The sequence below is a fragment of the Hirundo rustica genome, chromosome 3 (genome assembly GCF_015227805.2).
Source record: "Hirundo rustica isolate bHirRus1 chromosome 3, bHirRus1.pri.v3, whole genome shotgun sequence".
In the NCBI taxonomy this organism is placed as follows: Eukaryota; Metazoa; Chordata; class Aves; order Passeriformes; family Hirundinidae; genus Hirundo; species Hirundo rustica.
Window position 1 is genome coordinate 6,906,618 of NC_053452.1, and position 69,320 is coordinate 6,975,937.

General features: G+C 44.7%; 4 protein-coding genes and 1 long non-coding RNA gene across 8 annotated transcripts in view; 1 reads left to right on the top strand and 4 right to left on the bottom strand.

The window, feature by feature from the left end:
* Positions 1–1,980, bottom strand: part of LOC120751208 (tubulin monoglycylase TTLL3-like) — a 5,572-nt gene extending 3,592 nt beyond the window's left edge. The window contains exons 1-7 of the mRNA XM_040060694.1: positions 1,826–1,980; positions 1,337–1,709; positions 1,077–1,205; positions 883–997; positions 690–797; positions 288–456; positions 64–212 (exon numbers count right to left, since the gene is read on the bottom strand). Of these exons, the coding sequence (XP_039916628.1) occupies positions 64–212; positions 288–456; positions 690–797; positions 883–997; positions 1,077–1,205; positions 1,337–1,709; positions 1,826–1,980 (1,198 nt within the window). The remainder of the gene's footprint in view (positions 1–63; positions 213–287; positions 457–689; positions 798–882; positions 998–1,076; positions 1,206–1,336; positions 1,710–1,825) is intronic.
* Positions 1,981–4,209: 2,229 nt separating this feature from the next.
* Positions 4,210–19,529, bottom strand: ANKEF1 (ankyrin repeat and EF-hand domain containing 1). The gene is made up of 10 exons (XM_040057852.2): positions 19,460–19,529; positions 14,486–14,872; positions 13,846–14,045; positions 12,674–12,823; positions 12,068–12,191; positions 10,407–11,202; positions 7,635–7,861; positions 6,634–6,800; positions 5,322–5,459; positions 4,210–4,341 (listed from the first exon to the last, which is right to left on the bottom strand). Exons 1-10 carry the CDS (start codon positions 19,527–19,529, stop codon positions 4,216–4,218), a joined length of 2,385 nt encoding a protein of 794 aa, XP_039913786.1. The 3' UTR covers positions 4,210–4,215.
* Positions 19,530–19,670: 141 nt separating this feature from the next.
* LOC120749903 (uncharacterized) lies at positions 19,671–23,697 on the top strand. The gene is made up of 3 exons (XR_005699874.2): positions 19,671–19,897; positions 20,553–20,625; positions 21,451–23,697. It is a non-coding gene; the product is annotated as an uncharacterized LOC120749903 (long non-coding RNA).
* Positions 23,698–25,559: 1,862 nt separating this feature from the next.
* Positions 25,560–39,356, bottom strand: LOC120749882 (D-beta-hydroxybutyrate dehydrogenase, mitochondrial-like). Its single transcript, XM_040057830.2, has 4 exons — positions 39,017–39,356; positions 32,151–32,303; positions 29,276–29,406; positions 25,560–26,712 (listed from the first exon to the last, which is right to left on the bottom strand). Exons 1-4 carry the CDS (start codon positions 39,354–39,356, stop codon positions 26,365–26,367), a joined length of 972 nt encoding a protein of 323 aa, XP_039913764.1. The 3' UTR covers positions 25,560–26,364.
* A 15,303-nt stretch (positions 39,357–54,659) lies between these two features.
* LOC120749884 (uncharacterized) lies at positions 54,660–68,521 on the bottom strand. Of its 4 annotated transcripts, none has more exons than XM_040057838.2 (4): positions 67,914–68,521; positions 58,437–58,580; positions 57,035–57,138; positions 54,660–56,094 (listed from the first exon to the last, which is right to left on the bottom strand). In XM_040057838.2, the coding sequence occupies exons 1-3, from the start codon at positions 68,305–68,307 to the stop codon at positions 57,038–57,040; spliced, it is 639 nt and encodes a 212-aa protein (XP_039913772.1). In that variant the 5' UTR covers positions 68,308–68,521; the 3' UTR covers positions 54,660–56,094; positions 57,035–57,037. The 4 variants fall into 4 exon arrangements, with proteins under 4 accessions (XP_039913772.1, XP_039913771.1, XP_039913773.1 ...); XM_040057837.2 differs by having other exon boundaries at positions 54,660–56,098; XM_040057839.2 differs by having other exon boundaries at positions 54,660–56,098; positions 56,997–57,138.
* Positions 68,522–69,320: the final 799 nt, after the last annotated feature.

Consider the following 69,320-nt stretch of genomic DNA (forward strand, 5'->3'; position numbering starts at 1 on the left):
GCAGAGATGGTGAGATCCCTTCTCCGTGGGGATGCGTGTGCCCCATGCTTCCCCTAGCCTTACCCCTGCCACGGGATTTGGCGCTGGGCTTGAGGATCCAGATATTGCGGTTGCCCTCTATGCCAAGCTGCGGCAGCTGCTCCTCCAGGCGCTGCAGCACGTCCTGGCACTGCTCCCGCTGCTCCCTGCTCAGCACCAGCCTGCTTCCCTCACTGTGGGGGGACATGGGGGGCTCAGCACTGGCCCCGCCACCGTTCCCCCATGTCCCTGTCTCGCTCAGCACTCACTGTGTCACGTGGTAGAATTCCTGTAGGAAGCGGTCCCAGGCAATGCATGTCCGGCTGGGTGATGGGGTGTTCCTATCAATGTCCTGGTGCTCCAGGATGCCCAGGTGCTGCTCACAGACCTCCAGGGCCTCCTCTACCAGCTGGAGATACAGGGGGGAGCACGGCCGTGCTGTGGATGGCATGGGGTGAGAGACGTGAGTCCTACGGCACCCTTGGGGCCGGAGCACTGAGCCCCGCTGTGGGACAGGTGCCTTTGGAGCTAGGGGAGGGAGAAAGGGATCCCAAACCACAGACATGAGCTGACGCTCAGCCTCCAAGCTCAGCCCTCAGACATGCCCCTAACCCTGAACTCTCCGTTTCATCCCCCACCTCCACCCCTCTCAGCCATCTCCATGCACTCACCAGGCACCTTGTCGGATTTTGGGGGCTGCTCTGTCCCCACTGGTCTGTCTCTGACCTTCTGCAGTGCCAGTTTGAGCAGGCTGCGAGCTGCCGTCAGGCGAAAATCCTCTGCAAGAGGGAAGCGTCATCCCTAGCCAGTCCTGCACAGGACATGGCAGACTGGAGGGCAGGAGGGCAACAGCCCCGGGCTCACCGATGAAGGCTTCCTGCTCGCCCGTGAACCCCAGCCGGTAGCACCGTGGGAAAAAGGTGTTGATGTCGACTTGCTCAAACCAGGTCAAGTTTTGCAGGCTTTGGCATAGCCCCTCCTGTTTAGAGAAGCTTGTCATTCGCTTCTGAACACCCCCACCCTTTGTGCCCCTGTCCCCGAGGCCTCCCTGCTCCCACCTTGGTGCAAAGTGCATACAGCCGAGGAAAGCGGTTCACCACCTCGATCCTCGGCAGCAGCTCCTGGTCAACGTTGCTAAGGCGAATGGTCCAGAGGAAGTTTGGCACCTGGTCCTGCACCAGGTAGGACTGCGGGAGGGAGTGGCTGGGGTGAGGCAGGGAGCCCCCATCCTGCCCCAGGCTGTGCCCTGCCCCTGAGGGTCGCAGGGGAGGGATGTGGGGAGCTGTAGCAGGGCTCAGTCCTAACCCTCTTGGCTAACCATGAGGTCATGGATGTCATCAGAGTTCTCACTGCACTGCTCTTGGTCTTCCTTCTTGTCTTCATCTTCCCTTTCCCCCTTGTTCTTCTTATCGCGTGGCCGTGGGTGCTGCAGGGGCTCCCTGGTGCCCAGGGAAGGCTGTGCCCCACCACGCGGGTTTGGCACTGCCTCCCCCTGCTTATCACCACCACCACCCACCCTCTTCTCCAGCTGCTGTTTCTTTTGGTCACCAGGCTGCTGTTTCAGCTGTCTGTTCTTGTGGGGCAGCTTCCTCTCCACCCAGCCCCGGGCCCGCAGCAGGTGGCGGATGATGGGATAAGGGCCCTGCACTGCAAAGATCTTCTTCTCCTGCGGGGAGAGCAGCGAGCTCAGCCTGCCCCAGCCCAGTCCTCGGGCTCAGCTCTCCCGAGCCACGGGTGCACAAATGCATGTAGCACCTCGAGGCGGTTTGAAATCAAACCCCTCACCTTAATGGCCTTCTCCACATACAGCTTGGCCTTCTTGAGCCGCTCGGACTCAGCCGCATGCTGGCGGCCATCGTGGTGGCCGATGTTGACAGCTGCCACCTGTCCTGTGAGGACAGCCCCACCTGAGCCCACTGTCCCTGTGTCCCCAGGCCCACGGGGCAGGGACAAGGAGAACATGCTGACCTGTGTGCATCTGCCTCACCAAGGCTGGGGCTCCTGACATGGCATTCCCTGACCTGCTAAGCCTTCTGCCAGCATCCCAGCTGCATCCACAGCCTCAGGATGCCCTGCTGTTCCCTTGTCCTTGGCCTGCTGGGCCAGGGGCAGCTGCTCAGGTATTGACCCTGGTTGAGGGGCTGTGTGCCCACAGTGCTGCTGTCTGTGTCACAGTGTCCTAGGGTAGTCTGATGGTGAGGAAAGTTGTGGGTGGCTCTGCCTCCTCCAGGCCAAGCACGTTTTCCTATTCCCCCATCCCTCAAGGATCATAGTGAGTGTCCTGCACAGGATGCAGCCTCCTAATTTCATCACCACTGTGATGTCATAATGCAGGATGCTCAAAGCAGCCTCAACATCACAGGTCCTGGTTTTCCCCTCTTGTGAGGGGTTTTTACTACCCTGAGAGCTGCTGGAGAAGCAACACAGTAAAGTACAGGCAGTCCAGGAGGTTCCTGGAAAGCTTTGATGATCCCTTCCTGACACGAGTAGTGGAGGATCCCACAAGGAATGGTGTGCTGCTCAACCTTATACTAAGAGCCAGGAAAAGCCTTGTTGGATGTCCGAGGTAATCTTCCTGACAGAGCTCTGCCAGAAACAGTTTTACCTTACAGTATAATTTCTGACTGCTGCTTGATTTTATTTTGATGGCTACTGTTCAGCAAATTGCCCCTTTGCTGCTTCTTTCAGAGATGCAGTTTCATTTACAATCGTTCATGGGCTCCTTGCCCACACTGCCTTCTATGACTTAACTGAAGCACTACTATTTTTGTTATTTGCAGTCATCTGCAGCCAGCAGAAGTTTTAGGCTGACAGATAAAAATCAGACACTGGTCATTCAGTGTCGTTTCACTCTGATTCCCCCCGAGGGATCTATTAACAAGAACCTCAGTTATCCAGCCTCAGGGGTTGGTCATAATGTTAAACTGGCATCACAGACAGGGTCCCTTGGCTGTGGGGGAGGGATCGGTGGGGTTCAGACCTGTTGGAATGTTTTACTCCAGGAGAAAAGTCAGGAGAACCCTCAGAGGGTCATTATTGATGAAAGCTTTGCAGCTCTCAGGAATGCTCATGAGGAGCTGCTGAACCAGAAGTGGTTCAGAGGGAATGCAAAATGAATCAGTTACTTCAGTTGGTCCTTCAGGAGGTGATGGAGCAAGATAAATCTCTTAGAAAGAAGCTAGAAGCAAAAAAATTTGGAACAATGAGCATGACACCAATTTTGGATGCCCCAAAACAGTGTTTGTAATAACCCCCTCTTGGCAAATTGGAAGAGCTTAGGAAAAATCACCTGGAGGGTGAAGAAATACATATTCAGATTGGACTTTAGGAGGTATTTCTTCATGGGAAGGGTTAACACTGGAATGGGCTGCCCAGGGAGGTGGTGGAGTCACCGTCCCTGGAGGTGTTTAAGGAAAGGCTGGATGTGGCACTTGGTGCCATGGTCTGGGTGACCCAGTGGTCAAAGGTTGAACTCAATGATCTCAGTGGCTTGGAACTCTGCAGTGCACGTTTCCATCAGCACCCTCTACGAGACCCCTCCTTCATCTGGGAGATAACAAGGGTCTGTGGGAGACATGGCAAATGGATTACAGATTATTATATAGAGATTATTACCCTTTCAAGAAATCAGAAGGAAAACAATACGTGCCCAGTGAGGTGAAAGCAGTTTCAAGTCTCACTTGCACTTTGGCAAATGAATGGGAGAACATGAAAGAAGTACACTAGGCAGCGATAGTCCTGGTTGTAAATTCTGATCTCTCTGTTGCCTCTGCAGACAACTCAGAACATTGCCGTTTTAGCTACTTACTGAATGCTATCTTCGTATCTGTGTATTTAGAGTAAAAGGGTAATGAGTCTTCCAGAAAGAAGTTTTGTTCTGAGGTAAAGAAAGCCTTATAAAGCCACACCTTTAGAAAGGATATGTGTGTGTCACAACAGTGGCTATTCCATGAAGTATACTGAGCCAGCTCCAAGACTTAGAATCACACATGGACAAATCTTTTTCCAGACTAAGCCCTCAACAAAAAATTGTGTGTAAGCAACATAATCTCTAGAGGAAAAACTTGATATGGTTTTCTTTTATGATAACTGAGATATATTTACTGAGCACTGCACAATTCCTTCCTTGCAAAGTAGCCTCTAACATCTTTGTCTCCTCAAAATCTGTGCTGAAGTATCTTCTTCCAGATGCTGTGCTTAACTGTTGAATTTTCTATTGAAGAGGGTTGTAAAATCTTCCATGTGACCATGAAGAGTAGCGCGTTCCCGGAGTAATTCTCGCTTTTCTGCAAGCTGTATTGCTGTGGTGTCAGGGCTCCATATCTACAGAACAAAGGTGTTTGGAGTTAATTTGGATGGGACTTGGGCAACAGAAGCACTAAGAAGATACAGTTAGCCAAAGAGAGCCATGTTCTAGCCCTCCTTTCCACTGAGATATAGAAAAGAAGCAATGTGGCCTCCCAGCAGAAGACAGGTCAACAATTTGTGTGTATATAAACACAGCATTCTCTTGTTGTCAATTCCAATCTAGAGCATGCCATGGACTCCAAATATAGATAATGTTGGAAAGGAGAACTTAAGGTAATTATTTAAAATTACTGACTCAGGCTCACAATCCTCAGAGTGGAAAATAGTAATTAGCTATAGAGTCATCAGCTATGTAGCCTCAGTCCTCTGAGACCATTGTAGAAATCAGGGTTAGGGAAATGATAAACAAGCTCCAAACACAACTGCTCAGCCAGCAGTTGTGTTCTTTTCCTTTTAAGGAGAAAAAAAAATTGCCTCACTGTCATTATCTTGTTCTGTTCTTCAGTTATTTCTAAGCATGTATAAACGAGACCCAGACAGAAAAGTTTTACTTCCAACCCTAGGAAGCAAATATTTAGTGTGCTGTGATCCACCTAGTTCAGTGACTGTCACTGACAAAAGTCATCATGTGACAACTAATCAAGAAGGCAAGTTAGAAGCTGGTGCTCATGCTATGCAAATGGACTCCTATCTTTTAAAAGGAGTATTAAAATATATAAATGTAATTGCATTTTTATTTTACTGCGGCTCCACTTTAATCCTATTTTAAAACCTGATAAGAGCTTGATTCCCACAAATATTTGTTTTATATAAATATACATCTACAAACTCTTCAATTTACTGTTGTTTGGTGGCAACCTCTCCAAGCTGTGTCACATCATCTCTAAGCTAGTTGAATGGTGGAAATTTCATTGGATTGTTCTGGGTTTTGATCTCAGCAAGGTCTACCTTTAAGTTACCACAAAACTGCACTCATGTTTTGCTGCTGTACATACTTTTCTGGGTCTGAAGGAAATGTCATTTTTGTTTTCTCTCCTTGCCAAAGATTTCCAATAAGCAGCACTGTCTCTACGGGAACGTTTTGTCTTTTCAGGAACAGGTGTTTCCTCAGGTGGCTGAGATACATCTAGAGACTGAAGGGGAAGAAGGTACCAATTATACCAAAAGGTCATGTTCAGAAGCAAGGCATGCATCCTGCATCTTCTGATACTCTGCTACACTGTTTACTGGGGGAGTGTTTTTCTTAATCTTTTCAGAATCTGTTTTTCTCAAAGGTGATTTTTTTTAAATCAAAAATTGCAAGGGCCAACCTTTTCAAAGGTAAAAGGCACCTCTCCTCCTTGGGCACTAAAACATTAACTGGTATTTATGAGTCCCAAGACAGTCACCTTGTACCTCTGGTGATCCCATCCTCTTCCAAGTGAGGAATAAACAAGCACCTAAGGTTGTCATCCTCCCACCTCTGAAAGTCCTGTGCTGTCCCTGACATCCAAAACCTTTGTGAAAAGGAGATGCCAGCATTTAGCTACTGGCACATATTTATTGCACTGTCCAGGACAGCTGAAGGACACTTCCATCCATGCAGGTACAATTGCATCTTCTCCCTAAATAGCACCCTGGATGTGACTAACAAGTACCACTGGTGAATCAGGAAGGTCTCATCCACAAAAAGAGAACCCGGGTGTGGTCACCTTGGGAACAGGGCAATGCTGAGGTGCTCAAGACTCCCAGAGGGTGCAGGAAAAAACAGAGAGAAATAAAACAGGCAAGCATCAGTGTGGGATTTGAGAAACAGGACTCAGGTAAAGAGTGGAAGAGGAAGGATATGGGACAAAATGGAGAATAGGAAGTTAGCAAGCCTGGTATTGTCTCAGTGAGTTCAACTAGGGGAATCAAAAACCTTTTTACCAGTTTGAAGGATATTGTTCTTATCTTGTGAAAAAAGAGCTTCTGCCTTTAAGAAATTTGTGGTTACCAGTTGTTCAGTGTTTACCACAACAGAGCTGGACAAGCATACACTTCAGGAGGAGGCAACAAGAAAAGGAAATCTTTTTCTGTGTCCTGTCAGTGGTACAGGACATCATTCTTATGTGTGTCTGGAGAAGACATGAAGTTTTGTATAATTAACAAGACAAATTTCAACCAATGAACAAGTTCTAATATTCACAAGAACAAGCATTGGCATCTGAAAATACTCACTTTAACAAAGCTGCCCGAGTTACAGCGATAGAGAGAAATGGGTGGCAAAGAAAGGAAAGAAAGCTCCCTGCTATTAGCAAATCAGTCCTTTGTTACCATCTCTCATACCTCTTTTTTCACAGGTTTCGGTGGCTCTACTGGTTTTGGCTTCCCACCTTTTGCTGGCTTTGCTTCTTCTTTTTCTTGTTCTTCTGCCAAAATTTGCAGTTGATTTTCAAGCAGTTCAATTATTTTAGCATCTTCAAATAATTGAGCAAGCTCAAGAACGGTCTTTCCTGTATTTAAAAAAATAAATATCTGGGAAAACCATGAAAATTAACTTTGGCACTGGTTTATTGCAACTGGACAATCGACTGAATTTAGTATGGCCAGTATTTTATTACCCATCCCGTGTGCCAGGAGTGTGCCTGACACTGGTGTGAGGACCAGCTGTCATCAGCACTGCTTGCAGAAACACGACCTGGCAGAAATGAACCTTGAAACTCATTTTGTAGGAATATCACAGCAATTCTTACATTGCTTTGTTCTTAATGTTCTGACATTTGCAGCTTAATACACTGGTCCTGCAGATAGTCATTTTGATCTCTGAGAGCTGAGAGCATTTAGCACTAGGAGATGGTCTGCATTCCTAACCTTGTACTGTGTTAGCCATCTCCTGCCTGTACTTGCCCTGTGGCTGGCAAGGGAAAGCCCCATGGTGTAAATGAACAGCTTCAGGAAATTTTTTAACCAGGGCTGTGTGTGCCTGAAAATAAATCACTTAAATGACTGGCAGACTATACTCTGCACCACAACTGAAACTTAATTTTCCCTCAAATAATAACTAGAGAGGATGTTTTCATTAAAGTCACTTATAACTCTGTATATGTATCTTGTGAGGAGTAACAGTCTCCTGAATTGAGCAATTAATCATGTTACTTCATTTTCTAGATATGTAAAGCCCATGAAAGCTGACTTTTTTTCAATAATGATTCCAGACTGGAAAAAACTAACTGAACCTGTTACCTTCATCCCAATCCTGACAGCAACCCTAAATGCAGAACAGTTCTCAAAGTGTTCCAGGCATTTTTAATAAGGAAACAGCCTATTTTGGAGAGATTGCTATTTACCATTGCTGTTTGTAGCTTGGACATCAGCGCCTGCAGTGATTAAAAAATAGACCATATCCAGCCTGCAGGCCTCAATGGCTCTCATCAGCGGGGTGGCACCGCCTATTGCAGTGGCATTCACGGCTGCTCCAGCCTTCACGAGCACCTCAATGATATCCAGGTGTCCATGATAGCAAGCATGATGCAGAGGAGTCCACAGGAAATTGTCTGTTGCATTTACATCAGCCCTGCACGGGAGTGAGAGCAGTTGTGGCAGCTGAAGCAGTGAGTATCTACAGTAACAACCCCAGCTCCAAATGCAACCAACTGGAACTGCCCACTTCAATGGCATATTCAATGTAAATAGCTATTTTCATATTGTTACTGCTACTCTGAAACCATTTGATCCCTGAAGTTGTCATGGAATAGTAACTGTAAGTGTGCCTGGGTGCTGCTCATGTCCCCCCCTAAGCCATCAGTGTCCTTCACATGGAGATTTTCATGGGTACAGGAAAAACCCCGGGCATTCCAACACCTTAGTCCTGTGAAAGGCTGTAGTGTTTGTGCTCCAGCTTCACTGAGAATGGCAGAAAGCAGATTAAGGAATTCAAAAATACACTTCTGGGCCAAGAACAGGTGCTACAGGACATGTGGCAACATTGTAGATCTTGCCTACACAAGAGGGAATTGTTCACCTTTCCTTCCAGTGTTGCTGCCCTCTGCCTGCTTCATTTCTCTGCATTGGCTTCTCCCTTTGACAAACGAGTTACAGAAGGTCTGCCTTGGGAATCTGAGCGTGGAAAAACTATTCAGCTACTGTGCTGCTGGACTAGGATCTGTTTCTGCTCCCAAATTCAAGCTGGGATGTTCTGGAGAAAGCAAGGGCTAGTTCAGGGGAGATCCTTGCAATATGCTGCCTTTGAATGAAGCTGAGGGGAAAACATTATCAGCCCTAGAGGTCCTGAAGGGAATTAGGGTCACTGTCCCACTTACTGGGTGGATGAAAAGATCCTGTCTTCCCAAAAGACAAGGAGGAAGGGAGAAAGAAGAAAAATGATGAAGGAAGCTGCTTCTAAGGGTAGTTGTTTGCTCTTCAGGTCAGGTGATTGTCTAGATAAAAGCACAGAATCAGCTGTTCTTTCCTTGTTTAAATTTTTAATCTTTTTCAGAATTCTACCTTTGATGGGATCTCAGCACAGTAAATTCCCCTGACCTACCACGTTTATCTCTTATCTTTCAATCACTAAGCTGTTTATTTGTATGCAGTTTTCATTTGTTTTAATTCTCATTAAAATAAGCTCCTTCAGTTATTTCATTTTCTCTCTCAACCCAACCTCTTTGCCTGCACTCAGATTCTGTCTGCCTCTGAACCCTTTTTGCTGACTTAATTCTATCAAGAAAAAAACAATCAATGGGAACAGGGACAATGCAGCACTGATTTAAAAATTCCTCAGCATTTTCTGCCCATCAAGCACAGAATTTCCCGTCAGACCAAATTTCATTTACTTCTAATTCTTTCTGGAGGAAGATAGAAAGTAGATACCACCAATTTAATTTTAAACATAATAAATGTTAAACATTTATTTGGATAAATGTTTTGTTTTGTATTCAATATGGATTTGTGGTTCTGTACTGAAAAGATTATATTGTAAAAGTATTTGAGTGCCTGTGCCAAACTGCGAGCCCATGATACTGGGAGATGCAAACCTAAATGCTACTGATACCTTTCCTCTCCATTTTCACTTCCTAGTTGAAAAAATCTCTAAACTGGTACTAATTTTTTTAAGCTAAGTTACTGTATTTCTAGGTCTCATTGTTAAATATGGTGTGGCTCCAGTGCTGTCTACTGAGGCTTGGTAAAAGGAGCAGAGATTCATCTGGTGGATTAATTTGGTAGTTCCTACATCTTTATCTTTGAAAAACCTGAATATACACATTGGACAATTTTCCAAATGCTCTAGGAATGTCAGTGTAATTACCAGGTGTGTAAAGATCCATGTGCTGTTAGTCTTTGCAGGAACCAGAGCAATGACTACAGCCACTTTCCCTGAGATGTATTAATATTAATTCTATCCGTGGGTAGAGAGAGCAAAGTTAATGTAAATATCTTTGAAAAATGTTCATTTAAGCATCTATGTGAAGGATTGTAGGACCACAGCAGTCTGACTATAAGAGATTATGCTATTACACAAGTATGACTGAATCTTTCTGAAATTGCTTTCGTTTTTAAGTTGTCACTGAGATTTTTCACAAGTGTGTCTGCAGGCTACAGAATTGCTGAAGTACTTCTAAAATGAGGAGCAGGCTAATTAATAGCAAGGGCTTCTGATGTCAATCCTGCTATTTCAGCTTGCCTCAGCTGCAGAGGAAAGTGAAGGTTTAAACCAGGTATATGTAACAGGAAAGTCCAGGATCACCTCGATGATTTCAGACAAGTATTTCAAGTCAGATTTCCCCCAAAATCATTCACCAGTCTTGAGAGTTCTCTTGTGAGCATGCACTGCTTGAGACATAGGTATGAACTCTGCAGCTGACCAAATGTCAACAGTCCAGGCAAGAAAAATTTCAGTCCTGGGGAATTTATTATCTCTTGGTTGTTTTCATTTCCATGCTACTAAAATGTGAAAAATAATAAACTTACCCTCTGTGACTTGAGATCTTAGGGAACTAACTTTAATATTAAATGTTATGTAAGCAAAAAACAAACCATAGCCTTTTGCATCCAGATATTTACTGGATATTTATGCTTTTGAAAGCCTTCCCAAAATAGCAATTAAATTGAAATTGTCTTACCCCTTTTCCAGAAGAAACTCCACAAGAACAATGTTGCCACTTGCACATGCAACCATCAAAGGTGTTTTGTAATATTTATCTTTTATGTCTACTGGCACACCCTCGTCGAATGCTTTCTGCAGAGACACGAAGTCTCCTTCTCTGACAAGGTAGTTGATATCCATGAGGGTTTTCTTTGGCTCATCCACGTACCAGGCACGGTCATCGAGCACGGGATGGGCGGATTGCTGGTCCCGTTTGAAACGTTGCTCTTCAGGAATGTTTGGGACAGCCTCGACCATGTAGGTAGGGAAGCCATCTTCCCTAAGCGGACGTTCACTCTTTGGAATTACACAAATTGGCACAGGGAGGCCTTTCTTGCCTTTTTTTTTTTGTGGTTTCTTCTTCTTCTTTGCTTTGGGCCCAAAAGATGATAACAGAAAGGTTTTCTGCAAGTATTTTGAGCCTTTAAAAAAATCGTCAAGGCTGACCTTGTCACCAGATGCTTCATGCTTTTTAGCAAGAATTTCTATTTGTTCCCGTTCCACAGTGCCCCAGTGCTTCCGAATGACTGATATAAAGTCCCTTCTGGACACCATCCCATCTCCTTCTTGGTCAGTCTCAAACTCCTTGCGGATGGCATCCTCATGCTGCAAGGACCAGTCGTACACCCTCAGGTACCAGGCCAGGGTCTCGTCTGGTTTTTTAAAGGCTTTTTCAACTTTGCGCAATACTGCCGCTGCTGCTTTAAACCCACGGTTCTTGGCAACCTCCCTTGGGGTCAGATGTGCCAAGTTTGACCATGTAGGATCACAGCCTAGAAATATGGACACAATTTGGCTAATAGTGCAGTGGAATTGCTAATTATGTAATATGAGAAACTTGTAATGCACAGGCAACTCATTGCCACAGGCCTACAATCATATACTGTTTAAGCTGTATACAGCAATGGTAGGTGGAACCACATCATTGATCCCAGGCTGGAAAATCAGCCACATGTCTATATTTTTTTCCCGAAGGGAGAAGCATTGGGCAACTCATGCTCTATTTTTTCATCCACTCATGAATATGTATAAAAGGAGAGAAGTTCAGTGGAAACTTTACATTTTTACTTGAAGTGGTGAGCAAGGTTAAGAAGGAAAGTAAGATTGAAGTGTCACTTATTTCTATACCCCAACATTACAATTTGACAATGGATCACTTGTTTTATCAGAAGAACAGAATGTGGGATTTTGCATGGTCCTCTTGGATCAAAGCCTGAAGTGCCATGGTCACCTGATCAAGTCAGGAAAGGATCACAGCTGCTTCAGGGCAGTTTCAATACCCATGAACATGAACTTTTCTTCATGACTGCATAGAGATTTTTTTTAAATGATCATCAAATCAAAAATTTATTTTCCATTGAAAGTTTCAATACAATACATCTAAACCAAACTAAACCAAGAACCACCTAATGCTGTCCAACACTAAGTTATACAAAGCCCTGGTGCTTTCACTGCTTTCTTTGAGAAATATTTTCTCATCCACATGAAGTAAGAGCCTCTGTTAGGTCCTTCTGAAGGAGAATTTTGCCACAGGGTCCCCAAGAGTCAAATCTTTTAGAGATACCCAAATAAAATCTTTCCTTTCGCACAGAAATAGAATATAGATAATAGTTGCAAAGTAACTTAGTTTTAATGTACCTCTTTGTCCTATATACCTGCAGCAATCTGTAAATCCTCCCTCCGCAGCGTAATGAAGTGGTGTGTTACCATTCATAGCAATCAGTTTCAAGTCTGCATTATAACCTGAAATAATTGTCAGAATCTAGAAAAACAAACAGAGTCCCACCAAAAATCTTGTCTGTTTCTTGACATGTGAAAATGTGAGATTGATTTACAAATAAATGCAATATTTTACATTCCCATTCTAATAGTGAAGTTCTCTCCCATGTTCAGCTGGTCAATGCACATATAACATTAATGTTTTCTACAGCATTATGCTTATTTAACTGATGACAAAGAAACCTTGTGTAGTTGTAGGCACCAAGGTCAATCTTCTTGCCAACTCATTCTAAGCCCCTGTCTGGCCTATCTATCATTGCTGGAATCCCTTTGATACTTAAAAAGAATCTGCTTTTGATTACTGATCATGAGGCTTTGATCAGCTGAGATAATGAACTGAAAAAAAACCCAACAAAAACACACTCCAAAAACCCAACCCAAAACCCCGTAACAAAAAAAACCCCACAAACAACCCCACCCAGGTTCAGCTTTGCAGCAATGCTTTAACACCACAAATGTTAATACCTCAAAAAAGCCTCCTTTGGCTGCGAAATGTGCAGCACTGTGTCTTTCAAAGTCAAACAGGTTCACATCGGCTCCCCTCTGAAGCAGAGCCAGCACCACCTCAACAGCACCTTCCCTTGTAGCTTCCATCAAGGCTGTGCGCCCCGTGGCCTGCAGGGGAACGAGCGAGAGAACAACTCACTGTTTGTTCCGTGTGCTAAGGCTCCAGGAGAGGGATCTGACTGTTCCAAGCTGGCATAAACTGGAAGTCTCTTTTTAGCTATTACTGGGAAAAGGAGACGAGTCTAACAGTTTATACTGTCAGGTGAACTTTCAGAATCTAGTCAGTGCTGCTAAGATAGAGTAGTCGGATCCCAGCAACTCCAGTACATTGAAGGCTTGAGTCCCTTGAATAATGCCCATGAAAATCAATTCCTTAGTTAAGGAATCCTTTATTCTGTGGGTATCTTCTCATGCATATTTACAACATGTAACACAAAATACCACCTCAGCTTATGAAAGCAGGAGCGTAAGGAACTATGGCTGGAGGAGTGCTACGGGGAAGGCAAAGAAACCGGGGAATTTCACTATGGTTCTGTGAGGAAAAGTTTACACTAATACATTCGTGTTGTCTTTTCCTAGATAGTAATGGATGTTTGCTTTGGATAACTTTAAGGGAAAGCTTGAGCTTCTTGATTTATCAACAACTCAGAGCTTCAGTCTTTCAGGTCTTTGTTAAATTAAGGAAGCAAAGAAATTATTAAAATGTACAAAAGAGGAAAAAGTTTCTTATGCCTCATTCCTGCCGTGATTGCTCATCAGATTTTCCCTAATGGACTTACCTTCTAGTGAGTATTATTTCAGCTCTCAAAAATCTAAGGACACATCAAGGCGAACACAAATCAGCACTGCTCCACTGAAGTACAGTGAACTGCAGCTCCTTAGAGCTGGCCCAGTTGCATTTAAATTTTGAGAAATATTTGCACTCCAAACCTACAAAAATCTAAAAGAAGATTTAAATTTCTCTCCTCCAAAAAAGGGTGGTACAGAAGAGGAGAAGAGGTATGGCCACAGAGTTAAGCAGTTTTCATTACTTTATTATTTTAATGGGAGGGTTTAAGGTCATGTACTCAGCTCATCTGGTATTTATTCTATATTCCTGTATCTGTTCTTAGTTACAGAAATGCTCATACCGGGTCTGTTACATGGGGATCTGCTCCTTTCTCCAAGAAAATCAGGCACATTTCTTTAACCTCATGAGCTTGCTCACAGGCTTGTAGAAGCACAGACCTCCCAGTAGTAGTACAGTTGTTGACATCTGCACCGTATTCCAAGGCAATGTGCAGGCAGTGGGAGTGGCGTCTTGTAGGTGAAAGGCAGTAAAACAGAATACCTGCAAAGGAAACCAGTGGGGATTAGGGTGCAAAAGGAAATTACCAGAAGGGTTATGAGGCTGTGAGCTTCACAGCTGACCAGTCTGCAACAGAGACCCCTTCACTGAGGGTGTAGCCATGCAAAAAAAAAGACTTCTAATTTAGAGTCTTTACTTGAGGAGAAAACTGGAGTTCAGTATGTCACAGCCATGGGAGGAATGTGATTCTCAATCGTAAGTTACGTCTCAGCTCTGCCCTGGGGAGATTTGTGATTTAAAAGGCTCAAACTCTTCAGGGAGAATTATTTTAATTTTCATCAAAGCTGTTATGGCCAACAGCTTCTGTTGGGCTGTAAGGATAACCCTCAACCACAGTTCCTCTCCACAGGTGGGACACATCGTGTGCAGTAAGTGTGTCACACAGTTAAGGGATTGCTTTATGGTATTCCCTTCTCACTCACCTTTCCCTTCATTATCCACAGCAGTCATGTCTGCATTAGCTTTTGCTAATAATTCCAGAATCACCTCATGGCCTAGCTCAGCTGCCTTCATGGCTGGAGTGCATCCCATTTTGTCATGGACATTTGGATGAGCTCCATGTTCCAGCAGGAAGCGGCACATCTCAATGTCATTTTTCATGGAGGCCACGTGAAAGGCACTGTATCCTTCCTTAGGCTCCGTGTAATTAATGAGATCTGGGAATCCTTTCTGGATCAGATTTTCTATTTGCTTCTTGTCTTTCTCGTGAACACACTGAAGAAGTTTGTAGATCTGTAAGTTTAAAAGCCTTTTATCGACAGGTAACATCCCAGGATAGGGAAGATTGTCTTCCTTCAAGGAAGTTCTTTCTGCATGGACAAAAAAGAAAACATGTAATCTCACAGATGAGATTATAATGACAAGCCAGTAAAATCAGGAATCAGACCAAATTCACAGCATGAAAATATCCATTTTACCTTGACAGAACACTAAGCTTTGAAAAAATTTATCTTTTATTATAGGCAGCCCATATAGAGACTATATAAACCCAAGTAGCACCTTGCAAAATTTTTCTTTCTAGTCATTCAGCTGTTCTGAAGAGGTCTCATTCAAGGAGAAAATTACGTTAAGGAGCTGTAGGGTAACTGCTCTTCATTCAAGGAACTGTTATAATCTACAATTACTTGGAAGCCTAAGGGGAGGCTGTGCATGTCATTTTCAACGGGAAAAAAAATTGCAAGACACCATGTCCTCTGCACTTGCTGAAACATAAAATTGATACTAAAATTGATACTAGCATCACCTCATCAGTGCCTGAGCACCATCTTTTTTTTTTTTTTTTTTTTTTTTTTTTTTTTTTTTTTTTTTTTTCCCCTTAGATAGCTGATGTATGAACTTCCTGCTAGGCTATGTACATAAAAAAGTAAGTCGAATTTCTCTGCAACAAAAACCTTGGGGAAAAAATGCAGATAGTAGGGTATTGGTCTCAGAAAAGGTACCTCCAGGTCATGCATCACATGGTTCTTGAAGAAAATCCAGTGAAGGACTTTGCACTAGCCTCCATTCTGGATGCTTTTTTTCTTTTAGGTTTTTTTTTGCCTCCTTTAGCTAGTCTCAGCACTCGTGGCTGGAGGGTCAGGAAGAGTCACACATTGTAGGGACCATTTCTGAAGCTTTCCTAAGTGGATGGGAAGCTTTCTATCAGCTTCTGCAAGTCTTGGGTCAGCTTGTCCTCCAGAACTCTTACAGGACATGCACCACAAAATGGTGAGGGAACATCTGTTAGAGAATACTTGGGGTTTGGTTTGTTTGGGTTTTTTATTTATTGCAATATAGTCTGTAAATGGGACCACTCCGCATCTGCCTGGCTACTGCTGGGAACTTTGTGGAAGTCTGTGAGAAGGTGAGATTGCAGAGAGAGATGCAGAAGGATGCACAATCCTAAGAGACTCTGTGAGGCAAGACCTCCCATTCTGGAAAGGAACCCTGAGAGAAAACTGAAGGAAAGGTAGAAGATGACTGAAGGTGAATCAGGTTGGGAATGGATAGAGAGTTAATTTTTGTACCACAGTTGTAGTTTCTGTAGCTGTTGCCTTTCATTTCTTTGGAAGTTCTGTGTCCAGCCTAGTTTTGGAACAGAGATTGGGTTGACTGTGCAGATTTCTGAGAGCTGTCCCTCTCGTTTTCCTTGCCAGACAAGGCCCTCAGCTCCCTCCCTGTGCATCCAGCCATGCTGGGTGAAGCTGCTGTTATCAGAAGAGGCTCCCTTGTTTAAGTGGGTACTAAAATGCAAAGACTTTCTCTTTGCAATGAAATCTGAACAGGTCAGCTGCTCTCAGATGTTCTCCATTTAAACAAGGCATTACTTTTCTGTTTAAGTCTTACATAACCCTCATTCTGATCATAAACAAAGTATATCCTTACATCAAACCATTAAATCTTTAAGTAGCAATAACTTAGACCTGTCACCTCGTGCTTGTTCATTCTCAGCCCTGCCATGTTGTGCTTCCTGTGGCATTTTGTCCAGTGAAAGGGAATAAATGCAGAGATTTTTATCCCACTGAGGGGAGTTACACATATAGCAACCCTGTAGTCCTAAAGCTTAGAGCTGAGAAATAAGGGTACTTCAGAGTAGAAGTGAACACTGGAGTCCCCACAGAGCCTGGCTTTTAGAGCCTGATGCCTTAGGAAGCAATTTCTGAGCAAATCCTTAATACAGGAATTTTTTTTCCTGGCTACTGAGTACAGGAAAAGTTGTGATGCAGACTCTGCAGGGGCTGTGAGGAGGAACAGCAGGAAGATTCTGCAGGGAAGGCTCTTAGAGTACTTACACCACTGAAATTCAACAGAAGAAAGGCTTTTAAAGATACTTAGATGGAACTGACAAGTTTAAATATTCTCTTACTCTTTTGTTCCACTTCCCACCATCCTGAAGCAGTAAGGAACTTGGGTTTACTTCCAAAAAACTTTCTTCCCACTGTTATTCATGATTTGCACCTGGATTTTGCACAGTATTTTTTCAGAAACTCATTTCTTTCTCCCCCTGAAGCAGCAAAGTGACAGTCTTCCTGGACATAGGTTAGCAATGCCACAGAACATGAGCAGAACTGCAGCTGGTAAAAACCTGTAAGTAACTCACCTTCAATGAAGGCACAAATGGATATAATATTCAATACATATGGATTTGGATGTCTTTCATGGATTAGCTTGGAGATTCCTTGAGATACTTGCTCCTATAACCTCTGCCCTACGCAGGACACGAGACTATGGCACACCTTACACTTACTGCACATTTTCATTTCTGCTCACAGTGTAATGCACAATTCAGTGCAATTTTAGTCCTGGTCAGATTTTTTCTGGTGCTTTTGGGATGCTTATCACAGTACTCTTTAAATATTTCACGCGCAGCAATTTCCATGAGCACAAGTGAAATTATTTTTATCACAATAGTGAAGTCTGTTATCACAATTCAGCCACCACTGAGTCCTTACCCTGTTTAAAGTCTTTGCTTCAAAGCATTAAGAACCAACAATTTACATGAAAACAACCATAATATTTTAACTGTTACAGTTAATATTTCTTTGCAGCATTTGTTTGAAAGTGACTAGATCAAGTTTCATTAGAATTTTCTAAAGTACCAGCATCAAAGAAAGACAGGTGGGGTAAAAAACTCTACCCAGAGTCATGTAAAGTTATAAGCAAGGGAAAAAGGATTCTAAAATGAAAATATAACTGCAGCATCTTGTCAATTTTTATTAAGTAAATACTACCAGCCCTATGTACTTCATAGATTTTTTTAATCACATCACCTATAACAGATGGTTTAATGGAAAATGAGGGATTGTTAGTGTGGCTTTGAGACAGTCATGCTCTGGGGAGGGCTTCATGAAGCTGTAACCACAAATCCCAAGCTTGTAATATTTGCTTAGCAACAATTTTATCTGTTGACAAACATCAACAGACTCACTACCTTCATTCTGCCAGCTTGTGTCATTTGATGGAGAGCATGAACTCATTTCAAATCCAGATTAATCCTTTTCCCAGTACACCTGGTATTAAGAAAATCATTTTAGTTGGATTCCTGTTTTCCCACAAAGCTTTCCAAGCTGTGATGGAGGTAGATTGATAGAGAGGGAAGTTCTGGTGGCCAGTGATCTCATTCCCTGTCAAAGCCTGGTGCCTAACTGCTGCTGGAAGCACTTGTGACGCCTCCTTAAAAGTTTGCAATGTTTTTCAGTTTCAACACTTCCAGTTGAAAACGTCCCTTTAATTATCACTATTCACAAAGCAGTAAACAAAATTTTCATGTGTTTTATCTTTAGTGGGAGAAAATAGCTGAGCACTTTCTAAATTTAATCCCTTTGCACACTGGGCAGAGAGATAAGCATGAGCCCTATATGTCAATATAAAAGGAACCAATGTGGTAACAGTGTCATGCTATGTTTACAGCTTTATGTCAATAATGGCACTGAATTTTTGGCTGTGACTAATGTTTAATAGGAGTGATGAAGCAAAATCTTCCTAAAACTGAATTCCAGTATCATGAATAGTCTATAATGCTGTGGGTTTTTTTGGTGTTAATTCTCCAGTAATGCCTTGCCTTGGGCTGAGGCACAGCTGAGCACAGTACTGGGCACTTAGGTCTGAACTGAGCAGGTTCCAATGTCGTGTGGAGATCTCAGCCCGGATTCAGATCTTTGGGAAACGGGGCCCAATCCTGAGTGCTCTAAAGGCAGTCCCGAGGTTATGGCTGGGTTGGATCTAATGATTTGCACCCTTTTGTCTTCAATTTGCCTTGTAACTTCCAGTCACCTCAGTATCCATCCAAACTGGGATGTAATGGAGCCCAAATTGCCAGCGGCAGGCAGCCCCGGGGGCCAGCCAGCACCTGGCAATCGTGTTTGTGAGCAACACCTGCGGGGACAGGGGCTCAGGGGAGGTGTCTCCTCAGACAGGAGCTCAGCTGGGCTCCGGGAGAGCCTCTGGAGTGCTGTGGAGTCGGGGATGAAGTGCTGCTGCGCCCAGGAACAAGGAACAGGGTGAGCAGCCGCTCCTGCCCAGGGCCCTGGGGAAGCCAGGTAAGGGATACATCCGGGGCTGGTTTATTTTCCCTGGACTGCGACTCAGAGGAACGGGCGGCCTGTAGAGGAGACTGGCTTTAACGGGAGAGAAACTGCTGGAAGGGGAGAATGCTGGAGCGCTGGTGATGACCCAGTGCTTCCCGCTAAGGACGCGCTGCTGTGGCCGCGCGGACACCCACACTGAGGTAACTGCCCGCGGCGGGAGGTGCGGGCCGTGAGGGGGGGGATGTCCGGCGAGGCTGCGCTCAGCCCTCACAGCCCGCCGCCTCTGCCCCGACCTCTCCGCAGCGCCGGGGAGGCGGCGCCCGAGCCCCGCCGCCCTCTCGCCACCACTCCCGGCAGCGGCTGCGACCCTCGGCAGCGCCGGGAACTCACCTGAGGGGCAGAGGGACGCCGAGGACTCGGGGGCCGCAGCCGGACCCCCGTCCGCCTCAGCGGCCGCCATTGCCGCCACGGCCGTCTCCTTAGCAACGGCGTCGGGCGGGCGGGGGCCGTGAGGCGGCACCGCTTCCCCTCAGCCGGCGGGGCCGTTTAACGCCCCCGTGTCCTCTCGGTTCCCTCAGCGCCACCGGCTTCCCTCAGGGCCACCGGATCCCCTTAGCGCCGCCGCGTCCTCTCGGTCTCCTCAGCGCCGCCGATCCCCTCAAGCGCCCCCGTGTCCTCTCGGTCTCCTCAGCGCCGCCGATCCCCTCAAGCGCCCCCGTGTCCTCTCGGTTCCCTCAGCGCCACCGGATCCCCTCAAGCGCCCCCGTGTCCTCTCGGTTCCCTCAGCGCCACCGGATTCCCTCAGTGCCACCGGATCCCCTCAGCTCGGTACAGACCAGCACCCCGCCGCCCTCCGAGCCCCTGGGGGTGAGGCGAGCACACGGGAAGGGCTTGGGTGTCGTGGATTCTCTTTTCTTGTAGCTGACTGACTCGCCAAGCCTCCTTTTCCTCCCCCATGGGAAGCAATGCTGTATGGTTGTTTCAGCTCCAGACTTTACTGGAGTTGCTGTAAAAATGGAGTGGCGAGGTCTGCCTAGCGCCCAAGTGCACGGCCATCCCCACAGGGTTTGTGTAGCACATTAATGTAAATGAGCTTGGATGCAGATGGGATCGTTCACAGCCCAGAGTGGACAGAGAAACCTGTATTAACAGGAGAAAAATGCCAGTGAATGGGGAAAAATGCTCAGATCTTGTCAAGTGAAGCCCAAGCCATTCTAAAAGGCAATGGTACTAACCCTGGGAATGTCCAGCTTCTGTATCTCCTCTCTGTCTATTTCCTTTAGTGCCGAATTTCCAAATGCCACAACTCAACTCTCATTGCTCCTGCCAGGCTCAGTAGTCATGTGTGGGATAACTGTAGTAACACTGGCTGTCTTGCTCCTGGCCAAGCCTGGCTGCTGAATTATTTGCAAATCACCTCTAGCATTAGGAAATTTTATATATATATATATATTGTTTTTTGATGTGAAATCTCTTCTGCCAGGAAAGTGGTGACACAGCTGGGTGCATGTCCAACAGCATGGAAAGGCGTTTGATGAAAGCCATGGGACTGTGTGGTGAGTCACAACAAGAGAAAACATTGTTTTAGCATAAAGTTTCATTATTTACCCTGCAAGAAGTGCCATTTGTACAGCAGCTATTTAATGTTAGCACTCTGCGGTGCAAATTGGCTGGATTGGTAATGATGCACTGTCATGCCTTGGTGGATTGCTTTCCTTTTTGGAAAATATAGCATCTAGGTCCTTCTCTTTCTCCTTGGTTACACTAAATGGTTGATGCAGACATGGCACAGTAGAAGATGTTTCCCAGCCTGTTCTGTGTAAGATTTTTGCTGTTGCCACAAATGAGGATACACATGTCTTGGCCAAAGGCCCAGGGTAAATTCTCCTTTTTCACTTTGTTGAGCAGCACACATTAAATCCCCATTAGAAAAGTAAACACGTGTATTTTCAAATCTAGTCCAGTATGAAAATAACTGAAGATCCTGTCTGAAACATCTACGTGCCTTTTGTCTGGAAGTTGTGGAAACAGTATAACCAGTCTGAGTACTTTGTATTTTACCCCAAATGTGCATGTAACTGCATGTGTATATGTTTAGATTTTTATGCTTGGTTTGTTTTCTCATGGTGATCAGCTTTCCATGAGCTTTTTGAGAGTGATAATGAGGATTCATGATGCAAGAAGCAAAGCATCCTGTTTCAACAGCACAGCATCATATTAGATGGTTCAAAGCAATGTGGCTTCAAGAGCAGAGTTGCTGCTCTGGTATTAGGGTACTGCAACATCTCCAAAATAAATAGGATTGAAATAATTTTAGAGAAGTTTGGAGTATTCCCTGCCTACAGAGATAAATAAAGCTCACCAGAGAAATTTCTTCCAAGGTCTGAAGCCTCAAGCTGCTGGGCTCTTTTTGGCTGACAGCTCAGTTTTGGAGGAGTGCCAAGATACTGCAGGAATGCAAGTGGTATGGCTCTGGTAAAAATGTAACTGAATGCACTGAGGAAGGAAATGTGTAAACTGCCCACAGCTTTGAACAGAACCTGCAGCTCGCAGAGCCAAATGTGGGAGACACAGCACAGGGCAAACGTGGGCACAGCGTCCCTGTGCTCTGGTAGGGCCCCAAGTGTGTCACTGCCACAGTCCTCACCCCAGGGCAGTGCTGCCCAGAGCTCTGATGTGCTGTGAGTCAGCCCTGAGGCTGCTCTGTCCTGGATGCTGTATGCAGCTCCCCTCCCTTCCCACGTGGGACATCTCTCACAGCCAGGAAAGAGCTTCTGGGACAATCCAAGAGGTGCTCCACTGGCTGCATGGTTCCCTGGATGAGTGAAATCTGTGGAGCCCACAGCAGGTAGGTTTTGCCCACTGTGTCTCATAATGAGATTACCACTAAACCATTTCCTAATCAAGATTATTCCAAAGAACATTAGTTACTGAGGAGCATATATTTTCCCCTTGTTTTATATACTCTTAAACATTGACCTCAGTTGTTCCTGCAACATACACTCTTCCCCATGACAGGTAAAGCCCCCATTACTGACATGATCACTTTGCAGCTCCAAAATCATCTAATTACTCATGAAAACGTTTCACTGCTCAGTGGGTGCTTCCAAATATTCAAAATACAAAAGCTGTGAAGTTTTGTTTAGTGCTAGCAGAAGGTGCCAGGCTGAGAGCACTACATAGTCCCTCTTGGGAAAGGTGGAACAATCCAGCTGCCATCCTGTGTTCCACCTGCTGTCTCTGGATTGTGCTGGGTTTTCTTTGTGGATGTCAAACCCCGAGGATGCTGCAGCTGTCCCGCAGCTGACCTCTGGAGGGAGGCTGTGCGCCACAAGGACTCTCGGGCTGGAATGCACTGGAGCCCTGCTGACATCAGGGGGAGCTGGGCTGGTGACAGCCTGACTTCAGCTGCAAGGTGTGCTTGAGGATTGCCTGGTTTTTACTTAAGCCCTTTTACTGTGGAAGTAAGTATCACTGCTGTTCATCTCTCTGGATTCTGATGCCGGGGGAAAAAAAAAAAAAAAAAAAAATCTGCTGCACAGTGCATTCCACCCAAAATCTCTTTATTCAAACCTGCCAGCTTGGGAGAATAACACAAATTTACAAATTTGGCTAATTCTGAAGGTTATCTTGAGAGCTGTTGTGGTGGCATTGCTCCAACTGTGCCCTCTCAAGGGAGGGAAATAGTTTCCTCCTTGAGACAATGTTTGTTTCATGCAGCAGCACAGCTTCCACAGAACTGTGCTGGCAGGTACCACCCGGCTCCTCCTCCTCCTGGATTTCCTAGGATCTGCTCTGTTTTCTGGTTTCAATTAAGCTGTTGGTATCACCAGATCAATGTAAAACTTATGAAACTCGTTTAGCTTTTTTTACTTTTCTTTATATTATTTCTATAATCGCTTAATGTCAAAACCAACACCGATTCTTTCTACCAGTTAATATGCACTCTTAGGAATAGGCCTTTTCATCAAGGAAAAAATCCATGGAATAACTGTTGGATCCCTGGTACTCTGTCTTTGGAGTAGACACTTGGGGAGAAAGCTGAGTCTCTTTTGGTGTGATTGTTTTCAAGGGTGGGGGGGAAACCACACACACAAAAAAACCCCAAAAAACAAAAAAAACCACCCTTCCCAAATTGTCAGCAGGGCTCATAATGACAAATAGTGATAAAAGCTGAAGCATTTTGCCATGAAGTTCTCTGCTGAATGCAGCTAAGATGAATGCTACATAGAAAAACAGTCTCAGGAAAGGGTCTGCAGCAGGTTAGCTGGGTTTCAGAAAAGGGGTATTTCAGGTATAAGAGTAATGTCAATACTGGTTTGGTTGTGGGGTTTTGAGGGTTTTTTTTATCTTTGTCACCTAATTTTTCCTAAAAGTGTTTCTTTTTTGGATGTCATAAATACAGACTTCTTGTATGTCCCTACACTTGTTGATGTGAAGTAAAGGTGATTTCAAGTTACTGAGGATGGGGGAGGCACTCCTCAGCCAGGGCTGTGGCAAAGTAAAAAGGGATGGTGGGGCAGTCCAGCAACTGTGCGCTCCCAGCAGGTGCTTCCCAGGTACCAGGTGGGCCGGGATGAGGGCTGGGACCCCTAGAGTCAGGGGAGCTTTCCAGTGGCACAGAGCAGGGCAGGAGTTAACTGAAAAGCTGACAGCTCTGGGAGTCCTCAGAGTTCATCACCAACTTGGTGAGCAAAGTTTGCTCACTAAAACCTTCTCTTACTGATCCTGCAGCTTCTCTATGGCACTTGTGGAGGAGGGAATGCTGTGCTCCTTCCATCACCATTTCCTATGAGGGTCCCTTTTCTGCTAAGCCCAGGGATTCTGAAATTATTTCTGCTACTTATTTTCACGTTTATCTGCCTAACACTGCCTTGGAACACATAGAACTCAGTGGGAGGATTCCAGATTACTTCAGTGGGATGATCTGTTAATAACAAGCTCTGACTCTCTTTATTAGTTCTTTTTACCATTTTGACTTTTCAACTTTATTCCTTTCCCTCAGCTTTTTAACATTATGATCTGCAGATCATAATGTTAAAAAGCTGAGGGGAAGGAATAAAGATAATTTTGCAGCCGATTTTCAGTTAGCTTCCAGGCCGGTGGTTAGATGGCAATGAAAATACAAACTGCTTTATTTGTCCCATCAGTTCTCACCCTGTCACTGTATCCCATTTAAAATCCTAGGCACCGCAAGTTCTCTGTTTTCAAGGTGAAGTAATAAATATTCTGGAGTCTTTCTCATCTTATGTTGCATGAGGTTACTGAAATATTGGTCACATGCTTCACCCCATACCCAGCAAATAAAGATTTGCCAGCTGGAAGTTATTTTGTGTCTGTAAGGCAGACCTGGTGCTTGGCAGTAGCTTTTAGAAATGCAAATGGAGGGACACAGTGCAATGGAAAGTGATGTTGGTTTTGGGGGCAGAGATCGGCACATGTACCCTGGGCCTGATGGAGAAACATCTGGGCTTCAAAGCTGCTTGTGGAGTCCAGTGCTGCTTACTGTGAGGAAGGGTAATCTGCACAAAGAACAGCTAAGAGCATGAAAGCAATGCTTCCAAAGCAATGCAGGGCCACTGAAATCCCTGAGGTCAAGCAGGGGGAATTCTTATAGAAGAAATTGATTGGTTCAGTTGGCATAAGCCTCATTCCTGTTCCCTTGCTTGGCCTTGCTCAGTTGTGGTTAAATGAGGAGAGGGATGATAATCATCTGATTATCCTGCTATTGACAGTCTGTGGAACAGTTGGGAGCCCAGGCTTGTCCTCTTGCCAATGCCAGCTCCAGGGATGGGTTCACCATTTGGAAAGAGAAATAACATATTCCACAATCTCCAACAGGTGCAGTGGCTGTTCCACTGCTGAGTGTCCCAGGAGAGAGCCTGGAATTGTCACTCTGTGGGCTCATCTCACCTATGTTCCTGATTCACACTGCCCAAATTACCCACCAGGAGAGAGCATAAATTTTCTCAGTAATTAATTAAATATGTTAGGGAAGGCTTCCCAGGTACAGGGTGCAATTTCTGCTTCAGATGAAAAAGTTAACTACATCAACTTATACTGCAGAGTCTTTGCTTTGATATGGGAGACCTGGCATGGGGGAAGCTAATGCTCAGTGCTGCTGCCCTGCATCTATCATTGCCACCACAGCTGATACCAGCTCTTCTGGGATCTTTTGGTCTGAGAGTTCTTGGATTTTGTGCCATACCATAACCAAGTCAAATTTAAAATTGTATGCGCAAACCAGCAATCTTTTCCACGACAATTAATAGAAGAGTGTTAATGGAGCTACCGTGATCAATTACTCTCATAGATAAATGTTACTGATGTTTCCCTTTCCTGTTAGGAGGTATTCTTTTCTTCAGACCTTACTCCTTACCATAGCAGCCAAACCTGAATGTTCTTTCCAACCTCCAAGCATACTGATGTATCTCCTTGGTGTTCAGCTCCCTCACAACACTTCACATCAACACATTGATTAATACAGACATTAGACAAAAGATGGCGTTTATTTAAGATTAAATACTCATTTATAAATTGAATATGCAACTTGTTTTCTGTAGTCTGTGGTGTACTGGCTTTGTTACAGATTTATCCAGAACACCTGAAAAAGGACTGAATTGTAGTTAGCCAAAACAGTATTTTCATATTACAACTTTATTATTCATAGAATGGTTTGGGTTGGAAAGGACCTTAAAGATCATCAAATTCCAGCTCCCCTGTAGCGGGCAGAGAAACTTTTCACTAAACCAGGTTGCTCAGAGCTTCAAAGCTTCCTAACTTGCTACAGCCATTTAACTCTATTCAAAGTATTTCAAGGTCCAACGCTCATTTCTGTGACTTTTCCATAAACCTCTTCCTATCACCCCTAAATAAATGGTCACTCAGGTTTCTACAAGTGAGGGCTTTTCATCTCTGCTGTAATGACTTCGGATGTACAGCTGGCCCTGTAGGACGTGCTCCATTTTGCCTGCGTCATGTCTGTAACAAAAAAGCCTGCTATTGCTTTAGAAAAAGATGTATTAAATTTCCCAGGCAATAGCCAAAGCTGCTTAAGTGGATGGGGTTTTTCCACAGGGGAGAGATAAAGTTACTTAAACAAATGATTTAATTTTACACAGGGTCCTGTATGTTTTTCCCTAGCAGCCAGTGACAGTTCTGACTAGGGAGACTCTCCAAAGTTTGTGTTGGTTAATCATTGTCACTGTACTGACACATGGGAGCATTAAATTCACCTCTGACTTTCACATTTTATAAACCACCTCACCTGAGCCAGTGAATAGCACCACTGTAGGCTATGCAAGTTTTACTTTGCTCAGAGCATAAGACAGAACAGAATCCATCACAACAGTCGGGAACAAAGCACACACAAACACCAGGGCCTTCTCCTTCAGCTTTGCCACCATGTAACGTGCCTTGGGTGCAGGAGATGTTAGAGCATCCACCATAGCATCTACGACCTCGTTGCCATTAGTGCTTCCCTCACTGAGGATGCTGTTGAAGAAGTTTGCCCGCTCTTGAACATACTCCTTGTTGTAAACAGCCTTTTCCTCTTCACTCAATTCACTCCAGATCTCTTCAGCACTGACTGGTGGCTGAATTTTTGTAGAGCGTGCATAATTTCCTGGCTGGATAATACAGACCTGAAAGCGAGATAAAAAACCCACAAAACCTATCAAGGTGCAATCAGTCACTGTAAATTCAATTAAATGCTATAGTCAAAAATACTATACACAGATCAAAAGCTCTCTACAGACAGCCAGAAAATGCTGCTTTGTTGAAATGTTAACCCTGGAAACTTGACTGAAATCAAATACATTCCCGTGAAATATTTTAAGATTGCAGAGGTACTTTATTCCGACTTCCTCATTTCGCTCTGATGTTAATGTTCTTGTTTTGACTACTCAGCACAGCCTCACAGAATGCAATCGAGCACCTCTGATTGCTGCAGAATGCTTAACGGTATAAATGTTTTGACAACACTGAGACAAAGTATTTCAGTATGATTTTGATGTCTCCAAAGTGGAATACTTTGGATTTTTCACTCAGTGGAGAACGTTGCAATTGATAAGTTTTTGACCCAATTTGGGACGAAAGGAGGGATCAAAGAAAATTATGAGGTCCTGGGGAAAGAAGTTTTCCCCAAGCTGTTTTCCCCAAGTAGGTGTAATTAAAAGTGAACTAGGTCTTGTCAGCAAAGAACAAGGGGACCAGAGGTCCTGCTCTGCCTCTCACTGAAGCCACTAGCAAATTTCTGTAGATTTGTGCACACAGATTTAAATGGAAAGCACACAAATCCTTTGCTGCTCCACGTTTTCTTTGTGTGTTGTTGCTCCCTTCTGAGTATGCCAGGGAGTTTTGGAGCAGGCTGAGCACTCACAGCAACATGCTGCTCCTCAGTTAGCAGCAGCCTTGTTCAAACTATTTGTAGATACGCAACATTAAAGGCTCCATGGCATTTAACTCACCTGATTTCTAAAGACTGCAACATAAGGTGAGGAAAACCCATGCTGAGCTGTGTCAGAGACTTGGGAATCTGACAGACATTCTCTGGGAAGTCTGTGATGACATAAAACTCTGATGTCTTCACCCAGCTCACCCAGCAGAGACTCCCACCTGTGTCAGTCCCTGCCTGCTGGCCTGTATGGTGATGATTCGCTGCTCTCAGGAGGATTGGGGTGCAGGTCCTATGCTCAGGGAGAAGGAAAGGATGCACACAAACTCTAGCAGAGGGATGGTGTGCACAGCTTTGCGCTGCCTCAAGCAAGTTTGTCCTTGCATCCTCACATAGCATCCTCAGGAGCCCTCCCTTCTGGTGCTATTTAGAAAAGTGTTTGGTATCAGCCAAATAGTAAACTTCCACATTAATTGTTAACGAAGGGGTTTTGAAAGCTTCCTTTTTTGGAGTTGGCTTGGAGAGAAGGAGAGATGGTTTGGTTTTTGCCATTCCCACATTTTCTGTAGCCTTTCCATTGGAAGACACACACTTTTTTTTTCCTGTAGGCTGTCAGCTTGCCTGGCCAGAGTTCAGTGGGACACAGCCATAGCTCCAAATGCTCCTTGCCACCTCTGTGCACCTTTCTCCCAAAAGGACAGAGGATGACAGAGCAGTGAAAGGGAGCGCAGGAAAAAGGGACTGTGTATTTTGTAGGCTCTCCACAGGGTACGTTCTCAGGCAAATGCCAGCCAGCATCTTGCATACAATGAGAAACAGAAAAATAACCTCTCAAATATACTCCAGAAATGTTTGTCAGCCTGGCTCACTCAGTTATGTGCTGGGATTGCTGCAGAGGTAGAACAGGAAAAATCTCAAAACAACCAGAGTAGCTAACCTATTAAACTAAGTCCTTCCATGCATTTGAGATTATCCTCAGCTAATCTGCAGAAATCTTCATCGTGCTGTGTGGTATTAGGACGTGTAAAGTCACTTGCATTTTACAGCTCTTTATATATATCTGACAGGGGGAGCCAATAGATGCATAGCTGTAATATTTTCCAACATAAAGCTAATGAACAATGCTGTAAATCTGTATACATAAACAGTCCAGCAATGCAAACCTGCCAGGGAAGACTTTGAGTGTTTGAGAAAAATGTTTCAGCAGTAGAGTGACTCCAAGGAAAAGGCCCAGTGAAGCTACTTAGTGATCTAAGCTTCAGGTTTGACTGTTAGAGTTGCTTAGAGCACTAAGAGCACTCTTAGAGCCTCTTAGGTTAAGAGACTAAAAACATAATTACTCTGCACAATGCTGCCTCTTGCAGCGAAGCTGTTCTCACAAAAAGGAAGGAAATGGTGTTGTAAGAGGAGAGAAAGAACCCTTCAGGCAGGTGACAAGCCTCCTCCTAGCTGCACAGCAGTCAGTGCCTGGGCTCTTTGCAGCCACCCAGGGAACATTTGGGTTCCTCACTGCTGTTGGGAGCTCAGGCAGGCCTGTGTCAGGAAGCTTCTCCAATGCAGAGGATGGGAGAAAGGGTGGAAATTTCAGTGCTAACACACAGACCTGTCACCCACTGGCTTCTCAGAACCAAAAACATCACCCAGGCCTGCTGCTCCCAGTGATTTCCAGCTGACAGCTTAGCTAGAGAAAAACCACCTCTGTCAAAAAGGAAGCTGCAGCCATGAATGCAGTTCTGATCTTTTCTCTTTGCTCCTTTGTTTCACATAATTCATTACATCATTAACCTGGTTTCCAGGTGCTTGTCACTTACCTGGACACCAAACTTCTTCATTTCCAGTCTTAAAGCATCACAAAATTTTTCAATAGCTGCCTTGGTCATAGAATAAATGCCATTTCCCAAAGTAAAATAGGCAATGATGCTGGACATGAAAACAATACGTCCTAGAAAGGAAACAGTACAAATAACAAAACTTCACTCTCAGTCTTTAACATGGAATCAATTCATCTCAGCCTTGTGAACTGCTAGGAATGGGGTGTTTAGCAGGAGACTGTTTTACTGCACACTGTGCCAAAACTGGGCAGCGTCAGTGTGCAGTCCCAGCACAGAAGGGCACTCAGCTCTGTTAAGCAGAAAACTTCACACAAAAATCTTCCACCAAGCAACAGATGTCGGACTAGATGAAGTGTAACTCATTTCCAGTGTGCTGCTTATTCCTTCTGAGCCTGAGATAGGATGAAAAAGATGGAAAAAAAGCAGTGCCCTAAAGACAAGAAAATAGTAGTAAGAGACTGGGCTAGTAAGAGGAGAAGGACTGCAGAGGAGAGGGGAGGTGATTTTCCCTGAGTTGGATATATAGTAACTAATATAATTTTTTTCTGTGCTAATGATGTCTCTGCACTGAGACCTGGTCTTATAACTGTGCATATAGAGTCCAAGCCGGACTGTACAGTGAGAAGCTTCACCGAGGAAATGTGACTTGCCAAATGTGTGCAGGTTTACAATACCTTACAATGATTTCCCTGTTCTGTGCTGCTTTTCCCTCCTTTCTAACCCCTGCTGAATGCAGGCGTACCTTAAATAGCAGAGGTTCCTCATTTGAGGCACTGGACTGTGATTCATTCCCATTGTTTCCTTGTAAACTTCTGTCACATAGTCCTACCATGGGGTAAGGAGTGTCTGAGTGTGGACATACAAATACCAGAGGTGAGGCAGAAGATGGCCTTGTCACTGACAATACGGAGAACACAGCTGCACTCCTGTTGCTGCCACAGATGCAGATAACATCTGGGCCCCAGACCTCGCCAAATGGAATAGGGTTGGGAGACATTAAAAGGTATTATGGGAATGCAGTGATGTCTGTCATTCCGAATTAGGTTCCCTGCTTTCCTATACAGCATCCCAAATAAATCTTATATAAAGTTAAGAGGAAAGCTTTTGCTGCTCAAGATGCTCTATTGGCTGGCCTGGCCAGCTGGAAAAGATATGGGGAAATTTTGCTCCTCTCAGGGTAGAAAGTTTAAATCCTAGGCTAGAGGGCCTGTGGCTACTTAAATTACAAGTATTAATAATTGTATAAATAATTCTGAAGTGTTTCTTGGCACAGGTGCACATCCATGGCAGTAAGCCATGGGTAGGATGACCTCTGCCTCCTTTGTCCAGTAGCTGAGTGGTCTGGGGCACACCCCCAAGATGTGGGATATCTCATTTAAGTTCTCTTTGTTCCTAAGCAAATTGAAACCCAGCTTCCCCAGGATAATGCTCTAATGTCTGTAATTCAAGCTTTTCATGTGGAGAGGTCACTTGCTGCCCCCAAACACATCAGCTTTAGCTGTCCTGGTTGTTCCTGCAGGAAGGCAACAGGAACTCTAGGATTCTTCCTGGCACTCCTCCTGGAGTGCCTTGGCCTCCTCTCCTACATAGATAGCACTTGAAAATGGAGTGCTGGAGTTAATCAAGGAAACACTGACAGCCCTAAGAGAGATACAAAATGTTCCTTTGAGCTAAGGTGTGTGTGCAGCCATCCAGACCCAAACCTTCTACAGGTTTATGCATGTGCTTAATATAACTCACACAGAAGTCCCTTTTGCTGCAAAGTAACCCTGTGCAATTCATGGGGTCAGAGAAATGCCTCTGGTGGATGAGCATCACAGAGTTTCAGCAGTAAGTAGGACATGACAGGGAAAAGAGATGTCTCCCTGTGTAATGGCCACATAACACACTCACTGGGTACACACAATGCCACATTCTTCTACAAAAACACGTCCAGCTCACAGGACTTAAAGGTTTCTTTCTTCTTGTGTCAGAATATCATCAACCAAAGGCAGCCAAGCAGAAAGATGCAGAATAGCTCCCCAAAAAAGGGAGGCTTTTATCTTACCAACGGTTTGTGTAGCACTGACACCTGAGGTTTCCAGGTAAAACCTACATCTTCCTGTGCTTGATGCAGCACACAGAGCACAAATCCTTACCCTAAAGAGCCCACAGCCAGAACAGACAAGGAAGAGGGGATCTTCTTCCTCAAACACACACGGAGACAGGTAGGGAACAAATTGCAAAGCACCCAAGACATGCTGCCATGCTGCAGAGAGCTATTGAACCATTCCTTCTCAGAAAGAAGGACAAAGCCCACATGCAGGGAGGTTCATGCAAATGCATTTGTCCCACTGGATACCCATGCACCTCTACATACTTGAAGTTTCCTGCCCAAGGTCACAGAGGCTCCACAGAGCTGGAACTGGAAGCTGGATGTCTCTAGTTCACCTCTGTAGAGTCATTCCTCCTCTCCTAATTGCCAAACAATAAAATTGCAAAGCCTAAATAATAAAATTAGGCAGTTTAATGGATCATTGTGTTTTCTGATTGCCAGTGCTTAAAAAGGCTTGCCCAGGCTTAATGATCTACAGTAAACATTTTTCCTCTCTTTTTTGAGTCAAACAGTGAGAGAAATCTTTACTTATAAGTACTTTTTTGTACGTACTGCAAAGACAGAATCTTTAAGGATATTTTTTCCTCTTGTGACTTCACCCTCTTTTCAGGATCAAGTTGCTCTTTCAGGCCACACAGAAGGAAGCTGTCATTTCAGTTCAATGAGAGACAATTAAAGCCTCTTTTATAGATGCTACATTACCCTGATTATAGTAAGCTAATTATTCTACAACTCTAAATAACAGTGGATTAGCATTACCCTTGTATTTCCTTAGAAGGGGAAGAAATGCCAGAGTTGTCCTGATGCTCCCAAGGAGATTCACATCTGCAAATCTTTCATATGTCTCCATAGGCAGCCACCCTGTCTCGCCAAATGTTGATATTCCTGCATTGTTGACAAGCCCCCAGAAACCTGTGGAAGAGAAATGACTCAGCAAACATCTGAAACTGCAAAGCAACCGCTGTTAGATAACAAAGCAACACCACTGATTCAGACCCGGGGAAGAAACTGTAGAGTTGTGTAACACTTTTGTCTTTTCCACTTAAAAGTGCAGGCATGTTTTATTTAACGAAGGAATGCCATTGTGGCCATAATCTGGACTAAATGGAATCATAGAACAGTTTGGGTAGGAAAAGATCATCCAGTTCTACCTCCCCTTCCCATGGTCAGGGAGACCTTTCCTATAAGTCTCAGTGCTATTTAATAATCATTCACTCTATAGTTGTCTTAAGATATTTATGAATAACCTGATCTGGGAGACTACATTTTACTGCCAATGTGGCGTGCCATGATATTTTAATTACTTTAATCCCACAGTGTGCTATGAGCAGCTTTGTGAAAATTATATTAAGCAGTCTAAAAGCTAAGGGGTACTATTTTCAAAGTGCCTGACTAATTTAGGAATCTAAATATTTTCCAAGATTTGAGCTCTGATTTCTTCTGAAATCAGCCACAGTCAGGTACATGGCTGCTACACTGGGTAAAGTAATCAAGCAGGGTCAGTCGCTGCAGCATTTTTTAAATTCTGTACTTTTGAACAACTTTATTTACCATGTAATGACAGGTTTTGGTGCTAAGGAGCCCACCCCCTGACACACTGAAAGACTTCAGTGTTTCCAAGCAGAAACGTGCTGGCAGCAAAGCTTGTTCTGACAGAGCTCAGTGACAGGAAGCTGAAGCCCTTTAGCCCAAAGCCACAGCAGGTCTCCTGTGAGCCCTGTGCAGCGCTATCAGTGCTGATTAAGCCTTGCTGACTTGTTCTTGCCTGCATGGCCCATAACTGTGGAGGTGCAGCAAAGCAGGGAGTGATGCAGTGCTTTTGAAAACATTTCTGTTCCCGTCCTCCAGTCCTGACTGACAGCACTGCGAGGGTGACCGGCAGTGTAAGTCAGGAGTACCAGGGCAGCCTGACTGGCACAGAAATAGCTGAATGTGCAGCTTGGTTCTGCCAGCCTTGACAATTTTGCTCATGCATTTCTCTTAAAGAATCCTTGTTGGTGTCCGAGGCAAATAATTGTTTTGTCGTGCCTTCTACAGGACCTCCAAGCCTGGGTTTCTGGGGAGGCAGAGCAGGTTTTAGTGCCTTTCTTCCAAGGGTGATGCTGACCCAGCTGTAGCTTCCCATACCTCTGGCAGCAGAGTTATTCTCAGGGGACTTTTGATCACCTTAGTGAAGGCACTGCAGAAATCTTTGGGCTGAACCCTTTTCTTTCTGATCTCCAACAAAACTACTGAAATAATTTCATGGTGTCTTGGTCCTTCCAGAACTCTGACAAGAACTGCCAATATTAGATTTCATTCACAACAGTAATTAAAGATGAAACAGAAAATTTTTGGAATTAGTTTGTAAAGCAGACTTCTATAAGCTTTTCTAACATACATATGCACTACTTGTATTACCTAATGAAATTCATCTTTAAACAGAGTAAAGAAACTGATTTCTTTTAGTGAATGTCTCATTTGCAGGGCAAAACACTCAAACTCAGGAATTTATCACCCAGAATTTGGATAATTCTATCCTCCAAAGAGAATCAGTCACTATTCAGCATCCTGTCACACAGCAATCCTTGACACTGGTGCTCTCTTACAACTTTAGTTACAGACAGACTGCTGCCCTAGTAATGCTGCAGTTTCCTCTGGACTCACTTGTTTTCCATGGCCCCAAATCTGAGCAGACAGAGGAGAGGAAATGGACTTAAAAATTGGCCATGGAATTGGGCATCCTAGACTTCCTTCTTCCCCCTGCTACAGTAGGGTTCTGTGTCTCTCCATCTTTCTCTGGCTTTATTTCTCCATCATAAAATGGAACCCAGCCCCATGGGAGTTGTTACCTCCCGATAAAATACTTCCAGATCAATGGCTTCGAGATCCCTCTGCAGAAGCTAATTATCAGTATTTTTGTACTTGCCGATGATCTGATCTGCAGATGGGCTGAGTGGCTGCACACCCCATCTATTTCTGCTCAAAGCTGAAGGTTTCTTGTACTCAGGGTTATTCTTACATAACCTAGCTAGTTAAAAGTAAAGCCTGGCATCACAACAAAAGCTGTTTTCTGATCTTTTCAGCTTTACCTTTTCTAATTTAAAAAAGTCATTTTGCTTCTGCCACTGCACCCTGTGCAGCACGGCAAGAACACTTGCTCCGCATACCCCTGATTTCATCAGGCCTTCAGAAATACACCCATTAATCTTTAGACAATTGATTTTCTTCCTCTTTCTCTAAACTGTGAAACTCAGAATTTAGCTTGCAAGGCTTAAGTTTTCTCTCCAGCCATCTGCCTCATGTGCTTCAAAGCCTCTGGGTGGCTGCTGGTGAGGCCAGCCTGTGTGTATCAACAGAGCTCAAAAAAAGTGGCTCCTTCCTTCTGTGTAGTGGCCAAATCAAAAGCCTTGAGGAGAAAAATTGACCTGAGTTAAATTAAAACAGACTTTTAAAAGAGAAGATTAAGTCAAACACAAAAATACACTTTGCACCAGGTCGGCCCAAAACATTTTGTTTGCCCTCAAGCAAAACGTATTTTTTCTTAGGACATTTTGGCATTCTCAAGTGGGAAATGTTCTGCTGTTTTCCAGAATGATTCCTGCCACTTTGTTTAGCTGAATCAATTCACAGTATTCTACCCAAATAACAAACAGTTCATTATTCCCTTATTCTACTTTCTCAGGATATTTCCTACTTCCTGAGAAACAACCTGCCCAGCTCTGTATTCAGGGTACTTGAATCTGCTTTGGTCTTCCCTTCCTGAAATGTTTGTGGTAAAAATTAATACTATAAATGTGCATTCAAAATATAATGTAAATTACAGGTAACCTAAGAAATATAGATGGAAATCCTGAAGGACAAGGCACAAGAATTGAACAGCTGAAGGAGAGTGACTCTGCATTTCCTCAGTGTCCATGCAGAGACACTTTGGAAAAAGCAGCTAATGTTTGGTCAGACTGTCAAAACAGAACTCAGTCCAATCACAGATTATGAAGAGAGGTGTTAAGACTATGCTACAGCAGGCAGGAAAAAAATAAACTGGAAAGCAGGACTGGATGTCACAGAAATTTTCACTGATATCTGAGTTGGGAAAATCGATCCTGACAACAAAGATTAAAAGATACAGACGTGGATCTAAGAATCACATTAGGAAACTGAACTTAAGATTAGTGAGACTTTCTGGAGAACACATAAGCTCCCCAACAACTTCTGCTTCACAACATGTTGACCAAAAGGCACGTGTTCAAAGTCCTTATTTAGGCTCCAAAGATATCTGATATTTTTTCCAGAAACTCTTAAAAGTGCTCCCCCTATTAAAGTTAACCCAGCTTCAGGTTTTCAAAACCTTCTGAAAATCGGGTTGTTTCTGTGGTGGTGCCAACACTCAGGTAATACCTGAATTGTGCCACCCTCTCTAAATTCCAACAAGTACTCTTGGGATCACTGATCTTTGGAGTTTCTCCTCGAAGCCTGAGCCCATGTGGAAATGTGAGGCTCTTCCTTGACAGATTCCAGACCAATACTAGAGGAAACTAGCCAAAGGAAAGAAAGTGTGATTTGCCTTGTTCCTTTGGAAAAATGGGGAGAGGCAACAACCCAATCTGTCTGTGGCAATGCAGGCTGGTAGCAGGCCAGATGAGATTCCTGAGTTATGAGTCACCATCCTTTTCTTGGAATATTATGCTGAAACTGTCTTCACTGTAAGGATAAACTATTTCTATAGGGAGTCTGGACTAAAATATTGTACCATGGACGAATTCCATGAATAGAAAATCATAATTAAGTGTAAGAGAGTACTTAATAACCTTTTAGTAGGAAGTGGGATTAAAACTAATATCCCTCCATTCCAGCTAGATAATGTCACCCACTCACAACAGGCAAGAAAAGGAAGAGAAATTCTGGTTTGAAACAGAAGAAAATCAGAAAAATTCTGAGGTTTGCTGCAGAGCCTAACAGAATTGCAAATCACTGTGCTCTGAAGTCCTGGTCTGCTTCATACTGGCTTTGGATTTCTACTCTTGTATAACAGAGAGAGAAGACAATGAGGAGCTTGGGCTAAATATGGTTACAGCAGAACTTGAAGCTGTAGGGAGAACTGTGTTTTATTCCTGATACTCTGGGTTTTGTTCTGATATTTTACACATTTTTGTGTACATTTTATACTGAATAGTCTACTTAAAGTAGAAAGTCTCTTTTAGTTTTTTGTATGTCTACGCATCCTGGGCCCAGGAAAAAGGGAGGTTAAGGTGACTTAAAACACAGCATATCTGCCAAAAAGCTCTACTAGACTGAGATGCACAGTCCATGGAAAGGATGATACCGTAATCATAAAGAATATCTAATCTTTACCAGGATTTCCTCTGAACTATTTAAACACAGGCATGCAGAAAGCAATCATTTAACTGCTTTCTCTTCGTTTTGGTCCAGCTTTCAAGGTTTCATTTGGAATCCGTGGCCTTTGCACACTTAGCATTAGCCTGGGATTACTGAAGTGACTATTTTTGGAATGATACAGGAATATTTTGGTGATCAGAATTTAAAATCTTCCATACCTGTGTGAAACTGATTATAGTTAAAATGGCAAAAAAGGAGGGAACAACCCCTAAGCAATACCTAGTGATTCCCAGGAATAGGTTCCTCTTCTCAGTTTCTACAGGGAACTGCTGAACAGAATTCTCCTGTTGTGAGGGAGGGAGAGACAGAAACAGAGAAACTGTCCCACAGTACTTAAAAGCTAATAGTGACATACGGAAGAAAGGTGGATCTTTTCACAGCTTTTAAGCAAGGTAATGCATTCTACTGTAACCTTTCAGCACAATCCACTGGATCCCTACATCAGTTTGAATTGTTTGCACAAAATCCTTTTTATCTGTCCAGTGCTCATTTACAACAATCCACCAGACTCACCACCCACCCTTTGCTCTCCTCATTACAAATGTCTGAGCTGTATCTGATTTCCACTTTGGTCAGCCCTCTGCTGTAGGCCCTGGGTGTGGCTGTCCATGATCCACCAGGGAAAATGTCCTAAGGTTTCACCACTGAGGGTTGTTTAACTGGTGAGACATTGAGGCACATGTTCCACTGCCCACCCTTTGTGCAGCATGTAACATGCTCTGTGTAGTCACATACTTTTCTTACCTTATTGGTTCTTTCAGAACATAAATGCAATTACAAATGGTTCAGAATTCTCTTTCCTACTGAAAAGGAATTTGATTAAAAACGATCTTTGACCCTAATATAAAAAAAGAATTACGATTCCTATCTTTAACAAATAAATTGGTTCAATAAATTGGACAACCCACAAGTTAGTGCTGACTCTGGACTCCAGGGTGTATATTACAGCATGAGCACGACTATTGCAGGACAGCATAAGCTATTGGAATTGCAGGATAAATTATGTGAAACCCAGAGTTCCAAGTGACCTGGTCCCCATGGAGGCTTTAAGGGCTTTTGGGAGACATTTGTGATCGTCTGTAGGTTGAGGAAAGGCCTGAGAGGAGAAGGCTCTGTCTCTTAATACGATAAGGTCAAGATCAACCATAAATACATTTGCTTAATGAGCGATGTCTAGGCTTTTTCTTCCTTCCCTCTCATTCCATCCCCTTCCCAATGAGTCAGGCAGGCAGAGGCCTTGTATTTCATTATCTCTCTGTGTGCCTGTATGTAAGTGTACTTTTATTCCCTGTATGAGCAGGAAGTGTTTGTCTGTGATTTGGAAGGAATCTCACTTCTGAGCCTGAGGAAATCTGCTCTGCACCGAGTGTATCCCAGAATTACACTGGATAATTCTCATCCTGCAGTCCCAGTGGGAAAGGAGGTAACTGTGGCCCCATAACCTGCCCTGTGTCACATGTGCTGAAGGGATAACCCAGGATTTAGGTTGTCTGCAATTATTCAGGAGCTAAGTCTATCCATTCCCCTGGGTGCATGCTCCCTGTAGGGTATATAATTGACATGTTTCCCTTCCAGTGATCTCTCTAGGGACTAGCTTGACAAACCTCAAGTGGTTCCACGAAGCAGCTGCTTTGGTATGGCACAGCAGCTGTGCTCGCTGCATTTCCGATATCTATTGTGTCTTTCACAAGTCATGCCCAGAAACGCATCACATTCCCATCCCTCCAGTGCTTGCAGAGTTGTTCTGCGCTTTCTCTGCCGTTCTCTTCTGTTGGGTACCTGCAGAGGGGCTCCAGGGATGCCCCACTCGGGAAGTTCCTCTCCTGGTGGAAAGGTGAAGCTCCCCCGTGGCGCACTGAGCAGTGCACCCACTTTACACCGTCGGCACCTTCGGACAGGCCCCAGTCCGTATACGCACCGAGGGATTTTTTATTAAAACCCTGCTGTCATTACCAATAGCGGTAATTGCGCTTAGCCCATCAGTGACGGTGCTCGCTACCCTCGAGCCGTGACAGTCCAGCTGACCCTGCCAGGCAGCTCCCTGCCAGCAGTCCCGGGCGAACCGAGCCGCCGACTTGGTGACACCGTGTCCGCCGGTGCCTCGCTGCCGACAGCCGAGCCCCCCACCCGCGGCCGCTCCACCCGGCCCGCCGGCCTCACCTCTCTCGGGCAGGTGGCTGAGCACCTCCTTGGCGGGCCTCACCTCTCTCGGGCAGGTGGCTGAGCACCACCTCCTTGGCGGGCCTCACCTCGCTCGGGCAGGTGGCTGAGCACCAGCTCCTTGGCGGCGCGCACGTCGCGGGCGCGGGTCACATCGAGCCGCAGGACGCGCAGGCGGCCGGCGCCGCCCGCCTCCCGCTGCAGCCGCCGCGCCCCGTCCCCGCCGGGGCACAGGCAGCCGGCGAACACGGTGAAGCCGAGGCGATGGAGGCGGAGCGCCAGTAGGTGCCCGAAGCCGCTGTCGCAGCCCGTGATGAGCACGGCCCGCCCGGCCGGCTCCAGCCGCGCCGCCCCGCGCCGACACTGCCGCGCCAGCGGCAGCAGCAACAGCAGGAGAAGGAGCAGCAGGAGAGGGGCCGCTGCCCACATCCCGCCTGCGCCGCCACAGCCGCGCTATGTGGCAGCGAGGGAGGAATGGAAACCCGCGGGCAGCGCCCTCCCAGCCCGGCATCCCCTCCCCTCCCCGCCAGCCCGGTATCCTCTCCCGGGAGCAGCGGCCGCCGGCAGACACCGCCCCGCCCCGCGGGCACACGGGGAGCTCGGACCGCGCTCCGGCCGCTGCCCGGCCCCTCCGAGAGGCTGCATGCTGGTGAAACCCTGAGACTGGGAGAAGTTTCTCCCCACTTTTCGTTTCAAAAAGAAAGTGCAGGCTGGAGGCATCACGCCGTGGTCAGCTGGAGCCGTGCCGGCGAAAGGGAGCTGGGTTATGCCGAGATCTGGCGGTATGGACAGTTCAGCTTCCCTGCTCAGCTGAGTTTCCACCGCCCCGCCACTACAGACTGGCCGCAGGGCACAAATGAAAGTTTGTGCCATGAGTGTTTCTAGATCGGTCAGGTGGGGATTTCTAAAACAGCTGCATTATTATGTTATAGTCGCTGTCTCTTTGTTACGTATTCCGTTGCAGTATTAAAATGATGCGGGTTTTTTATGGCTCAGGTCTATGACTGTTGTTATCTCAAGGGTGTCTACACTACCCCATGGTGAAGGAAAATGTCTGTTTCTTGTAGGCTAAAGTGACAGTTATACATTGCTGGAAAAAAGATCCCCAAGAGCTACGATTACAGGAGAAATGTGATTAGGCAGTGCTTTCTCTGCCCTTTCTTTTATCTGAGCAGCTCTCCAAGCAGCTATTGAAAGCGATACTATGTCATATCTGCCTCCTCTGAGTAAAATGAAATGATTGAAAGAACCAGATGCCTTTATTAATTGTGATTTAAAGTTGGCTTGTGAGAAGTACAAAGGAGGCAGTCATTCACTGACATACACACAGCAGCAGGGAAAGCAGCAAGTCTTAACACACACAGAGAAAGTTCCAAATATTTGCTTAAACTACACCCCTGTGGCTCTCCAGTGAGCCCTGTTTATGTTTAGTGAACAACCTGTATCTTGTTGTGGCAGATGGGTTTCTGAACTGGTGTTGCCCTGCTGCCCAGGAGTCTCCAGAAATTGTGTGGTCCCTGCAGTCAGCTGTGTTTTGTGTTTGCTTGGGGATACTTTTGCACTGCCATAGAGTTTTAATGACATCCAAAGGAGAAATAATTATTGTTTAATTTGCTTTTCCAGGGGCCAAAGCATTCCTGTGTTTTTACTCTTGTTGGCTGCACATCTGCCTGGGTTTATTTCAGCTTTAAATTGGTCAGTACTCTCCCTCTCTTCTTTACTGCTCAGCTCTCCCTAGGCTTTGCATAATAGGACTCGAAGCTTCAAGTGGTTTGGGAAAGCAAGTTATGCTTTGCTCCTGGGAGACAAAGTAGGACATGGAATGGTAAACCCCAAAGAAGATACCCAGATATTTGTCCTCAGTGGGATTTATTTGATCATGTTCCATCACACTGGGAGATGCTGCCCCTTTTTAGGCTTCAAAAGATCACTCAGTCTTCTGCGACTACATGAGTCACAAAGCTTTGTCTTTATGTTAACAAAATAATTATGCAACCCTCAAAATCATGAGAGCTGATAACAGCTGGTCCTCCAGCCAGGTTCCCTGTCTGGTTCCCTCTGGCATAAAAAGACAGGGAGGGATTCCATATTCTCCTCCTCCATACCTCCTATCCACCTCTCATCCATGCCTGCCAGTCTCTCCTCTCTCAGCTTTTCTGTTAATAATGAAAGGATCACAGGAAGTGACAAAACCATTCTCTTGAAGACTAAGAGGTGACTCAACTAATCTCTGCATTTTATGCTGTCTCTGTTTCACCCCCGCCCCCCCCAAACAAACAAACAAACAAACAAAAAACTTCTCAAGGTGTTAAAATGTAATCATTTAGGCTGAAAGTTATGGATTGCAACTGTGTCCTTCACGCTTCAAAACAACTTCATGACTACTAGTCCAGGAAATTAGTCCACTTAGGTCTCCACTGCAGCACATTTGCAGTGAAATTTATTTATTTCTTGGAACAATTTTCCTCTGGTTTATAGTATTCTGTTCCTAACTCAAATATATACACATGCTTGTGTATATAATGTGTATTATATACACATACAATGTGTATATAATGTGTATTTTGAATTTATGACTGTTTTGTCTAGTTTCTGAAATTCTTCCCATCTTTAGGACTTATTTTAATTTTAAAAAATTAAGTTTTTATCTCTAGCTTAATCCATTCTGTCTCTTATGCAATTCCAGTTAGCTGTGGTTTACCTGTAGCAAGTCTAAGATTTGGATTCTTAGGAAGCAGATGAGGAAATGGAAGTCAGAGAATGATACTGATGGGGATCTGGACAATTCTGCTCCCAGAATATACCCAGGGATCTTCAGCTCTTCCAGATAGCATTTCTGGAAACAGCAACCTCTGAAGCTTTTGCTTCAAAGCTTAAAGTTTTATTTTGTGTCACCCAGTAAATTTTACAGTGTGAAATAACAAGTTGCTCTGGGAAGAAATCATAATTTTTTTTTTTTTTAATTGTGTTGCCATGTTGTCCCTACCCTCAAAATACAAACTACTTTTCTAAAGGACTGTCAAGTTTCTGTAAAGGACCAGGATAAAGGAGAGCTGGGAAGGGCTGTGTTCCTCTGCTGCACCCTGGGACTTCCAGTTTGATTTCAGGGAAGACAAATCTCCTTTTTACCTCGTTCCTGAGCAGAGAATTGGTGGCTGTGAGTAGCAGAGCTTGCTGTGGGGCATTTAAACAATATGCACAGATCTTTGCCCAGCATAGCTCCAGCAGAAATCAAGCTACAAGGGAAGGGAGTTTCTCTGCTCTTAATCATCTTCTTCCATTTTCCCCTATTCTCATGTCTACTCACCTCTGCTTATTTTACCCATTCTCTTGTTCCTGTTCCCTCAGCCCTCTGCCCCTCCTGGCAGCCTTGTTGCAAACTGGAGCTGTCTCAAAATTTGCCATCTGCCATGCTCAGTGGTGCCCACTCTCAGCAGTGCTAGGAGAAGTAAGGATCTTTGATGTCTTTCTTGCAGGCTCAACTGTCCAGCATCATGTGGAAGTCATTATTATTTTTGTATTCTGAGGCAAAGATGAAACGGATGTTTTTGAGGTAACTTCAGAGCCATCCTTGGTTTCACATGAATCCCTTTCAGTGCAGAGCACCACTTTGTCAAAGCTTCAGAAAAATGCTGAGAAGGTGACAGAGTGCCTCCTAAAAGCTCCAAATAACCCAGCAAACAGTACATACAGACCCCTCTTTTAACATTCTAATGCTTTTGGAGCTTTCAGGGTGCAGGATTTCTGACCCAAAGGAGCTGGCTGTATCACACAATTCCCAACAAATGTGACTTCTCTTTGCCATCCATCGTGTCTTGTCAGCTCAGCCCCCAGACCATGTAGCATTCCTCTCGCTATAGTACAGCAAATAGCATAGCAGGCTGCTGGGACCTTTTGATGCTGGTGAAAATTATGCTTATCCAACAGAAAAAAAACCCATAAAAAATCATCTCGATCAGCCCATCTAGAAGTTCAGCAAATTAAGTTCCTACTTCTAATGCTAACACACAAACGACACTGCTTGCTGCAACTATCCAAAAAGCTGACATTGACTTTACACCTGCAGGCAAGCATTTCAGGATTTGGAGAAGTAGCTTTCCAGGACGAAAATCAAAATACAGTATTTTGGTGCAGTTAAACAGCCAAAGGCAGTCTGAACAGAAAGGCTTGCAGTTTTAGAGTTGGCGAGCTGCACATCCTCCTTCGGGATTGAGGCAGAGAAGGCTCTGCCACGGTGTCAGAGGGAAGGAGCCAACGGGAGGCTGTCATTCCATGGAATTAGACAGGAGCAGTTGCATGTGGGCTATGCATGGGGAATGTCAAGCCTTGGAGGACCGAGCAGGGTGTCTGGTTCTCTATAATGTGATGAGCTGTATTAAAACCTTGCTGCGTATTTTTAAAAACCCTGGACTCAGTTGACAAAACAGATTCAGGATGCCACGTGTATTCCTCAGTGTGTCAGAAAGAGGGAGGTGGCCTCTATTTAATAAGCAGGAATATCTCTACCCAAGAAACATTTTCAAATACTTGTCACTGCATACAGTGTCCAGACTATTCCAGAGATTAAGTCTTCCCTTTGTCAGAAGTTCTTTTGGTAAACCCCTAGGATTAAGTCCTTTTTGGCAGTCCTGGAGTAGTAACAAGGCAAGAGAGAGGGATGGAAAGAAAATTCTCCCAGAAGCAGGAAAATTCACCATCTTCTCCAACCTGAAGTGACTGATCCTTTTTCATCTGGAACACCCCTGGCTCAGGGACAGATGGTTCAGCTGGAGTATCCTTATGCAGGGACAGTGTGGAAAGTGAAGACACTCTATGCCTTCCAAATACCACATTCCAGAAATAAACAAAAAATTAAACACTGTTGTATCTCATTTCTGACTTGAAAGACAAATATGTGATGATTCTGACTTCCAAATGCTACTGCAAAATGATCCCAAGGGAGTAAAAATGCTTGGACTGCTTCTCCACACAGACTAATACCCACTTCTGTCATGGAAGGATTACCTCAGCACAGCAAACTGGGAACTTCAGTTGGAGGTGGTGGATAAGGATGAGGGGAGACCAAGTCTCCTTTTCTTCCTGGTGACCAGATTTGGAAAGTGCTGAAATCAAAATAGTCTCCTCCAGCACATATTTTCACCTTAGGCACAGATACAGAATTACTCATCAGGTAAACTGTTTTGAACTTGAGGATTACTTAAAAAAGGGCACAACATCATGAAATTAGGATTTATCTCTGGTTAAAAGTAAAATTTTTTTGAGAAACAGCATGTGTTTGAACACGGTGTTTCCAGGTGATGAAAAGCCCTTACACTGTCACACTGTTGGGAAATTCCAGTGGAGTCCGAGCAAATACTAAATCAGTTCAATTATGTTAAACTGATCCAGCATAAGAATTATCAGATATTAAAAGAAATTTACCCAGGCCTTAGATATCCCACTCCAAATCTGCCCAGAATTCACTTGCAGTAATTTTGATTAATGCTGTAAATTAAGTGCCTGAAAAAGCAGAGGACATTTTTACAATGATTTGACTGCAGATTCTCACCATGCCAGAGACAGAAATGTGGAAACTGACTCATACAAGGAGCTCCTACAGTGACATGGGCAGCAGGGTGTAGCTTTTGAGAAAGGAGTGTGCGAATCTTGCTGTTTCTGACTAATATTCCTGCCTAATATTCGCCTGTTAGAGCTCTTATCTTTACGGAAAACCTATCCCACCAACCACGTTAGAAGCTGAATTTTATCATCTCTACAATTCTACAATTTTCCCAAGCCAGGGAGCCGAAGGGTTGCTGTTCCCTTGGATCATCAGTGCAGAATATTGGCAGTAACGAGTTCTTTGCGCTTGGGAGTCGCCGTTTCCAGGAAAACGCCTGTGCCGGTGGATGCCCACGAGGTGGCAGCCTGTGCGGGAGAAACCTGCAGGAAAAGAGGATTGTCCCCAGCACCTTCCCCCTCCCCTGGGCGGGCGGGAGCGGCCTCTGCCCGGCAGCCCCGGGCAGCACCCTCTGCACCAAGTTTAGGCTTTCGGGTAATGTGCCAGCCCTTACCTGCTCCGCAGGATCCGACTGGCAGGAAGCAGGTGAGAGCCACTGACAGGCAGAAAATGCCACCGAGAAACCAGGCACGATTTAGAGGAATGGCGAGAAAGTTCCAGCCCTGAAAACACAGTCTGGAGGGGGATGCAATGAAAGAGACCCAGGAGGCTGATGGCCAAAAATTACTTTGGGCTGATAACCAGCGAAAGAGCTCTGAGTTTGCAGTGCAATAAATATACATGAGCACAGGAGGGTGCTGCTCTTTCTCTTAGCAGCACCTCTCTTCCCTGCTCCGTGGTGCCATCAGCTGACAGACAGAGGGGCTTGTGTTCAAGATGTTGTTCATCCTGGACAGAGCCCGTGGTGGTACAGCTGCTGAATAACCCCAGATCGCTGCACGTTTCTAAAGTAAAGTGACGTTCACCTGTAGGGCAGATTGTGCTTTGAGGTGATGACCAGCGCAGCCAGGAGTCCTCTGGAAAAGCACACAGGTCTGTCATCCTGCAAAATGCTGGTACAGGGGATGGCGTGGATAATTTTACTGTCGTCCCTCTCTAGCTGAGGGTGTACATCAGAGACTGGGTGGTTGACATTCCTGTTGCCCCTGTGTTCAGCTGTTCAAAGACAGCCCAGAAGGTGGCACAGCATTTGCCAGTTGGTCCAGGCTGGAGGAGCCAAGACTCCAGTTTCTATTGGAAATAGCTTTGTGGAAATTACTCTGCAGTTTTGTACTGAGTATCATTTGCCTTTCCTTAGCAGTGTATCAGCTGGTAGTGAGGGCACAAGGATGGGTAAGGAAATGCAGGAGAAGTGGTCTAAGAGAACAAATCAATTCAGAGACAAATGTGGCAGAGAAGCCTGGTTTCTCTCTTTAAAAGTCTGAGTTGTCCTGTGTGCAGGACGAGAATAACACTAACAGATCCTGATGGCCCCCCCCCAAAAAAAAAAAAAAAAAAAAAAAAAAAAAAAAAAAAAAAAAAAAGTGAAGGTTTGCATTTTTAAAAATAAAAGTCAAACAGAACTTTTAAAAACAGAAGTCAAAAGCCAACTCCATTTTAGAGTTGGAGGGGTGCAAGAGGAGCCATATCATAGACAGCAGAGAGGCTTTGAATAGAAGAAACAGAGATACCAAAATTTGCTGCTAAGCTCGCTGAGACAATTTGAGACCCACAGAGGGTGACTCGAGACAGCAGGTACCACTGACCCACCTCTATCTGGTCCCAAACCTTGCTTACATTATGCAAAAGGAATTAATCAACAGGTCTGGTTTCCTCCTGGAAAGCCCAGAGAAAAGGAGGCTTGGCTCTTCTGACACAGTTCCATCTCCAGCTGCCAGAAGCACTGTGCAGCCTGATGTCTCTGAACAACTGCATGGGACAGCACAGACAGCCAATTTCTGGGTTCAGAGAGGGGGTACATGGCTGGCAGGGCCAGCTCTTTGAGGATGACAGGATGGAAATGTTACTATTTAGGGCTGTTTCTGAGCCCTTTGCCCTGTGTCATATTGTCCTATTTTGATGAGAACATACAGGACCCATTTTTCAGAAGCTGGTGTTTTCCTATACCCCTGAGCTGAGCAGTTCCCTTGACTTGGGAGTTCTGCCTCCTCTAAAAGTTGCATCACTGGTAAGAAATTGCAGCTGCACCATTACAGAGATTTGGGGGCTCACTTTTGCAGCTCAGGCAGTGTGCAGATCATTTGGACTGGCACCTTCCCAAGCATAATATTCTGAAATGTCACTTTGCTCCTGGGTGAAGCATGGCTTCTCCCCAGCTCGTCTTCTCCTTTGGCTTGCAGCATCTAGGCATCTTTGCCCTCATTTCTTGGCATGCCAAGGCCTGAAGGTGTAGGAGACAGTGCTCTTGTTAATGCTGGGAAAGTGAAAATAGATGTATTTTAAATACTAAAGGGATTTTGCCAGGGTGCTTCTTGCCATCGTGGAAATGCCCACTATTTGAATGGACCCCCAAATGTAAGGGAGATGCTTTGGAGCAGCACAGGGAATGTTCAAGGCCTCCTGAAAGGGCTCCTGCTGCTTAGAGTCACTCTAAACTGGGTCACTGCTAATGCTCCTCACAGGGGGTTCAAAGCACAACTTTAAGCCTTTGGATTTGGAACTTTGGGTTTAAGGTTTTAATGACAGACTCTGCACGTGGGTTTGGCTATTCCCTTTCTCTGGTGGTGTTGCATTTCCTTTTTCATTTTGGCAGATTTCCAAGGGTGCCAGACAGTCAGGAAACAGGAATTTACTCAAATTCAGACAATGTGCCACAGAGCAGCCCAGTTCTGTGATGGCGTTTCCACCCCAAACCAGCTTCCTTTCGAGCAGAGCCCACTGGTGTTGCTCTGGCAGTGAACAGGGATGGCCACAGCTGTGTTCCAGACCGCTGAGAATCAAAGCCATTCCTGAAGCACTGGGAACATTTGGAGGCTGAGTTTTTATCCAGGTTGCTAGAGAATATCCTGTTTCTGAAAGCCCCGTGTCACATGGAGGCTGGTGAATAATGAATGCAGGATGCACAGCTAAGTGTTGGCATACCAAAGGAGCTGTGTTCTGAGCACCAACTTCTCAGCCTGGCAGCAGCAGGACACAGTTTATCCAAATTTGCTCGGCTGTTTTTTTTTTTTTTCTTTAAGCTGATAATAGCTTTTACTTTTCTGTCATTAAATAGCTTCTGATAACAATTTATTTTCACAAGGAAAACAGGAAATCTCTGGGGAAAAAAAAAAAAAAAAAAAAAAAAAAAGAGTAAAACAACCTACCACAAATGGTAATTGTGTGTTCTACTTTCTAAAACATTTCATTTTCTCACCTCAGTTGGGATTTGACATCTAGAGGAAAGGGGATGGCAAAACCTGATTAAACCAGGCTCAAGTTTGGGTGGCACAGCCTCAGAGCCAACATTTGTCCCAGGTCCTGCAAGGTTTTAATCCCAGACCTGGAAGAAATCATTTCTTGCCTCTGTCATGGCCATAACAGGAGGGAAGAGCAAATCTTTGACAAAGGTCAACAAAGACCCAAAGGCAGCTCATGGAGCTGGCCTTGTGCAGCTCTGTCCTGATTAAAACACTCAGGGAGTGGCTTAATGTTACAGAGTTTTGGCAGCACTGAGAAGGGCAAAGCAGTACTGCTCTACCCTGTTCTCCCTGTTTCCTGCTCTCAAGGCCTTATCTTCCTGCCTGTGTTGTCTGATTGTGGTAAAGGTGGTTCTGGTCCCTCCAGAGCCTGCCTGTCCCTCAGCAGGCAGTTCACTGGGCAGTGCCAAAGGACAATTCCTTAAGTGGGCTGGAGCTCATAGCAAACACACAGGAATTAAGCAGCAGCTTAATCTGCTTAAATATTCTGAATGCAGGTATATTTAAAGGTGCTAGATTTCCGAATCCAAAAGGCATTCTTAATGTTCATCATGTGTCAAGGGCTTTCTTGTGCAAGGAGATGGAGGGAAAACCCCAGCTGCTGAATATTGCACAACAGGGTTTTTAAGATGTGCTGGTCTCAATCCCATTTTTATTTTGTTGTTCCATGAAATTGTGTGTTAGGAGTGTTAGGAATAGATTTATACTAGGCCAGCTCCTTGGAGTATCTGACTGCCATTTTTTTTTTTTTTTTCCTTTTTTTTTTTCCCCCAGTAAATGAATTTCTGTAAAAATGTAGCCATTTGTAAGCAACCAATGTAGTCAATAACATTTCTCTCTGTGGTACATTTATGCTAGAAATCCAGAAATGAGAAACTCTGAAATGGCAGCATACTGAGAGCGCTGTCTCCATTTGATTTCCTTCTAGCCTGAATTTTCATAACAGTTACATTTGGTTTCATTTATGCCCTACACTGGCTGATGAATATTAAACAAGGTCTACAGACATTTCTTGGGTTTGCTTTTACAGACTCTGCTTGCACAGAGATATTTTTTTGATGGTGCCCTCCTCTGTGCCCTCTATCCCACTATTTTATTGTTCCCAGGTTGTTCTGAAAGACAAGTGACTGTGTGAGATGGGAGGAGAATGATTACATTTTGCAGGGAAATTATACAGAGTATAAAATCAATAGTTAGATGCTCCCTGGTACTGCCTAAAACTTCTTTGAAGAATAATTAGCTTGCAAGAGAGCTCTGGTAGCTGGAATTCCTCCCCAATTCTGTATGCATAAGATAAATTTAGTCTGGAATAAGCAGTGTGGTTTGAGGTGTCTTTGCTGATCTGGGGAAATGATTCATGTGGAGAGAATGAAGAAATTAGACAGAAGAGGTGTGGAAGAAAACCTGACTGACCACATCCATCCTGGGCTTGGAAGCCAGGAACAAGCAGCAACAGAAACAGGGAAAACCCAGCAGAGCAAAAGCGATGCGAGTTAAAGGCTGGGGCTCAGCACCCGATGATCCAGGTGACTCTGTTCCAATGGCAATTAACCATCGGGCTGCCAGAGCTGAGGGATTACCAGTGGGGGGAGTCCAGCCCACTCCACAGCTGTGAGTGGTTCATTTGCTAAACAGCAGCCTCAGATCAAAGCAAACTGCCTTAGGTAGAGATCAGGAGAGCTTTCCTAAACTTGGAGGGGACAATGGGGAGCAGCAGAGGAGTGTGGGTGAGTTCCAGCGTTGTGTGCTTGTCCTTTGACCATTTTCAATGTGCTGTTTCCTTCTGGGTTATTGCTACACGTCAGGAGACGTCGTAGCTCTGTTGGTTTGAGCTGGCCTGGCAGTGAGATCAGCCTTGCTCTCCAGAGCTGCCAGTACTCTGTCTTTCAGAAGCATAAAAACACCCTTGGAATGCACAGAGAGCTGCTGCAAGAGGTGTCGATAGCAGTTCATGACAGACTAAGTGACATCTAATCAATTCATTATCTCCCTGAAAGGAAGGGCTAAAAAGGCTGAAGAATGTGCTGGAGGCAAAATGTAATAGGTATTATAGGAGATTTGAGAGAGATCTAACAAAACAAGAGAATGAAGCAGCACAGCAGTAAAAGAAGTCACCGTAGAGGAGATGATCACAGGGCATTGGAGAATGATCTCCTGGGATGAATGAAAAGTCAATGTTTAGTATTTGTTGCTATTTCCGTTCTTAAAGTCATAAACACTCTATGAAAATACATCTCTGTTTTGCTTGGGTTTGGTGTGTTAGGTTTTGTTTGTTTGGATTTTTTCAATGTATCTATTCTTAGGAACCAGAAAAACATCCAGGCACATGTGTAGCAATAAGCATGTGACTCAACCCCTTTACAGCCACAGATGTCTCTCCCTCTTAATTAAATATGTGCTAAAGTGGTCTGCTGGAGCAAAGCCCAGTAGTGCAGGTTTGAGCTGTAGGTCCAAAAGTGGTGCTAACAAGCAGCTCTAGAATTATAGACCTGCCAGCTTACCTTTGGTTCCTGGAAAAACAAATAACCAAACTATTGGAAAGCACCCAGAAGAAATTGCGGGGATGAGTAACAAGCAACATTTTTTTTTTTTTTTTTTTTTTTTTTTTAAGACAGAATACTCAAAGGTTTAAGTTCTAAAGCTGCTTCACATGTGCTCTTATAATGATGCCGTGGCTGAAAATATCTGGATGCAAAGCTGGTTGGAAAATTGACAGGGATGTGTTTTAGGGGGGCGTGTTTTGCGTCTGTCTTTTGTTTACACCTGTGGAATGCTGAGGCAAGAGAGAGCATACCATTTAAACGTGCAGCTGGGAACACTTTGGAAAGGCTGGGCAGGGTTAGAATTCAGCATGATGCTTGCAGGTGGAGAGCTGGTAAAAACCCCAGCAAAATCAGCTTGCCATGCAGCTGGGACAGTGCATTGTCCCTCTGCTGATGCAGATTCATGTTTTGCAATAAACTCTCCATATAGATTATTCTATAGTTATGACAGGTTGGGGACCAACAGCTAGAGGTGTAGTTGATTAATCAATAAGGATGGAAGATTTTGACGGCTCACAAGCTGATCATCAATAAACAACACCAGGCTGTTACAGGAAAGGCACATTAAGTGCATGAGCAGGACTCTTCCCACTGTGGCAAATGCAATAATCCAGCAAGCAGGAGCATTTGCTTATGCCTGGGGTACTTCAGAGTGAAGCTGGACTGGGTTGAGTGTGAAAAGGGAGGCAGGAAGACAGATCCAAAGTCCAAAAGGCTTGATTTGCTAGGGGAGATGGAAGGGGTTTCATCCTCAGGAGAGGGAGGCTGTGAGGGGAAGACTGTATTTCTCCCCAAAACACTGGCAGCTGCTGAAGGAAAAAGGCAATAATTTGGTATTCCTGACCTTGGCAGTTAAGACAAGAATCTTTGGGCTAAATTGCTTCCAGGTAAAATGGGGGCACTTTATTTGTAGTAACTAATCTGATACTAAGGGAGTGTGAAGGACTGGGAGAGGTCTGTGACTCTTTCAAAATTAGCTAGAGCCTGTGAGGAATGGCCTATGCATGTCCTCCCCTACCCAGGCCAGTGGACTAAATCTCTGGAAATCCATTCTAGACCTCTGGTTCTACCAGCTTTACACTAATCTACCAGCAAGAATCCAGGTTGAGTTTAAATCAGAGCCAGTAATCTCATCTCGATAGAAAGGGAATCTTGTCTCCTCAGCAATACAGCTCAAGTTAGCCAGAGGTTCTCCATTTTGGAAGTATTGAATGTGTAAGTGTAACTTACTTGAATAAAAAATGTTAAATGTGGAAGCACAGAAGAGAACAGGACAGGAGGGTGCACATAGCAACAAGTAAATCACAGTATCTAACTCGAAACTCACTTGATAATTCGTGTGTGAAGTACAAATTATTGATTTTGTTCCACTTTGCCTCAGCCCCTCAGTGATGGTTTTGGAGGCTGATAGAGAGCAGTAATGTAGAACAGGTTTCTGACAGCTCTCCAAGCAGCAGAACTAGTGCTGCAAATAGGGAATAACCGAGGTAACTGGATTTTTTGCTTGGCTTCTGAGCTTGCTCTCTAAACAAGCTTCCAAGAAAGCAGTTTCACTGAATACTCTTCATTAGGAGAACTGACTAATTGGTGGGATAACCAGTGTCTAACGGGTTTGATCTCTGTTTCCTAAACCCAAGCTCTTGACGATGTTAAGATTACTGTGACAGAAATGCTCACATTCCAATGTTGTGGGATGATCGGTCAGCAGCATTATCCAAAGCCTGTCTGGCACATAAATGGGTCCTGGAACACCAGATTAGGACTCCAGACCCCTGAGCTTTCTCTTTTCCCCAGGTCACACTCTGTAATGCTCCTCTCAGTTTCACTGCCCTGTCTATAGAGGGGGACAGGTTGTCGCATCCATTGGAAAAGAGGCAGAGGAGTGGGAGATCTCTTCTGGAGCAAGGATTCAGTCATAGCAGTGCGTATTTAAGGTTTGGATCAGTGTTTGAGGTTTGTACCGCTGGCCCTGGGCAAGAGAGGGTTGTTATTCAGCTTCTCCTTGGAAGCGTGGAACTTTTCCCCTGTGGCTGTTATCGGTATTTGCATCTCTTTGGATGTGTTTGTGCAGTGACGATCCTGGCGCTCCGGCGGGGAATGGTATTTCAGGCTTTGCCTCGGGCACGAGCTGACCTGTGACACAGAGCAGTGCAAAGTGCATCCAAGTGGCACAATGGAAACTTGTGAGTTGTTCCTTATTAAATATATATATATATATATTTAAAAGGCCAAAATAACTCACCTACCCACAAGATATTGTTTCTTGCAGTTGTGGTTTCTCATGCTTCTCAGAGCTGATACAACAGCATTGCCCATAGTTAGTTTTGCTATTTTTTTTCATTCCTAGGGAATGCTGAAATTAATTAGACCCATTAGGGCAAACTAATCTTGTGACTTCATGTTTCCAAGTTCCAGTGCTCTGGTGCAATCCAGGCTCCTCAGACAGATGCTGCCTTTGGCAGTCACTGTTTCAGTGCTGTGTCTGCTCACAGAGGGGCAGCTCTAAATGGCACAACTTCCCCCTCATGAGGTTGTGGGGACAGGCCTTTGGATGGAGGAGTGTCCCCCACTTCGAGCTTGGCAGTGAGGAAAGCTGTTCCACAGGAAAATCTGCTGTTTGTAGAGATTATTTCCCCCCCTGCCTTGCACTTGTCGATTTGGAGATTGTCTCAGCTTATTTCAAAGTCAGTTTTAAGCCTTTTAAATGAGCTTTACACTGACACACCAAGAGGATGTTTATATATGCTTTTGGCACTATCTATTTAGAGAGATGAAAGCAAAAGTTAACACAAACTTTCTCTGCCTAAAATCAAGGTATAGGATTGTAAGGCCTGTGGCTCCTTAGAACACGTGCTGTGTCCTGTGGTATCCCATACCAGTATGGGATCCCTGTCCAGCAGCATCCCATAATTGACACAGGATGAATTGCAAATGCAAATACTCTAGGGGAAAACTCACAAAAGCCTGTGTGGCACCACCAACCCCACTGCAGTGACTTCCATGGGCCTGATGCTGTCCCAGCCCGGGGCCAGTTCTGCCTCATCCTACGGTATCTCTGTGCTCTCCTGTCTTCTGCATCTCTTCAGTACCTCATTGATGAACTCTCAAGCCAGGGGCTGCTGCTAAGTTATTCCTCCAAGGAGAAACTGTGTGACAAGCACAGGATCCAGGTGTGTGTGATCTGCAAAGCCTTGGAAGTGTTGGGCTGTCTCCAGTGCAGGTGAGAAGCACGTGTGGTTCTGGCGCAAGCAGAGTCTTGAAGCACAGCACCCATAAGATCATCCTGCTCACACTGAGCAAATTCCACCTGTCCCATCCACACTGTGTGTCTGGAGTATCCAGCACAGCCAGAACACACCATGGCATGGTCACTTGTGCATGGCTGAGTTTTAGACACAGGAAATCCCAGTCCTGCCTTTTTTGTTGTTGTTGTAAAAGGGAGTAGTAGAGATACAGATGATGCTAACCATGGCTTAAGAGTGTTGAGCTAATTATTGAGACACTTGAGCATGGCAAGCACGTCAGAGGGTTCTGTATATGTTTATATTGATTAAACTATTAACAAGAATAGCAAATCCCATTACACTAATCATTATTTTGCTTCCCTGCCTTTTCCTCCCTCTTTGTCCTTCCCTGAATACAATAAACACATGAAGGGAATTTTGTTACCTCAGGCTGAAACACCTCCCAATATCCAGTGTGAAGGTGGGTGGTACTTGCTCTGGCTTCATTGGAGCTGTTTCTGTGTCTGACCCCTGATCAGGAGAGGAAAGTCAGGAGAAAAGTGTCCCCAAAAATAGAGAGAAACTGCTACTAAGGGAGTGACAATGCTGGGAAGTATTTAATGCAAGGGGTGGCTCTCTTAGTATCTTTTGACAGGCATGCAGACATCTGTAAAGGAATAATATCGGCTTGTAGATTAGTTATTAATGTAATTTAAAGTGGTAAAGGGATGTGTTCATGTAAGCAGCTTCCCTCTGGTTCTCCATCACCGTTAGTGTTTTGGTTCCGTTGGGAAATAATTTTACAGTGTTGCCCAGGAAAATCTGTTCTATTTAAAGTGCAATTCTGTGCTTTCTTTAAAAGGCTTAAAAAATTGAAGTATTGCAGTTGAGACTGAGGTGAAAGAACAGGTCTTGGGTGATCAGTTGTTTCTGTTCTGGGTTGCAGGACATGGGATTTGGTGCTAAAGCTATTTTTCTTTAAGAAGACTTTTACAGCTCAATGACATTTTTTATTAAATGGATCAAAGTGATCTATTGAAAAACACATTGGAATGGTTGGGGTTTGTTTCTGAAAAAAAATTCATCAAGACTTGGAATACTTTCAGGATTTTCTGAATCTCTAGTTTTAATGGCTGTATTCTTGGGAAGATGTGTCTAAAAAGATGTTGCCAGAATTCTTTTAGCCAAATTTGTAGGCTTGAAAAGCCAGTTGCTTTATTTTTTTTTTGTGTGTGTGTGTTCTATGTTAGTGATGAAACATTCAACACTGTTTTCGGAATTCAAATCCCTCATTCCCACTCGAATTAAAAGCATCTGGGGCATTCAGATCCCTTAGTCAGATGCAGCAGTCTAGAACTTCGGTGTTAGTTTGATAGAACTAATTTGTGTTAAACATACTTTTAAGTGCAGTTATAATATAATTTTCTCTCATGGTGGTATTGCCTCACAGTCATAATTTTATGCTTGCACACAGTAGTTCCCTGTATCCCAATGGACTGGAAAGCTTTACAAACAAATGTAGGCCATTCCCAAGTCCTCGGGCCAGCAAAACTTCCACTGAGGTCTTCAGGAGCTTTGCTCACATAATGTCTCTAATTTCAGACAGTGAATACGACAGCATACACAAGCAGGCAGCATCCTTTGCTTGAGGATCACTCTGGGAGAGAAGCAGTAGCCATGCAGCAGTCCACACATGTCCCCTGCCACATTTTGGAGGAAAAAATAATGGTTATCAGCTGAAATTGTACAGCTGAAATGTGCACAGAATGGGATTTTGCACTGAGGGAGTTGACAATGCTGGCTCAAAGCAGGGTTCTGACTAAAGGAAACATTTCATGGGATGTTCAGCAGAATATATGGGTCTGGCATTATTGATGTAACTGGTTATTTGCCAAATGTGTAAAGATTAAACCCTCAAGCTTTTAATTCAGGATTTTTCTGCTTTAGCATGTTCTCTCTCAGTGCTTTGATGTTAGAGAATTAAAATGTTTGTTTTCACTCAGATTTGATATTAAGCTGGTTTAATGTCTTACAGAAGCTGTTTTGAAAGCTTTCCTTTTCCTCCCTGGATCCAGCTCCCTGGGAGAGTGACATCTCTTATCATCAGTCCGGCAGTTTTGAGTTGTGGCTTTAGATAATGGAAACCAAGCCCTAGTGTTTTGCTTCCCAACAGAGTTCTTCCTTTATTTCTTCTCACCTCAGATGTTTTTTCCTCTGTGCATATCCCTATGTGCACAGTAGAGCATTGTAATGAACAACCCAAAATTTCAATGTCTTGGTGTTCTCTTCCTTACAGATTAGACTTGCAAGGGACTTGCAGACCTGTGTCATGGTTCTGAAAGTGTTTTCTGTCTTCATCCAAGGACTTTTGTTATCTTGCAGTTGAAGTCACCGCTCGTAATCCCCTGCTGCCAGGAGTTGGTCACTTCTGATCCCAGCTATGCTCCTTTTTTCCATTGTGGTGTGACAGTGCTTATGTGTAGAGCTCCTTGGGTCTCCTTCCTGGCTGAAAGACAGCAGGAGAGTTTTAGCTCTTCAGTGCTGTTTGCTCATTTCCCTGAGTTCATTCCTGCTGCTGTTTGGCTGCATGTGCTGTCCCAGCCCAGCTGCTGCAGTGGCCACTGGTGACACAGGGCAGGGGCTAACAGGCTGTATCCACCTCTGGGTTCCAGGCAGCATCCAGAGCCTGCTTTATGGCCCTGATCCAACACTCAGAAGGGGTAAAGATGCTGCTGAGAACCAGACCCCTGCAGTGGTGTTAGATGAACAGAGCCAGGGAGCCCCTCCCCTGTAGCAGGAAAAGATTAAACTGCCCAGTGGGGACACGGGCAGGTCATCTCATGAACTGTCTGCCTTCTTATTTTCTGGCTTTAAATTTTTTTTTCTGTTTTCTCTCTTGCCCTAAAGCCTTGACCAGAGAATCATAGGGTGCTCTGGGTGCTTCCTTTCAAGCAGAGATGTTGGGGAACACCATTTCAATTGCTCTTCCAGCCATGCGCTGGAGTAAATGGAATTCAAGGGCCTTTGGAGCCTGTAGCAGTGAGAATACAGGAACTGGGGAGAGATGGTCCAGCAATGAACAAGAGACAGGACATTTGGGGGTTTGCCCTTTGAGAGCAACTATTGTGCATCTTAAAATCCAATGAGACACTGGAGAGCAGTTAGTGCTCTGCCTCGATGTTGGAGGCTGAGCTGGCTGGTCTTGTTTGCCACTTATTTGGATGTACTGCTGTGCCCCAGGCTGGACTCCTCAGGGCCACATTGATGCAGGAAGGCAGCGTCCTTGGGGTGTCAGAGTGCTGCAGGAGGCTGCTCCTAAGCTTCTCTCCGAGCCCTCTCCCCACCACCTGGGTCCCCTTCCCTGTCCCAGCAGAGGTAAAAGAGGTGCAAGAGGTGCTGGTTACCTCTGGCAGGTAACTGAACTGTGAGGGTGCTGCCTCACCTCTCAGTTTTGGGACTTCAGCAGAGGCGCAAGCAGTTGTGGGCTTCTCTTCAGGAGACTCAGGACACAGGTGAGTGGGTGAAAGAGGACTGAGAGGCAGAGAGCTGCAAATAGAAAAGTGACACTGTTTCAACCACTAACTCAATAGCAAAAGACAACATTAATGTGTCAAAAAATAAAAAACGCTGTTTTAGCACAGCCTCTATGGGCTTTGGATTCCCAGAGTGAACTCCCTGGAGGTACTGCTCCCTGTGCCTCTCCTACCACTGCTCTTTGTACCAGGGCTGTGGGGAAGGGGCTGCTCACAGGCTGTGCTCCCTCCACACTGTGCAAATGTGCTCCTCAAACATGGGCTGAGTCACAGGAGCCAGCAGCAGGAGGGTCAGCAGGGTGACCATCAGTGCTGCACCTCCCAGTCCTGGCTGCCTGGGATCCAGAGCAGGGCTGGTGGGGAGTAAGGATAGGGGAGAGAATACACAGTTGAGAGGGAGATGTCTTGATTGTTTACCTCATCTTCCTGGGACATATTCCACATCTAATACTTACCACTTTGGAAAGGAGAAGATGCCTGCTTTTCCTGGTATTTCATGAAGGCATATCTAGCTACCTGCTCTTACAATTTTGTTTTGTTACTGCTCATTTACTAAATGCATTGGGGCACCACAGCCAGAGTCATCTCTTCCCCAGGACCAGAACCTGCCTGTGTTGTGGAGGCTCTTACAAGCCTCAGAGAAAACCTTCCAATGTTGGCAGTCTCACAGAGGAGATTTCACAGGCTGCTAAAACTAAAGATTATTGTTTGTAATTTATAATTGAATAAGTAGCTACAAATGAATGACACATAAATAAATAAAGCCGTGCTTTAATTAGAGGGTTATTTCTAATCAGGAAGTCTTCCTGCAAACAACTGCCCTGACAACGCAGTTCTTCCAAGTGGATGCTAAAGCAGCAGTATCTTCCATGGGAGGAGCAAACCAGGAGGAGAATTTCTGCCATCTGATAAAGGCCCAGTGCTGCCAGTTACTGAATTGCATTTTGCTGATGGGAGCCATGGGGTTTTATTTTCTGTGTCAGGAGAAGCGAACTCAGCTGGTCCCTGGGACAGTGGGAGCTTTGCAGAGCTGATTTTGCACGTGTTGGCTCTGTCCTACCCAGGCAGTCTTGTTTAAAACTCCAGTCTGAGAGAGCAACATTTTTCCAGAATATTATCTAAAATCTTTAAATCCACATTTTAAGCTGTCTGTGACCAGCCCTGGTGAGAAGTGGCCACAAAGAAGCATTTTGCTTTCGAAATTTTGGAAAGAGTGTTAAGAAAAAAAAAACCTGTATTGGCTGTAACATTGTGAAGACATTTTCCCCTCATCTAGACATTGTCAGAGAAGGGCAGTATGTTCAGCTGTACCTGTCTGCAATAAGCAGTTCTTGGGTGGAGCCTTGAGAGCCTTCTTCCCCTCACAGGAGATTTTTGTCTCAGGCAACCTGTGTGTGTCTGGTGCCCCTTCATCCCATATCAGGATCGACGGCTTCCTCATCTTCCCGTACATGCCTGCCAAAGCAACAGGGTATGAGCTAAGTGAACTCACCCAGCTCATTCTTGAATTACATGGTGATGTTTCTACAAAGACATAACTGGTACAGATGAAATCTTACCACTTGCAACTCATTCTAATTAAAAACCTGAGAGTAATGAGCTCAATAGCAGCAATCCATGCTGGGAAGGAGGGGGCCATAGTGGGCAAGACTCACAGCTTTAGAAACAGAGCTGATTCAAAGGTAGTTATTCCTCCCTGTGTTCACTAAAATGTGTTATTGCATATTCCATTGGAATTTCTTTTTTAATCAGTTCCTTGAAGTTACTTTTACAAAAGCTTTGGAAGTGTTTCCGTCAGTTATATGAAGAGGCTATCCAGAATAAACAAGAGAAAGCTGCGTTCTATGAACAACCTAATGCACTTCAAAAAGTTCAGCAACCCTCTGGAAAGTCAGATTATTTGCAGAAGGTCATATCAATTTTATGATCAGAAAAATGTTAGCAAATTGCTTTTCTTAGAAGCAAAACAAGAGAAATATTTTCCAAGAATTATGCTCAAGGAAAAATCAAATTACACTTATTAGAAGCCATCACTGAAGGAGACCCATTCTCTTTCAGGCATTTATTCCCTTTGTGATGCCAAGCCATTACATCCAAATACCACACGGAGCCATATTCAGGTACAAAAGAAAAAATGTACAAAAAATGAATCAGAACTGGGGCATTTCTGTCTGTGCTGTAGTGAATAATCTTTGAGAGAGGATTTTTATCTGTTTGCTTCTGTAACTTCAAAAGAGGGTGCCAAGGGGCTCTGACCCATAAGAGTGCAGTGTCTACTTAGGAGCCATACTTGTTTAAAACCTGGTGGCTGCTCCAGCTTGTCTCCAGACTGCATCCATGGGAAAGGCTGGGTGCTGTTAGAGGAGACAGTGACTCCCTGCTTGAGGAAAATGCCCTGCCTGGCCTTGGTGAGAGAGAGCCAGAATAAGGTATGAAGGAGAACTCCCTAGCGTTCTAGCAAGGGCCCAAGAAAAGCTCCAGGTGACTTTTTCTGGCCAAGAATTGTCCTTCTCAGCACTTTGCCTCTCTGCTTCTCAGAAAACAGAGCAAAGAGTCAAAGTCTCCTTTTACCTGCTCCCATGGCTGAGTGGCAGAGTCAATGCATCGACCTGTTTTGCATCAGTATCCACATGACTGATACAGACAGACATGATCTGTGCCCTGGAGCTGGTGGCATGAATAAAAATCTGCTGGAGAGGTCTAAAGAGAGAGATGCTGAGAGCAAATGAATGATGGGAGCGTTCTTCCTGTCACCTCTGTTTCCGGCATCCAAACATTTGGAGACTTTGCTTCTGTTGCATTATTATAGACTTTTTTCCCTTTTTATGTTGTAACTAATTCTCATATTTCTGCCTGTATTTTTATTTTCTGGACTTTATATAAATAACACTGGAGTCTGCTGTTCTTGGATGGATAAGAAGGACCTGATCCCTCCCTTTGCAGTTTTATACCTGGTAAATAGTTAGTGTTGTATGTATGGTTATGGGAAATGCTCGGGAATTTTCCATCAGTGTGTTTATTCATTGGAAAATGTGCTCTCCATAATTTAAAACAGGATGGAAATTCAAATCTCTGATGAGGACTAAAAGGTTTTCTGATTTTGTGCAAGTCTTGGGTAGCAACAAAAGAGAGGAAATACGTTCTCAGTATATTTAATATGAAACCACAGAGGTGACCAAAGGAAAGGAGAGGAAGGCGAGAAACTTCAAAGGAGTTTTAGCTTTAGATTGGTGACACCTCAGTTAATTTAATAATACACACTTAAAATGGGAGTGGGGAAAACAAGGCTGTAATGAAGGACAGGTTCCTGGACTCTTATAGGAAGAGAACAGTTCAAATTCAGAATTACAAAAATCAAAAACTTTCTGGGCTACTCTGTTCTTGCTGTGCTCTAAGGTTTAAATGGATTTCTGCGATGTTTGTTATGTTTCTATATCGAGGATGAGGAGTGGAACTTAAACACCACCACTGAGATCTAGAGGGAAAAGCAAATGAGAGAAGCAGTCAGGTATTGTGCCAGCTAGACATGTACAGGTGTAAATGTCTGGATTAACCACTGGGAGTGGTTCTCTGGTGAGAAACGTTTTTATGGGAGAAAATGTGAATACTATTCATTATTGGAAATAACTATTTGTTGTGCCTCAGTCTGTTGGTTTAAAAAGTTATGCTCTGTCAGGGGTTAGAAATGAATGCTGCCCAGCAGGGTAATTTCTTATCAGACAGCTCATAAATTTCAAGCTATTTGACCAAACCAGGGCAGTGAATACTTAAGAATAAATGTAGTTCTAGAAACCAGGAAAAGGCACATAAGAACAGAAGGAAAGTACTCCTTTTTTTTTGATTACATAGTCAGAACAAATTATTTGACTAATGGTAATGAAGCATCAGGTCTAAAATGTTTCCACCACATGCATTTATAATTCAATAGATGTGAAATCCGCTTGATTTTTAACCCTTTGGTGGAAGATGGTTGCCTGGCCTAAACCTATGCCATTTTTTTGAAGTCAGTATTACTAAGTCAGCCTAACAAGGTGTGAAATTCAGCTCTCTGTTGGGATTTTTAAGAGCTTTAGTGCCACAGGCTGTACCTGCCAGACTTTTCCACTCAGGACCTCTCCAAGAAAGCAGAGGAACAATGTAGTGCCAAAGCAAAGCTCCAGGGGCTGAGTTGACCGTAGACCTGGCCAAGTCCTCTGTCCTACTGCAGGGAGAACTCCGTACAAGAGTTTGCTCTTGGCCCTCTTTTCCTGCAGAAAATGCCACACAATCCTTCTGGGTTACCTTGGAGTTTGCAGCATAAGTGTTGGGAAAAGAGTTTGTTAAACGGGAAATATGAAAAGAGTAGATTTAAAATAAATAATCTACTCAGACATTGTGTAATCACAAGGATAATTTATTTGTATGAGGGAAGTATTTAATCGTCATATACAGAACTGTTCAATTTTTGTGCATATTCAGTTTTACCACATAATTCAAATTAAGTCTCTAAGCATATGTGTTAGGACTGTTCAACAGGTTTCTGTCTCCAAGCACTGTAATATGGGAAAGCAGAGCTGCAGAAATATTTTCTCTCACTTGATTCCCTTTCCCTATTAAAGCTGACCTGTAGAAAACTTAGGAGTGAGGTAGGGAGTAGGGTGAAATCCTGGTGCACACACACTTTGACAAACTACATTATTTGGAAAAGACACGGATCTGTAGAACTCTTTGGGCTTTAATCCTGGTATTTTTCAAAAATACTTTCTGGTCAGAAGCTGCCCAGCTCTGGTTAATGCAAGACAACATCTCTAAACTGGTGCAAAGCTAAGCTCTTTTCTGGGAAGTTTTTAAATTAGTGTAAAGGTTGTTACACCTGTGATTATTTCCAATGACTTCCAGAACCAGAGATTAGTTTAGCAGCATACCTAAGTGATAAAAAAATAGCTTCCCAGATGCTTTGGGGTTTATTTTACTTTGCATCTCCAATCCTGCCACTACAGTTGCATGAAAAGGTGTTGATCACTTGTTTAAGGAATGACATATCATAAATATAGATATCTTTTTGGCAATCTCTAAAAATGCTCTTCATTCTTGTGTGGTTTAATGAGTGATGCAGCTTGGAAATCAAACTCTTGACTAAGGTTGTTTTAAGATAAACTTATGGTTTAGGACTAAAATTCACATGAGCTAAGCGGGGGCAGTGTAAAGAGGATGCTAAAACTGTTTCAGGATGCTAAAAATGGCTTCTGTAAGAATTTAGGAGCCAGTATAACGTAAGTATCCAACTGCCTGGGCTTTGTTTGGTTTCTTTTTGAGAAATGATCCACTTTTGTTCCTGTCTGTAAACACAAAATGTGGAAGAAAGATAAATTGGCAGCGCGTGGTTCTTTCACCTCCTTCTCTTTCCATATTGTACTCATGGCTGGTATTAGTGGTGAGCATGGCAACATGTTCTGAATGCATTCAAATAAATCACCTTTTTTTTTAACGTAGGACAGACCAACATGCATTTTTAATTATTGCTTAAAGATCTTGGTTTGCAAGCAAGCAAAAAACCAAAGCTTTGGGATGGAGCTTTTGAACCCAAATGGGCTCTGCCCACTTGCAATGAGTGAGGGATGGGGACAGAGGAGAAGTGTTGCTGCAGCTTTTCTGGATTGGGCAACACTTTAATCAGGAGGTTCTATGTGGCTGTCCAGGGTGCTCGGTGCTTGGCGGAGAAGTTGTCTGTTGAAACAAGAGAATTACAAAACCACTTTAAGGAAGTGAAAATTTGCCTCCCGTAAAATGTCCAGAGGTACTGGATGCAGGACTTCATTTGGAAAAAGACGCATTGACTCTAGATGATGCATAGACTCTTATTTTTAAGAAGTTTTGACTGGGGAGCTCCCCTTCATCTTAAAATAAATAACTCCTCCCAGTTTCAGAATGAGATCTATTTTCTCTCTCTGGGCTGTTTCATAGCCCTGATGCTGCTGTATCAAAGCGCTTCTCTCATTTTGATAAATCCCCAAGAGACAGGAAGGCAATATAATTGCAAGCCAGTTTTTCAAAAACTTCTGGATAACCCCCATTAAAGGCACAAAGGCATAGCTGCAAAAATTACTCATTTCACACATCAGTCTAAACATGGTCATTTACAGCTTGGAAAATGTGCTGATTTATCCAAGGTGGCCTGCAGTTGTTGTAGCTGAGTGAAGTTAAATAATGTAGTACTCTTTAAAATTGCATGAGTATATGATTTTGTTTGCTTTATTCATTCCTACTCCCTTGTAGTTTATTGCAGTCAATGATTATCGCATCTGTCCAATCCATCTCTGTAGCTGTGGGAGCAACTGCTCTTGCCATGCACTGAGCTAGACTGTTCCAAAAGAAACTGAACTTTCTCTCTGCTCTGAGTGTAGAGTGTAGGAATGACTGGGTGGCCTTGCCTTTATCCTAAGGAAAGCACAGCATGGGAAATGAGTAAGGGTTGCCTTCTAATAAAACAACCTGACCAACCACACTGGCATCCTTAGGAAGCAAAAGAGTTTCTACAGAGTGCCCACCACACAAGGCAGCAGTTCCAATGTCTCTGTCCCTGTTCAGGCTCACTGTAGGGCCTTCCTTTCTGGATCTCTGTCCCAAGAGTGCCTTCCTGGACTAAGCTGTGTGGCAAACTAAAGTCTTTTTCCCATGCTGAAGGAGAGGAGCAAGGAATGGGGAACTAGCAGGAGAACATCTACCACTCTTACCTGCTGCAGAGCAGAGCTGCAAAAGCAGCCTGACCTTTGGAAGAGGTGGAGACTGTCCAAGGAGCCATGAGGCTGCTGGAGGCCTTGACAGCTCAGTGCTCTGTGTAGCTCTGCCAGCCTCTCAGCCTTGAGCAAGCCACTGCAGCTGTGGACAGGGCTCCTTGCCCACGATTAGCTGTAACTGCCCAGGCTGGTGTGACTGCCCTCACAGCTCTGCTCAAAGAGATTGCAGCAGTGTCCCACGGTGCACAGAAGAAAGTAATGAGCTGGATTAACATGACTTAACACACCCATTTAAACTGATAAATGATAAGGTGATCTTGCGTGCACTAACTTAGGGAGAGGTCATGAGAGCCACTTTGCCAACGGCAACATGGAGATGAGGACAGATGGCCAAGGATGACAGCCCAGTATCTCCCACTGGCCTAGCTGTTTGCATAGGTAGCTCTTTCCAGGCCCTTTGGAGCCTGCAGAACAAGGCTTGGAAATGTGCATTTGCTACTGGTCTGAAAAACCATGGTGAAGTGTGGTGGTGAGAAAGTGTTTCAGACACGGAGCCTAACATTGCTTAGGAATTATTATTATTAATTTGCATTGGTTATTTCTCTGCTTGTGTAAGGGTTATCGTCCTTCCTATTTGAGAGGCAAGGACAGGGGGAAGGTGGTAAGTACCAAAGAACCCAGTAGCTGTCAGGTCGTATCTGAGATTCAGGTACAAGAAATTAAATCCCGACCCAATGAAAACCAACAGGACTCTTATAAGCAACTTCAGCATAGCAGAGATCTGCACAAACAGAGGAAGACTGTCCAGGGTGAGGCATTGCTTACATCAAGGATCATCTCTCCTGTGGGAACCTGAGGAATTACAGAGGATGCCCCATCTCTGGAAGTGTTCAGGGCCAAGCTGGATGGGGCTTTGAGCAAGCAGGTCTGGTGGAAGGCGTCCCTCCTCATGGCATTGGGGTTGGACCTAGATGGCCTTTAAGGCCCCTCCCAACACTAATAATTGTGTGGTCCTCTGGCACCGTCAGTGCTGGTTTTGCTTATCCCTGTGACTGTTGTGCATGATCAGGAAAACCCCGAGGTACTGTGACAACAGAGGCTCCAGCACTTAACCACATGAGCACTCTGGATGTCTGAATTCTTTTTGAGTCAGGTCAGGTTGCTGTCTGTTGGGTCTTGCCCATCTCTACCTTTTTTCCTCCTTGCCCTACCCCACCCTCCCTGCAGTCAATCCTGAAAATCATGAAGCAATTGCCAGCATTTCCAGGCAAGCTGCCCAGAGAGCAACACGGCGCAGCAGTTTCTCGAGCAGCTCCATCACAGAGGACTTGGACGTGATGCCAAGAGCTCTTGCAATATCTGACAGTAAAAGCTCAGCTACTGGAGGTGAGCAATAAAACTCCTTCTCTCATATTTTTTCCTGTCTCTTTGACCTCTTGGTCACAGACAAAATTTGAGTATCTGATCTAAAGGCACCAAAGGCTAAAAGCCAGAAGAACCAAAGGTTTTTTATGGAACAAGTTAAGCTATCACACAGCAAAGGAAGAATTTGGAAGGGGACTGACTTGTATTTCTCTGTGTCTTTGTTACATTCTCCTTAGGCCTGGTAGCATCTTATTATTTTGTACAGTCACTGCAAAATAAAGGTGCTAGCCTTCCTGAAAATTTGCTGGGCCTGTACTAGAATAAAAAAACACATCATTTTATCTGTCATAAGTATTTTAATTCTAGAAGGAACTATGCCTGGGGGATTCTGTCTTCACTGTGTTACTTTGAAAGGCATTTAGAATGAATTTCAAAAGATTTGATTATATAGAGCAAGTATCTTTTTATTTACAATAGCAAAGATGCAATGGTAAAAATGTCCTATGGGGACAAGTAATTGGAAAAAAACCACCAAAACCCATAAAAATTAGCAGAGGTTCCTTTCTTTAGAAACTAAAAATTTGCATACACAAAGTGCATAAAGAGAAGTTTTTAAATGGAGAAGGTTGTGTAATGGTTCTGCCCTACAACATTAAGACTTCTCCTGCCCTTGTCCAGATCCTGCTGACCAAACTGCATGTGGTGACCCACCAATGTAGGCTCTGGATTTGGTTTAAAATCTTTCATTATCAGTCAGCTGGTGGTGAGTGTTCATATTCACTTAACCCATGCCAAAAATACCACAGTAAATTTTGTAAACTGAATATCAGCACTCACTTGAAACGGTTAACAAAGAAACCCAAGAAAACAGTGAGGTTTTATTTTTCTTTTTTTTTTTTTCCTTTTATTTTTTCTTTCTTTTATTTTTCCCTCCCAACATACTGCTTTGATCTGCCAAGCAATTGGGTCAGCACTTGGGAAATACATTTCAACATCCACATCTGTGATGTGAATATTATGCAGGAGATCCTAAATGTAGAACCTCACGGATCTTGGAACAGATCACCCCGTCAAAACAACATGACACCTGCAAAAACCTTTAACTAGCATGGGGACCAAACTAGTCAAGAGCAAAAAAAGACAGGTATCGCTGTGCCAGAGTCTCATTTAATTAGAACAGCACAGAAATCACCAACAAATCATTACTGGTTAAGAAAGCCTTTGTTGTTTTCATTTCCAGAGCAGGATTATGCTGATAGTTTGGGGAGCTTTTAGGCCTTGTCCAGACAAGAAAGTTTTACCAGAGTAATTTTCCTAGGGTAAATGAGCCTAAATGCTCATGCAGGCAGCCAAGCACTCGGTGTGAAATGCACTGCCGGTGTGCAGGGAACCATTTCTGGAGCCTGGAGGCAGGCAGCGAATTAGGGAATGTGTCCTGAGCCATGCAGAGTTGCACAGGCACTGCTGATCTGCTGTGTGCTTCTGAGGAGAAGAGCAATGTGAGAGAACTGCGTCCTGAATCCAGCAGCAGGTGCTGGCTGAGGTTCCCTACCGCCCCTCCAAAGGGTGTCTGCAGTACAGAAGGCTCTGTGATGTGAGCTCTGACTTCCAAAATGTCCTTCCTCTGCAGGGCCTGGGAGCACAGACAACTTTCAGCGCCGGGCAGTAGTACCAAGGGTCTTACTTGTCCTGGGGAGGTGTGGCTGCTCTTTGGGATCTCAGCTCGGTGTGAGCGAGCAGAGGGGCTTCCCTAGGGGACCCCAAAGGGAGCCTCGGAGAGAGCACAGAGAGACGAGCAAGGAGGAGAGGGGTGGGGAGGCTGGAGAAGGAAGGCGGCACTATGGGGAAGCAGAGAGAGCCTTGCAGCTCAGAGGGCCCTTAGGGAGGCTCACAGTGGAGGAGAGGGGTTGGCCTTTTCCCTTGAAACCCCATAGCCCCGAGGGCAATGAGGGTACAGCCCTGATGGCTGAATTCTCCATCACACCCAAGAGGTGTAAAATTATGGCTGTGGGGACGCACACTCCTGGATCCCAGGGGTTACTCAGCAGAGCATAAGGCAGTCTTCCCACCGGCACCCTTCACCTAGGAAGGGACCAGGGAGATTCTCTGGCAGAGCTTACAGCCATCCCCTCAGGAGGACACTTGCCCCGTGCTGTCCCAGATGAGCTCTGCAGGCTGCTTTTGGTCCTGTATTCCCACAGAAATGATGGCAGCATGCTTCAGAGACGCTGACCCAACCCGCCACACAAAGTTCTGACCTGACTCTAATGAATCCCACCGCAGCCAAGAAGTAAAGAGGGAACACAGTTGGGTTCCTTTTTAATCCAGAAGAGGTTAAAAATCAGACACATTCCTTCACCTCAGGTCATTGTCTGGGCTTTGCTCCCCCTTGTTCATTTCTGTGTTTTCTTCTCAGAGCAAGTCCAGCCCTCTGTGCCTTGATAGGACCTTCTCCCTCTCCTTCCTTGGCCTACCTTGCCTTGGTTCAGGGACTGGGGTCTGCTGGGGCCTTTCACAGCCACCAAAGCAGGCTCTTTCCCCTGGAAAAAGCAAAATTTTTGTTTTGCACAACAAAATGCAACACAGAGTGTTATTACCATTTGCTAAAGCATTCCTGCCTTCCTCATTTTCTGAACTACAATCTCACAAGCTTCTGCATTTTAATTTCTACAGTAGGTACAATCCACAAGTTTGCCCTAAAAGTTACCTTTCAGGGATAAGTGGCTTTCTATGAAGGTTTTCACTGTCTTCTCATACTCATCTTCAGTCAGGTGGAGCTGGGCTACCTCCTTGTTCGATGAGCACTCTTCTGTCACTGTCCTCTCCTCTTGAGCAGACCACTGTGCAGCAGACACCCCGAAACCTGCTTTATCCAGGTTCCTTGCAAACATCCTCCCAATGGAGCTGTTGGACACAAGAATTACAATTGCTCTCCTTTTCACATCAACATTCCTCTCCGCCGTGCCAAAGGAGAAAACGATAATGCAGCAGGTCAGAAACGCGATGGAAATGCACGCAAAGGCATAAAAGAGGCAGGAGAGGGTCATGGCGAGCACCAAGTCTGTGGCCAGCAGGAAGAAATGCTGCAAGAGGAAAATCATCGTTAGGAGGATTAGCTGCTGCCTCCTCACTCTCAAGCCAGCTGAGGAATCTGCCAGGAATCACCACGTGCGCCACGCTGTTATAAAGCCAGGAGCCTTGCGAAATGTGCGGAGGCAAGGCAAAGCCCCGTGGGGAGGATGAATCATTTTCTGGGATAGAGCAACAATGGGGATTTTTCAAGCTATGTACATTTTCAGGCAAAAGCAGTGCTCTATTTGTCTTGGCTTTGCTGTGCACTTGGATGCTCTGCTGGGCTGAAATGTAAGGATTTGTTTTGTAAGGCCGTTTCATCATGCATCATCTTTGGGGCCAGTGATGTATATAGGTTATTTGGTAGCAGACAGTTTTAAGGGTTTTCTTCAAGGAGTGTGTGCCTAGCACTGGGAAACCATGAAGCTGAAATAATCCCCCATGCTTGGCACTCTGAGGCTCTTAAATTTGCCACTCTCCTACTGATGTAACACAGGTGGTTTCGGTGAGTCTGGGCAGGGACCCAAGTGGGCACAGGAGTGGGAGCCCTGCCCTGTGTAAGCAGCTCTTGTTGTGCTGTAAAACAAACCACCCTGGGAGCGCTGTGCTTCTGGGCTCCAGGGACTGTGCCAATCCAGGGGGGGCACCCACATCAGACAAAACAAGTGCGTGCTGGAGAAGGAGCTTTGTTTTTAACAACAACAGAGATTTAAGGGAGGTTCTGCTGTTTCTCAGGCAGGCAGAGCAGTGACTACACGGGGTGTAGTCACCTCTGAGTGCAGGGCACAGAGCAGGGCTCCCTGCTGCAGCTGTAGCCTCTGCAGAACTGGGGAGAGCCTAGCAGGCTTGGGAGCGAGACCAGCAAAGGTGAATGCTGCGTCATCGAGACTCAGCTGACCTCCACAAGAGGGTCGGGAGGGAGGCTGCCAGCTCTTGTGCCTTCTCACTGAGGCTGGAGGCAAGGCCTTTCTGCCCCTTCTTGGTCATGGTGGAGGTACTGCTTATCAACACTAAACTCTTGGCAACAGAACCTGCTCTTTAA

Excerpts from the sequence above, each read along its gene's own strand:
- ANKEF1 (XM_040057852.2), bottom strand. The coding sequence starts at position 19,529 with ATGGCGGCCGCTGAGGCGGACGGGGGTCCGGCTGCGGCCCCCGAGTCC. Across the intron at positions 11,203-12,067 it reads CAGGTATATAGGACAAAGAG|GCTGTGATCCTACATGGTCA; the intron begins GTACATTAAAAC and ends CCATATTTCTAG. Across the intron at positions 7,862-10,406 it reads GAGTTTCTTCTGGAAAAGGG|GGCTGATGTAAATGCAACAG; the intron begins GTAAGACAATTT and ends ACTCCCGTGCAG.
- LOC120749882 (XM_040057830.2), bottom strand. The coding sequence starts at position 39,356 with ATGTGGGCAGCGGCCCCTCTCCTGCTGCTCCTTCTCCTGCTGTTGCTG. Across the intron at positions 29,407-32,150 it reads CCTTCTAAGGAAATACAAGG|GACGTATTGTTTTCATGTCC; the intron begins GTAATGCTAATC and ends TTTCCTTTCTAG. Across the intron at positions 26,713-29,275 it reads TGAAGAAGTTTGGTGTCCAG|GTCTGTATTATCCAGCCAGG; the intron begins GTAAGTGACAAG and ends TCTCGCTTTCAG.
- LOC120749884 (XM_040057838.2), bottom strand. The coding sequence starts at position 68,307 with ATGATTTTCCTCTTGCAGCATTTCTTCCTGCTGGCCACAGACTTGGTG. Across the intron at positions 58,581-67,913 it reads AAGCCACTTATCCCTGAAAG|GCATGTACGGGAAGATGAGG; the intron begins GTAACTTTTAGG and ends TTGCTTTGGCAG. Across the intron at positions 57,139-58,436 it reads GAACTGCTTATTGCAGACAG|CTCTCTGCCTCTCAGTCCTC; the intron begins GTACAGCTGAAC and ends TTCTATTTGCAG.